Below are 72,089 nucleotides of genomic sequence, written 5' to 3'. Positions count from 1 at the left end.
CACCGAAGAAGCTCTGCTTCAGAGCCCCACCAGTGCTGGAGCGAAACGCCAAGCCAAGTCACCTGTGGAAAATGATAGTGACAAGAAGCAACGGACAATTGACTCCAACGAAATGAAGTTAATTGTCAAGTGTGTGGATGCTGAAACTGATCAAGGTTTCTTTGATGGAGTTGAGCACCAACTCGTGAACGCTATTCAGAGGATCCCAACTGATGATTTCCAGCCCCAATTTATGGGGTCAGGATATCTGTCGGGTGTATGATGGTTTCACTCGGCAAACCCGGCAAGCCTGGCATGGCTTAAGGCAGCGTTAGCTGAAATAAACACGAACCGTACAAGACGAAACTTCGTTGTTCTCCCGTTTACTCCTGTTCCGCCTCTGCGTCGAGCGGTTATCAGTGTTCCTGCGTGGCCATCATTGGATCGAAATGGTTCCAAGATTTTCCTTAAAACCATCGGTAAACAAAATCCTAGTTTAACCGTTCGTGATTGGAAGATTATAAAAATCAGCCCTAAAATGAATGGCAAATACCAAGTCATTTTTGCACTGGACGAAAAATCAGCGGATACGCTGTTAAAAGCAAACATGAAAGTCTTTTACTCGTTATCACGTGCCCATGTATCTCTGAAACAATAAAATTGGGAAAAAGTTGCTATTTAGATTGAAAATTTAATACAATATTAATAATAAAAAGAATCATTATTTCAAATGCATTTTCAGTAACCTTGTTAATACAAAGAATCTCAAAACTCTGATAAATTTTTATTAAATAATTTATTTATTTATTTATTTTTATTCTCTATTGTAGTTCTGATCTTTTGATCCATTTCAATGCAGGTAAATGATGATTTACTATAAAAAAGGGTTAGACACAATTTTCCCAGCAGTTTGGATAACGTGTCGTTAGAAGCCCACAAAACTTTCTGATACCTGAAATGCTATGCGGTGACCGGCCGAACAAAAAAGGTTCTAATCGCTCCGTCTTAGCTACCTGCATAGCCCTCGACCAGCAATCATCCGCCGGGAGAGAGAGGTAGCCGCAAAGGAGCGACTGAATGCGACGAGACTAACATAAAGTCCCGCCAACAGCTAGCAGTTCGAGTGAGTACTCATAGTAAACCCATCCATATTCTCTAGCGATTGTTATACCTAATATGTTTTCGCAGCTTTTGCCGTCTCTTTTAAGCCGGATAAACAAAGTGTTTTTCACACTTTCTGGCGGAAAAATCGCGTTTTTCGGACTGGCGAGCCGACGAAAGTAGCCTTTTCATCACCATCGCGGTGGAAAAACAGAAAAATTAAATGAAAATCGAATGATTTTCCCAAGCAAAATCGCTAAGTAATGTAGCGAAAAACCAAGCGTCTCCACCAACATGCACTGCTAGGTAGAATTAGAAAGAGGGAAACAAATCGTGTAGGCCTAAACAGTATCATGTAAACACAACACGACACACATGAAAATACAATAAAACGAACTTATTATTGTAAGCGAAATGCGAATGTTTTAACTATGATAGTCTGATTGGGATAACTGGAAAGGGAGTCACACGCTGTTCGTTATTCGGGATTTATTTTTGTTGCTTTGTTGTGGAGATTGGCCGCGAATCCAATCGATTCTTTTCTTTTCTGATCCAGATATGGGGTTTGGTCTCGTCCGATGATTAGCGCCCCTAGCTTGCTTTCGTAACGAACAGCTAACTCCCATTTCCACGGATTTCTCCCGGGTTTTGTCTCGACTTCGGGGCGGCCCTTAAGGGTCGAAGTACGGATCCCTTTTTAGAGTCCCTTCTGCTTCTTTCCCAAAAGCGGGAATCAAAAGGAACTCGCGACCGAGTCTCATCAGCTGGGCAAGATAGGAAAAGGTAGGTGGTCTTCCAAACGGAAATGGCGCTTAAGCCACCTACTTAAAACGGGAAGCATGCCGGGCCTCTCGTTATAATATGCAGAGAAAACTCGATGACCCCACCGACAGCTCCAAGGCAGCAGGTTTCAAAGTCAATGTCGGAAAGTCGTTGGAGATCATCACAGGAAATCCCTCTAGTTTTATGGTAGCTGGGCAACAAGTTGAGAAAATGGAGTGCTTTCAGTATCTTGGTAGCCAGATAACGCCTGATGGTGGAACTAGGAATGACAGGGAAACCCGGATCAGAAAGGGCCGATTTGCATTTGCGAGTCTCCGGAACATCTGGCGGTCACACCAGATCTCTCTACGAACTAAGATCCGAAACTTCAACTCAAACGTCAAATCCGTATTGTTGAACGGGTGTGAAACTATGTGCACATATGCGTGACGACGCAAAAACTGCCAGTTTTTGTGAATCGCTGCCTGCGGAACGTAATCCGCGCTTGGTGGCCTGGCAATTGGATCTCAAACTTGGAACCTTCATCGCCGGTGTCATCAAAAGGCGGTGGAGATCGAGTTTCGGGAACGTAAGTGGAAATGGATTGGGCACACGCTGCGAAAAGATGAAAACGTGATTTGCAGAGAGGCGCTTGACTGGAATTTAGATGGGCATCGAAGAAGAGGCAGGCCCAGAAGCTCGTGGCGGCGTAGTCTAGACGCTGAAATCCACACAGTTGACGAGAACCTTGGCTGGCAGCAGGTGAAGACGCTAGCTCCGGATCTCCAGCAGTGGAGATCTTTTATCTAAGTCTTATGCGTCGGTCAATCGCATCGGACCCTTAGGTAGGTAGGTATCGTGGTCGGGTTCAAAAATCGCGATATCGTTAAAAATGGTCAAATCGACCGTGTGCAGCGCTCTCAAACGTTTCCGTGAGAAGCATACTATCGATCGGCAAGTTCATACCAAGCTCATAGTGGAACTAAGAATCGGAAACTGCATTTGAAGGTGTTGAGGTGTCAGAAGGATTCATCTGCGCGAAGGAATACGATCTTATCGGGCCAATAAGCAACCATACCGAACATTGAACCAAAATGCATTAGCCAAAGGACTTGCCCGAAATTATACAACAAGTTTTTAACGAAGTACGATGGATGCATCCTCATGGATGACGAAACGTACGTGAAGATGGGCAACTGCCTGGCCAAACATTTAATAAAGCCACTGGTCGAAGTGATGTCAAATTCGTGTTTGCCGATAAGTTTGCAAGAAAATGTTTGATCTGGCAAGGTATTTGGAGCTGCGGACGAAAAACCTCCGGTTTTTGTGACAAACAAGACCATGGACTCCGAGATGTAGAAGGAGGAGTGCCTGAGAAACATTTTTTTTCCGTACATTAGATCTCACAAAGGACCAGTAAAGTTTTGGCCAGATTTGGCAAGCTACCACTACAGCAAAGAGTTACTACAGTGGTATCGGGACAACGGGTTGGATTTTCTCAAAAAATACATCAACCCACCCACTGCCCTCAATTCCACCCTATCGAAAAACATTAGGCAACTGTCAAGCAAAAGACGAAGAAGAATGACAGGACGACTCGGGATGCAACAGAGAAGCAGAGATAGAGGAACAAAATGGCCGCTGAGGCCAGCGAACAGGGTGTCCAAACTTTCATAAGTGGTATTCGACGAAAAGTTCAAAATTTCATCAAAACCACCTCATAATATTTTTTTTATTATTTTTCCTTTAAAGTGCAATAAAAAACCTACATTTATAGTACAAAACATTTTTACTTCTTTGGTTTAATCCAACCAAACTTCAAATTTCGTAATGAAAATAGAAAACTTCATAACAATCAATTAATTAAGTTTGGAATCTCACGCGAACCCGAGCAAGGCCGGTTAAATTCAGCTACCTAGTATTAGATAATTGAGATGCATAAAACGATGCTAAACAGATAAAGGCTGAAGAAATTGTTCGTCAAAAGCTACATTTGCATGCAACTTAATTCAAGAATAATATTCCTTGGTTTTGATTAAATTTTTTAAATTCATTTAAAATCATCGTAGTTTTTAATTTGTAATGAAATATTTTTAATATTCAATGAGTTCTGAAAATCCTATATAATTTCAAAATTGGCTAGGATATAACAAGCTTTCTCAAAACAGCAAGCAGAGTCAATAAAACCAAACCAACCATTTTCTAGCAAACAAAATGCCAGGAAGGACCAACAATATTTATCCGCAATAGAAGTTTAGTTTTGTTTTCTGATTTGTTTTAGCTTATCTCGATAAATTGATCTAACCGTGTGCCCAGGCCGAAGGGGGTTCATGCGCCGTTTCCATTTTCTTAATGGTAAACAGCTATACCTCCTCTCACTTATCGTTTCTTGGCATTCGTTTCGATTTAGTTTGAACCTCGATCGCAGGACCAGTAAAAATGATGGGACACGAGTTTTTAAAGCATAGACTTTCATATGGCAATTTTCGACCTACGTAAAGCTTTCATCGAGCGACTGGAGAATTGTTTTAATTGGCCATCCAGATTCTTATCGCACTCAACGAGTTTAGCGTTCGGAAGCGCGTTGTGTGTCTTGAATTGAAATGCAATTGCCTTATTTATCAGTTATGCCTTCAAATTCGCTTACCTTATCATTGGTTTATCGTTGGCTTTGTTGAGATACTCTTTCCATCAGTATCCTCAGGATTTGATAGTTATATTGATTCCAGTATGAAGATTTTTTAATTTTCAGAAGAAAAAAACAGCTTATATTTTTAAAAACATATTCACTTATACGTTTTTTAAGTGTCCTAGAAATTCCATATCTCTGGTCGAAATGATTTTTATTCGTTCAACCCTTCACCATCTATTGATGCTTACCCCAACATTAGAAAACATGTGCCATCCACAAACTGGATGATTTCTTAAGGTTTCGCATGCTACACCCCTACTTTTTAATCTTTTTTTCCAGTCAACAACATGTCGACTCAGCATGTTCCCAGCTACTAGTTTTGAATTTGAGATTCGTTTAAGTCAGAGGAGAAAAAACAAGACCGGCAGGCAGAAAATATTGATGATATTCATAACGAAACAATAAATCGACCGAGCCCGAAAGTGAAGACAGATTCAAGACGCGGCGGCGCGCTGCAATAATATCGTGCAATTGTCGGAGTTGGGTTTTCAATTGATTTTATGGTTTGTCTCAAGCTTGTTGAGTTTTGTCCCCCCTTGTCCTACCAGCAATAACATGAGGCGGGTATTAACATGCTACTTACCATAACGGGGCAACATTTATGTCCTCCTTTCAGTTGTGTCATTCTTGTAATGTATCCCGATTCAGCGTTTTGATTGTGTGTTTTTACTCAATGGAAAAGAGCAACGGTTGTATAGATAGAGCAATTGTTGTTTTGGCTAATGATGTTCAATCTTTCTGGGGGTGGTTATCGATTAGCTATTTAGGCATGCCATATCGGCATGAGGCAGTGCCACAAATAATTTTGAGACACTTATGAATTCGACTTATACTCAAGCATTCATATAGCATCTCTACAATCAAATAAACGCTGACCACATTACGTTATATTTTAACTAATAATTCCTCAACATTTAAGGGACACCTCTTACCATAACATGTAGGGTGACAGACTTATTTTGGACCGGGTACATATTTTGGACCATCTTGCAACTATTTTTCAATATTTTCCATGTCAATAAGTCACTCCAGCGTAGCTAATTTGCAAATCATAGCTTGTGGAGTATCTTAGGCCATATATATTTTTGTGATCTTATTCACATTCATAGTTTAAAACAGATTTTTCTATCTTTTAAGTCTTCTTAAGCCAAAAAAAGAGTTATGAGTTTATTAAATACGATAAAGAAAAACGTAAAAGGGTGTCCACGATGAAATAGTGATGAATTTGCCACAAACAAAATTGATTCGCAAAATTCGATTTTTCATCCGATTGCCATTAAATTTTCAGGGATTGAAAACTAACTATTAAACATCATTTTACCATTTTACTCGTATTTTATTTACAGTCCATACTTAAATGCCCGCACTTTGGCCTTAACCTCGGCCATAAGATGCTGCACAACCTGTGAATCAACAGTTTTTTGCATGTAAACCCATACTTTCTTCAGTTCCTCGACTGTCTTCACTACCTTAGTTCATTTAAGAAGGTGCTGCTTCATAATCGCCCAGTACTTCTCGATGGGGTGGAGCTCCGGAGTGTTGGGAAGATTGAACATTTTCGGCACGAAATTGACCTTATTGTCCACATACCACTTCAGCACGTCCTTGGAGTAGTAGCATGAGGCCAAATCCATCCAGAAGATTGTTGAGACATTGTGGGCCTTCAGGGGAGGAAGTAGTCGCCGGTCCCTTTATCGTGTCCTGGGTCACGAAAGGTACACTCCGCTTCCCGCACATGCATCTGGCTTGCCAAACCAGGAAATTATTCGCAAATTTGGATATCTTCTGAGTGCGGACATGCTCCGAAACCCTGAACTTATCCTTGGCCGTGGAAACAGGTTGCCGAGGATCTGTTTGAAGTCGGCCTTCACATATGTTTCGTCGTCCATGATGAAGCATTCAACTTTCGTCAGCATGTTGAGGTTCAACTTCCTGGTACGGGTTTTGGCGGACTTGTTCTGCTTCTCGTCGCGATTATGGACCTTTTGTACCTTGAAAATTCGAAGCCCAGTCTTAGTTTTGGCTTTCTGGACAAAACTTCGGCTTAGGTGCAACTTCTTAGCCACATCCCGAACGGGGCTTGAACTACGCGGTTGTGATTTTTGGCGTTGTACGGAATACTTTTTCTTCCACTTCTGGGCTTCCGATCGGTAGTCAATCGTCCCTCGAACCGCCTAATCATTTGCGACACCATTCGCGATTCCCTACGATTTAGCGATGAAACGATGCGAGGGATCCATGGTCTCGTGACGAATGCGCAAGATTTTATCAAGCACGAGCTATTCTTTCGACTCCATTTCCGCGAATTTGATCACAGCACTTCAAAACTTGCAGGATGTAAACAATGCACTATGAACTAAATCCACCCAAATTATCATTAACTTCTACCCCAACAGTTAAAAAGTTAGAGCGATTTCATAGTGTGGCAATTTCATCGTGGACTCCCTTTATCCTATAAAACGGAATTTTGCCAAAAGGTTCGCGAGCCAGGTTTTTTAAAATATTCAATCATATGCAACTACCTTTTTTATTTATTCACCTGAAATTGCTTAAAAAAAAACTTAATACATTATGAAATAACTCATTTGGGTCAACTCATAAACTTTGCATGTCATTGGGTCATTTTGGATTTGGTTGTCCACAATTCCATATCATTTTTCAATAGAAAAAAGACTTTCTCAAAACTTTATTTAAATAAATTATAAAGCAAACAAAAAAAGTGGCTCATGGTATTGCGGTTAGTGGGATAATTTCTAGCCGCGCGACGGTAGCCTTCCGTGCGGTTGGTTAGCCGGAGCAGTGAACACAGTTAAAAATCTCACAATGTGCGATCTGTCAAATCAGTATAAAATCTGTAGGATTCCTACACGCTAACCGCTTTTCAGTTAAACTTTATACGGATAATTGCGACTGCAAAACATTGCACGAAATCCATCTTTCAATGAAAGGGACAATATTCTTGAATACTGATTTTTTCGACTCGTGCTCAGCAGACACTTTAATTTGTAATTGATGTGGTGAATGAGAAAGGAACATAAAAAAAATTCTACCATTTATTGCATTAGATCGCAATCGTGTCGCCAAACTCTAAACTTATTTAAACAACTTCTGGTTTTCATTCTTTTCGTGATTTTGTACACTGATTGACTAATCCCATCGCAAACAATTTTTTTTATAAACAATAGATGGCCGGGATTCGACCAGACCGAACTGAGCGCCATGAGGTAATTTAAAAACAACAGAAATTAGATTTCATGTGTATAAATAACATAAAGATTCATAAAGCGAATATGGTTGACTGGAATGAATTCCTTGGATTATAAACTATCGTTTTTGGTTTAAAACATAAAGGATTTCACCTCTCGATGAAAATATTTGCACATAAACCTCAAGAGTTTAGAAAATATACAGATGGCGTTCAGTTCGGTCTGGTCGAATCCCGACCAGATAATTGGATAATATTATGTAGTGTATATGTTTGTTTTGACAACTTTTTACTATTCATTTTTTTCGTGATTGACCAATCTCAACACGAAGAAAAAAGTATAGTATTTCCAACAATAATCCACTTATATTCAATCATATTTCTTATTGCTTCTCGGCTTACTATAAATATTAAACTTTCAACTATATTTTTTGATTGATTCAGCAATACATATGATAGACTGTAACTATGACTGTATGATTGATTTTTCGCATTCAACTATATATATGATAGAATCAATTGTAATTGTATGATTGATTCTACGCATTTAACAATAAGTATAGTAGATTCAACTATACTTATATAATTGATTGAATTATTGATATTGTAGAGCTAACTATATTTTTATAATTGTTTTTTTTTTTTGCATTCAACTATACTTTTTTAAAAAGATATTGCGTCTTAAAATGAATTTTCAGAATAATTTTATTGATCTCTTTTCGGGTGGTAACTTCACGCTGAACGCTTCGCATGCGCCCGTTGCCAACTTGTAGGCGCTTTGTGACTCGTGGAGTGCCGGTTAAAAGTTTTTGGGCAAGAAAAGTAACGTGTGCCGAAAATAAGCACACGGACATCGCAAATTGTGTCCCGAAGCCGATTTACTTGACCAGGTAACCAGAACGGTCAGCTCCGCGGCACGTGGTGCAGCACATGCTCGACTCAGTCGCCAATCTGACCGGGCAAGTCAGAACCATTCCGAGTGTCGATCAGAGATCCCCGAGAAGTTCAATCGTGCCAAATCGCCCCGAAAGAACCCAACAAGCCGGCCTAGCTCAACGTATGGTAATTTCCCGCCAAGTAACGCCCATTACGTTGGTCAGCATCATTGGTCAGCTTCACTCAAGCCACAACCAGCCCCAGACGACCTCCAGCCATCCCCCAAGCCATCTCCGAGAATTCGCCAGTCCATCACCAGCCCCACCGCCAAGAGAACGTTCTGACGCCGCAGGCCTGCACAAAACGGTGATCGTATCGCCACACACAAAATAAACACACATACACATCTCACACATCACACAGAATTATAACATGAAATAAACCACGCACTTAAATTTATCAAATTGTCCTTTTTCGATCACAATCACATCCGAGTCTTGGGAGTCCAAAGTAGGCACAAAGCCGACCTTGAGGTCCTTCGCGAGATCAAGATCGAGCTAGCCAACAAAAGAAGGTCATGTGTACCCACCCTCACTGATCCCCAGAGAAACGACCAGGGATCCGAGGGCTTAGACTCCGTCCCCTCTGGACGTGTGGTAACATCCCAAATAAGTCCTTAAGGAATTAAGTAGGACCTATTTACGATATGGGTCCAATTGCTATTAAATCAGGTTATTTTTGTTCTTCGAACTTGCAAACCAGTTTTTAAGTGTTTTATCATAGCTGTAAAAAGGTTTGTAGTTGTTAAATTCATCACAGCTATGCAGAAAACCTCTTGAAAGTTGACTCAAGCAATTGCACGTCATCCTAAAATGGCCTTGGTTCGGTCCAACTGTGAAAAATCTAAACTTTATTTTCAATTTTCTCTCCCTTATCAGCTCATTCATATGAAAAATTAGATATGATTAGAATCATATGAAGTAGCTTTAACTATAGGGGAGATGGGGGCATAATGGCCACCTTAAGCAAAACGCTTATTTAACCATAGAGAACAGCTGTAATATGTGAATTACATCATTGTTTCGTGTTAGTCTATTGCCTAATTGGATGAAACTTGAAAAAGTAGATAAAAACGTTTAAAAATGCATTTTAAAAAATTTTGCCGAAAGCTGAAAACCAGTCACTGTAGAGGCATAATGTAAGCGTCAATAACACTTCCATCGAGGTTGTAGTGGTTGGTCGCGAGTAAATTTAGTTTTCAAATATCGCAGTGAGGGAAAATGATGGGTGATGGTTTTCCCCAAATAATGTAGCCTTCAAAGCCGACGACAGCGCCACAAGCCACCAGTATTCAGCCAGGAACTTCAACACGTCACAACCAGAGGGCCATCCATGATAACCCGCGCTGCTTGGTAACCACCCGATCGGTAGCGACGCCCGACGAATTGTACGAAGGTGGAACGATCGTGTCCGCCCTAATGGGAGAGCGACGACCTGTACTCGCGGTTCAAGGCCGGTCAAAGGCGGCTTCCTGGTGCTGGCTCACTTCCATTAGTACTACGAAACTGTGAAGTACAAAGTGCGAATACAAACACAGCACACTATTAAGCTAAATTGTGTAAAGCCAGACACCAGGTAAGCCAGGAGACGCCGAACCGCCATTTTGTTCTCGCAGAAATACGGAACACTAATGCCTGATTCCTCAACAGGACCCCTAAGTTTTGGTCAAAAGGACCCATTTGGCGGGACAGAAGCAAACCTTTGTCCCTGAGCTCTGGTCCCTGAATCAGCCTGGATTGGACCCCGATCGCTCCGGATAGTCGTTACCATCCGGGTGATCATTGGTTGAAGGTTGTGGTCGATTCCGAACAACAACACTCGGATCGACCAACCAGTTCCCGAGATTCCTGGAAGGAAGGTCCCGGTTTCCGGCCGGATTCGTACCGATAGAGGAGTGGGTCAGCCATCGTCGCAGCTCCGCCATCTTCAGTAGCGACCACCAGGGCGTGGCCCTAAAAGGTACCGTAACCATTTGGTCATTCTAGTTTGCACGTATAAGGTAGAATTGTTGTGGCAATTGTTAATAAAAGTTCAAGAAGTGCATTTTTGGGGTTTTCCTGAGGTCAAAGTTCGAACTCCCTGCGATTTCCTTTGGTAAGCGAGCCGCCCTGAGGCCTAATAAAGGCAGTCCCTGTAACGCCGGTGGGGTGGTAGGTTTTAAACTTACAATAATGAGAAACCCCCCGAGGCAGTATGAGCACCATTAATGAAGGCATAATGAGCGTTTTCTGCCGGGGATTTTAGCAGCAAGTTCGACTCGATGAAGTCTACTTAGTAATAGAGCTACAGCTTGACTTGTATCGTCTGACGATTTGGCCTATTGGTAAGATGTCGGAGAGGTAATCAGTAGGCTCGAGTTCGATTCCTGGTCGAGGTGATTTTTTTTTCATTTATCATTCATGATCGTGATTGCACTAAACGGTGAGGCGTAGATTCATCAAACAAAGCAATAACAAAATAATCTGGGTCTGTTTGAAGAATTCAAAGAATTAACACATACTCATACATTAGGGGAGAGTGGGGATACTTGATCCCCTTTTCTTATTTTCATCATATCTTTTTGGAAAAATTTAGCAACTCGCCGTCTTTGACATTTTCTGACAGCTTTTAACTTCAAGTTTCTATGCTCCAAAAATTAGAACGATACTTGAACCCGTTGATGAACTAGAAGCATTTTCGTGGGAGTAAAAAAATTGCGATTTTTCTGAAGTTAGGGGAGACTTGATCCCCTATTGAAGGAGACTTGATCTTTTATTCAGGAAGCCCTAATCCTTGTATAAAAATCAACCAAAACCCCAAGATGGAATGTTAATTGACTATTTTGGTCATGTTTGTTCTCATTTCACAATTTATAGCAGACATAAGAAGAAAATTCTATAACTTTGTCTCAACGCTAATATTATTGCATACTTAAAGGCGCTATTTTTTATAATCAAGAGAAAATTAATTATTTTTGCTCTTTTCTTCAGACAATTGTTTGATAAATATTAGTTTTTGGATAAATATTAGTAATTTCGTAATCAGCAATCATAACGATCAATTCAGAAGAAGAATATGCCGTTTGGAAGGGGGATCAATTGTACCCAACTCTAGGGGATCAATTGTACCCACAATCAACATTTTAGAAAACTTTTTCTGAAAAAAGTTGAGAATTTTCCATTGCTTTGAAAATATGCCATTATGAAGTTCATTTTATGCTCGAACGATTGATGCATTGGAGCAAATTTTTTTTTCATAATTTTCCCATGTTAGGAACATTTTAAAGTGATGAAAAAAGATCTTCAAGTTACATTTTGTGAAATTTTTCAAAAAAAAGTTCAATTACTCAAACAAATATTTTGTTAAAGTTTCTTAAACTACAAGCATTGTTATTTTGCTCTTTTTGGCACATTTTTCTAGAACATTTGATCTTTGTAAGACATTCCCGTTTCGAGATATAGCTAAGGAATCAAGTATCCCCAGGGATCAAGTATCCTCATTCTCCCCTATATTTCTGGTGTTTTGTTTGACGGATGATGATTTGATGCTATTAGCCGTATAATGTAACAATAAAAAAAATCAATCATGAATGGTATGTGCTAAAAAAATCCCCTCGAACAGGAATCGAACTCGAGTCTACTGATTACCTCTCCGACACCTTACCAATAGGCCAAATTCATTGATAGTGCTCTGTTCGCCTCTAGTGAACAAATTAAAGTAAAAAAGCGTTTTAAAATTGATTAAAGTGAAAAATCAAAAATTTTATGATGTTGAAAATTGAGAAACAATGTGTAGATCATGTTGCAGTGCGTACATTTCAGATCAAGATGATTTAAAGGTCATAAAAGCTTATTTGGTGGTGCTCAAAAATTATAATATTTTCGTCACTTGAGAACCTAGCTGGTTATTATTTAATATTTCTGTAAAGATGAAAAGGATATTTCTTTTTTGGTGAAAAATTAAAACTATGGGTAGTACGTAACAAGTCCTTATGAAAATTTGTTTTAAAAAATACGTTCTTATGAAGAAAAAAGGAGTGCTCATTATGCCCTGGGTGCTCGTTATGCCCTCATCTCCTATACTTGTTCAAAACTTTCATGTTTAACACGATTTATGAGAGGAATATAGGAAAAAAGCGGCAAGGTGGTACAAAATATGTGCCCGGTTCAAAATAAGTCCGTTACCCTATTGGGTCAATTTGGATTTGATGGCCCATGATTCCTCATCATTTTTCAAAATCCAAAAAAAAATACTTTTTTTAACAATCAGAACTTATAGAAATATTCGACTAAAAAATTGCCTAATGATACGTTAGAAACGAAGAAAAACATACCATTTATCTTTTTATTTTTTTCTTTTATAATATAGAACTTTGGAGCAAGGAAAAAAAATTGACCCACGAAACCCTCCTCTTCCCTACATCTATTGCAAGATTTTTTTTTTATTTTCTATCAGAAAAATTTAGAAAAATATCTCACAGTGTGAGAAACTATGTCTTCATTTTGTTATTATTAAATGATATCTTTATTACATTATAAAAAAATTTAAATTGAATAAGTTTTGTGATCTTCAAATATTGCATCTAACCCAGCTGTTGCATGATGCCCCGTTTGGCGGTACTATAGATTTAGCAATCAAATTCAACGGTCATTTTCGGTTCATGTAAGTAGTCGCGTGGTATGTATACGCGTTCCTGAACTTCAAAGAACACCGGTCCAATTTTCCACCCTGCCTCAGTCGACAACCGGGAGATAACAAAAATATGTACATTTAGCGGCAATAACCGGTAGCTTCAGAATATCGAGCTGTTCTTCACTTTCACGCTAAGAATTGGTGGACTGGACAAGCTGCTGCATCAAGCAAATTGGGTGCTCTGAACGTTCAGAATTGGGTCACATATGTACCTTCCTACAAGCTGGTTTTCGGCGAAAAAAAGTGAAACCGAAAACGGGCCATCCGGGGTGTTCAGCTGACGACGCGAGATGACGATGTTGATGCGTTTCTGATGTCGAATGGACGGACGGCTGCAACCGTAAATTGGCTGCAAATCGATCGAACCGGTGACCAATCCAAGATCCTTACTGATTCTAGTAATTAGGGAATCCCTACCTGGTGGAAGTTCGGGAGCTCAGAAAATAGGTCAGTGAGCATGTGCGACAATCGGCTGTCGAGAACAATTGGCAATTTTCCAGAATGGCAGCAGCAGCAGCGGGAGGGCAAAAGACAATGTTGCGAGTGAATGAAACAAGGCTTCTACAGTCAGTCGAAGATGGTGGTCGGGAGGAAGGTAATAATAGTTTAGTTTCGTCATCCCTCCGCTTCCGATAAAATGGCACGCGTCTGATAAGAGAAATTGGTGGATGCCCGAAGACCTGAACTAGACCATCTTCTGTATGTAGATAGGTAGTTGCGCAAGGACTTTATCCGCACCGCAGAGGCGCGTTACGCATTCGCCACTTCAAAAGGTGCTATTTTTCCGTTGAGGCGTAAGCTGGAAGAATCCGCTGTGCTATCAGCTGTGCCTTCGTCATCTGGGTGAAGATTCGAAACTGGGAAGGGATCGCGGGAATAAACGAAAAAGACGGAAAGCCAGATAGGCTGCGCCGCGTCGTAATGGTAATTGATAGGTCTTTACGTAAGTAAGCGAGCTAGGCAGTTGCAGCCGCAGGAAGGCGCATTTGTAGGCCGATCGATGTAGTTCCAGGTTGAGCGGAAATGTGACAAGTGACGACCAGCTGTGGCCTTGGATTCGCGAAATTACTTGATAAACTGTTTATCTTACATGTACGCACGAGTGAGCATAATTTGCGCAAACGAAAGAAGAAGAAAAAAGCAAGAAACAAAACACGCTTTGACTGTTTCGTTCGGAATAAAATGAGCGCCTGATAGGGACATGTTTCGGAATCGAGCTACAAATGGAACATGTGCAATGGCTTTTGCATATAGTATACGTAGTTCACATCCAGCCTCATCAATTATAATATTTCAATTATACTACCGCAGATGTTGGGGAAACATTTTGATGAAACCCATAAACCTACAACAGAAGTGGGATTTCAAAAGGAAGCTGACAAGGTGATAGAATTTCTGTCGCAAGCCAAATTTAATGAGCCTTTCGTGGAAAACGTGGTCAATTAGCAATAAAAGGATTAAACAAGATACTTTTACAAAACTTATTTTTCTTGTTTCTGTTTGTGGTTTTCAAGCAAACATGGATTGAGTATGTTTTTTTCAGTTTTCAGAAACTGTCAATTTTTGAAGTTGTTAAATTACGACCATTAGATTAAGGGGCGTGTAAATAAAATTCATCAAAGTTTCAATACATACAAAGATAGCGTAAAATTGAAAGGATGAGCTTAGATGCTTCGAAATCTCAAACATGTTTTTTGCTCAATTTGAGCCAACTGCTGGTTTCGCTCATATGAAATGTTACGCGAGTCGTTTGCTATGACAAGAGGTTTGACAACTATACACGCTGGTGGTGACATCTCTTTGTGAAAGAGCTTCATTCATCGATCCATTGAAGTATTGGCGATTTGCAGCTAAAAACGACACTCAGAGGGCACTGCGATCAAAATGATGATGTTAGAAGCTCTAATGTCAGAACACATATTATTTTTTTAAAACAAAGTTCAAATTTCCAAAATTTCAGTCTCAAATATATTTAATATTGGATTTGACAACACAATAAGGTTAGAAAAAGTGAATTACGTTGATCTGTTAAAAATTAAACCTTAATTAATTAAATTAATTAATTAATTAAAGAGACCAACTTTTTGAAGAAACTACTCAAACAAAATGTTCTCGTTCGAAGCATTTCAGAGGCGCTGATTTTATCACTGGTATTCTTGAACAATGATAAAATTCTTAAAAACTTTTTTGTTATTTCTGGAACGTTCATTTGTAGAATTTACACCGAATTTACAAGAAGACATTTATTTGGACGAAAAAAAGCAACCAAAAGCATTCGGATTGCAAGAAATTGCGTGTGTGAACGAACAACTTATTTTGCTTTCTCAAACTCTAACGGCAACTGGCTATATGAAAAGTAATCAAAATGTGAAAAAAAGAATTGGATAGTAACTACCTTATGATTAATTACAATCATTATTATGCGCGTAATTCCAACAAAGGTAGGTATACTGATTTCTTTAATTATATGCAGTTGAATTAACACGCAATTTCTATCCGTAGCGTCGACTTCTTCGAACCACTTCGTCAAAACGCTCATTAAACTTCGAAGAAAATAATATTATAGCGAAGGTGGAATATGAAACCCAAAAATTCAAACAAGGAGATAAAAATTGTTAATTTATTCAAACCATTCAATTTTATGTTGAACATTTTATAGCAAATGAGATATTCTAAGGAAGTTAGTTAAATTTTGAAACCAAATTTAAGAAATAAACTAAGAATCCAAAGGGGCCATGCGTATTTGAAATTAGTTATGCAAGTAAAAAAAAAATTCCAAATAAGGTGACAAGTTCAAACATATAAAATATGAATAAAAAATACCCAAAATATGACAATTTCAATCCAGTTTTTGGAGGAAGTGCGATCAGAATTCTTTTTTTTTAAATTTTGGATCATTATTCGAATGATATTTTTGGATCTTGAACCTTAAAAATCTCTGAATGAAACAATGATCCGTTCAATCGTCATGTCATTAAGTCTCTTTTGACGATTTTAATGGCCAATTTTTAGTCTATTCTTCTTAATGGAGATTCTTCTGCGTTTTATGATGTCCTTTCTAGTGCTGAATATAACGTTCTTTTAAACGTTGTCCGATATAAAATCTCGTTGGTTTTTGATAAAAAGGGACCAAATTGTCAAAAAAAAATCAATTTCTTCTGAAAGAGATTCTTCTTGATTCGAATTCAAAATCTCGATGGATTATTATAAGAGAAATCGCGAAAACCCCTATTTACAAATGTAAAAACCATTGAAACTACTAAATTGAAGATTTTATAAAAAGATTCAGTCATTTTCAATCTCTGAAATTTAGTAGTTTTTCCAGAAATCTCAATTTTAAAAGCCATTTGTATTCACAGTCGTGTTAAAAAACAGCTATCGTCACCCTTTTGTTAGTTCTATATGTGAAATCCAGTTGGCGTTGCGAGTCAAACAGCTTTGCTGCAAATCGCCAATAATATTTTCTTAACTTTCACTGTATAACAAGAACTTCTTCAAAAGTTTCTTGTGCATTTCCATCTCGTAACTTTCACATAAACGGTTTCTCCGAATAACTTCTAATACTTCGATTAGATTCGGTTGGTAGAAAATTTATTAATATCCCTGAAATTAGTATAAAATTTGCGAAGCCGAAGAAAATGACAGTTTTTCATACATCTACTTCCCTTGAATTAATTATCATGAAAGGTTTCTAGAAAGTCAAAAAAAATTTTCCGTTTCAAACACGTCTTGATTCTCAAGGTGTTAAATACTGAAAACTGGGAATGTGGTACTCTAAGTAGTTTTAAATATACACAGTGTAGTTTTAATCCAGCAAACTAAAAATTATCCGAGAAAGAAAAAAATACTGATTTGATATACTTTTAACAAAAACGTAATTAATTTTTTTTTACATCATTTACTAATCCTATCTTAACAAATATCTCTTTCAATAAAAGAATTTTAAAAATTTCTTTTGAGATTTGAAAGAATGATAAGTGGTGTGACTTTTGAATCCATAACATCATCATTTCAATCACAGCGCCTTCTAAGAGTCGTTTCGAGCCAATGTACAGCGGTGCAGAACATCAATCCAGCTTTACGAAATTAATAGAGTTCAGGGATGAAGAGATAGACATTTGATTTGATGATGACAAAAGTGACGTCAGTACTGACAATTTTCGCGACGTATTTAGCCTAGAATAAATGAAGCTCCCTGACAATGACGCGTCGCGTCGCAGGCTTTTATTATGTTTATTTTTTGTTACCTCTTCGACGTGCAATAATGCGCGTTCTTTTGCGCAACGTTAAGTTAAAGTGTACCTCATTGGTTTTTAGCTGAGAATCCTCAAAAAATTATACTATGTATTAAACCGCAGTCGAATAAGACATTTTCGTAGATTAACACTTTATGATCCATGACGTTGCGTCCTTCAATCTATGTAGGTATCGTTGAGCCACATCACTAGATTTGTAACAGAGTTAACTCCTAATCCCAAGTAACACAGATTATGCCAACTAGCATTAGGAAGTTTTATTATGGTTTAATTATGGCATTTTTTTGTGCAGGTCGTTTTATAGCGGTTTTATTATAGTCATGCAGAATGCTTATAATTTTTTTTCGACCATATGTTTCATTTCATTTCAAGATGGCGTCTGATAGCGAAATTCAACTTCTACTCGTTTAGCCCTTTCACCCAATACTCATTTTGTTGGGGTTTCATGCGATTTCAAGTCATTTACAACATTTTAAAAATCAGCGGAAGCCGCCATCTTGGATTTCAAGATGGCGTCAGACAACGAAATTTGACCTCAACTAATGATTAACAACTCAGAAATGAGGAACTCAACCTTAGCGTGTAATTGTTTGGCTCGCGAGAGAAACGTCAAATCGTAGCTTTTTTTGGAGTCATCATTAAACCATAATAAAACTATGAATTAACTCACGCCATGTTGGTTGCAAAATCGAAGGGCACAAAATGACGCCATGTTGATGGATTCACAATGCAAGCAATGGAAAATATTTGTTCAGGCCTTTTTCCATCAACTCCATCATAAATGATCATCAGATTTGACGAGGCGCATTTATTTTAAGATACTATTTCATATACATTTTACCTAAAATCTTGACTGGCAGTAGAAAAGACGCTCAATATATGGTTAAAACATTGGTTTTTTTAGCTATTAATTTTACCAGATCATATCTCAATAATGCAATTATCATTCATCAACCATTATGGTTGCTGGAAAAAATAAAAAAAAAAACTCCGAGAACTGACAGAACCGAAAAAAAAAATTTCAAACATGTTTAATAATAGCTTTTTAAAAGCTTTGGTGACCAACATTGATGACCAACAATTATATGTCTTGATGACGTTTCTAGGGTAGGGCCAAATAGCCTGATTTTGGCTTTATTAGAGTCCAGGTGATGTTATAGAATGCGCTTTAGCTTTTTATGAAGATTAATGCGATAGTCCAAACGATATTTTGCTGACCATAATAAAGCTAAAATTGTTACTTAGGATGTGACGTAACGAAAAAAGCACACAATATTTTTTATTTTTATTTCTCGGCAGGAACTATTGATTTTGTTTTATACGAATGAAATAAACAAAAAACATTATATTCTTAAAATTAATATCAAAACAACTTGGAAATTTGAATCAAAGTTTTGGAGATTTTAAATCCAAGAACAATTTTGAATTAAAAGGAAAACATTTCTTCGATGAAAAGAATAATATATTCTTTTTTTCTCGAGGGAATAATGTATTCGAATCCTAGTAAATCTATGAAAAAATCTTTGATTTCGCTGCATTTTTCTTTGAAACTAATTTTTTTTAGGAGAACTAGGCGATGATGCGTTGAAACCGCGCACATTTCTTTGCCCTGCCCGCTAAAATTTCTATTATAATTTTAAAGTGGTAAATAAATTTTGTTTGAATTAATAATTGAACTAGAAAATGGATAGGCATCGGTAACCTTCAAAAATTAGCTCGATGTGTCATAAGTGGATGGCCGGAAGTGTTTTTGTAGTGATAAAGCAACGGATAACCGCCAGAAAAGAAGAAATTGTTAGGTGATGGTGGAGGCAGACGTTACCTGATGAGTATAACACATAAATTTACATTGTTTGAGGTGTAATGAATTTAAAAGATAATTTTGACTAATTTGGGTGCCCTGAATTTAAATGTGTAATATTTCTAACAGCTTTTCTTATTGAAATAACTTTTGAAAGTAGGTAAAAAATATTTAAGAGATTTACGCAATTTTTGATGTTTAAAGTTAAAACATAAAAATTAAAAATAGAAATTTAATATTAATTATAAACTTTCCGCAAGATTTCAAAAAGTTTTGAGTTCTGCATAATAAATTATAGAATTATATCAAATAGAAAATGATTACTTTTCCTCATTTAACGAAGTTTTAAAGTTTTAAACCAAATTGAATTAATTTTTTTAAGTATAAATTCTAACGTTTTTCAGGTTTCAACAAATTTGATAAATGAAATCAAGTTATTTTTAAATTTCTGCAGTACTTTATGTTAGAATCAGAATGGGGGTAGGCTTAATAGCGGCACGTTACCCAAACATACGGGAAAATTGTGCCAAAAAACTGTTGAATTTTACTTCTTACGATCTTCCATCATCATCATCATTGAATTATTCCTTATTTGAATGAAGTATTACAAACAGAATCTGTATCAGATTTGTTGAAAAACGCAGGTTTCAGTGGTGGAATAGAGTTCCCGCATAAATCAGTATTATACAATGACTATTCCCATTATCTTCTTCCCGAGACACACAAAAGATTACTTCTATAGTTTTGGATTATTAATGTAAGATAAGGCTTATCATTTTTTCCTGAAATGGAATCGTTTGGACGCACTTTACGATACAGAGTACGGGTCGTTAAGTAGAGTAACCATTCAATTTTTTTGCTTTTTTCTTCTCACTGCAAGCGAGTTGGATGTTATCTTTATCTAATGATCCAATCATCCAAAAAAGACGATACAGCTTATCTTCAACTAACAATAGAAATATTCAAACCCGTACTGGGGTTTTGATTGTTTTATATTATTCAAATTCAATTCCCGGAAACTAAAAACCAAAGTTTTGTTTTTCAAATTCGTTTTATTCGAAACTTTTTACAGTAAATACATACATACAATTTCATTCGTATTTCGGACCTTATAGGAATGTTCCGCAAAACATCTTCCGGGCGTTCCGAAAAACACTTCTATCGTTTCCGTTTTTTTTCACGAATGCAGATTTTGTATTTTTTACCTTTTTTCACTCGGTTTTTTGGCTGACTCGCAGCTTCCTGAGTTCGTCCGGATGAGCGACATATGTACTTTGTCTTCGATCTGGATGCACCAATTGGACCATCCGGATGTTGCATGAAGCACATTCCGGTTGTTCTTGTTGAAGCCTTTCTGCACTTTCTGGTTGTTGTTTCCTGCTGTGCTTGTCCTGGTTCTTGACTTTGCAGCTTTCCACTCCGAGTCGCATTCTTTCTTCGAAGCTATTGTGCCCTAGAATGACATTAATAATTTAACAGTCCCTCTATACAATGAGGTTTTCACTTACCTTCATCAAATGCGTTGTCCTCATTCCTCAAAGCTTCCGCGTAGTTTTGGGGAAATTGTTATTTATCTTTCTCTCGATTCTGGATCCAAAAATATATTTTACTTAAAAAATGAAATTTTTGTAAAAATAACGTGTGTTGACATGACAGCAGAAAATAAGAGGCGTGTTACAAAAATGCTCAATCTGTTTCCGAGATGATTAGTCTGATCTTTCAGATATAATTTTGTATCATTAAATTGCGTTGCAAAAAAAAATCAGTTTGTTTTAAAATGATGTTTCAAAAATGATATTTTATCCGTTTTAGCAAAAGCACATTGAGCCAAGACGCAAGGTTAAACGGTAAGATAAGTATAATCAGAAAGGAATAATACTGAAGATTCGGCCTATCATATTTTACTATGCGGATTATCTTTATTCATGTTTCGTCAGTCTAGGCATAACATATCTACACAATTCATTAGTAATTGCTATTGTCGCACTCTCCACTTATCATATTCCCTAACTGGGAATGTACTCATTTCTCAATGAGTACTTTGATACTCTTACCCAGAGTATCTGGCAACACTGTTGTGTTACCACAAACCCAATTTGAGTATTCTAGCCTAACCGTGTGATGATGTAAACATTTGTACTGCGTTTATCATCATCACCTGTCATTAGCAATCATTGATCTATTTTTCTCGATTGCGAATTGGGATTGGGCCTACTAAAAAGAATAAAGCTTGCTCTTTACTCTTACACTGATTTCCATAAGAATGACAGCTAATCGGAGTGAAATTGGAGTGAAGGCTATTGCTTTCTCTGTTTTACACACGAGAAATCGTATACCGGGCCGAACCAAAACAAACAATGTTTTGGTTCTGCTCGTGGCAGCAGAAGTCTACTGCTGTTGAAGGATGCCTGAGGTTACTTACGGTTTGTAAGTTTCAACAATATTTAATGAGAAAAACATAGTTTCCACCTTCTGTCCATTCCACCCAATATTCCAATTGAAAACGACAAAATCTTCAGAGCTTGTAATTTTGAATTTTAAAACCTGCGATTGAAATGTATAAAATTTTCATTTGTTTATATTACATAAAATCATGTTTATTGAATAGATCATGAACTTTGAATTAATCTTTAAAAATTTCGAAAAGTAATTCAAAGTAGTAACTTTGTAACTAAATTTTAAAGCGTAAATTTAATTTGCTGTGTGCTTTTAATACTTACAACAAAACATGGAATTCTTTTTTTAATTTTTTTTATCAGTTTCTTGTAGAAATCATTCTTTTTCCACCATTTCCTTTTCAGTATAATTGAAGTTGAAGTTATTATTTTGAACTTAAAAAATGAACTTAATTAGACTATCAACTGTTGAAAAGTTCATTTTCCCATAATCAAACATTTATATTCCAGACCGTGATTAAATTTTTGTTAAAATTCTTAATAGGGTAAGTGAGCCCTATTTTGGCATGGTCCTTTTCTTGGCATGCCAACATGTCTTTTCATGTATTTCATATCCAAATTGAGATAAAAAAATTTGAATCATCTCTCAAAACTCTCGTGTACCAATTTTCGTCTGAATCCGATGTATATAACGACAATATCGCATAAACAGTGAATAGTTAATATGGACGACCCCTTTGGCCGACCCCTGATTTTAGTTTGGATAAGTGAAATCAGTTGTTTGTCCCAAATAACTCCTATGTGCAAATTTTCATCCCAATCTGATCTGTAGAAACGTCAATATCACTAAGATACTGAAAATTTAATATGGACGACCCATTTTGCCGGCCCCTTATACTAAATTTGATACCTCAAATCGATTGCACGTCACTCAAAACTATCATGTACCAATTTTCGTATGAATACGATGTATAATAACGCCAATATAGCAAAAACAGCGAACAGTTAATATGGACGACCCCTTTGGCTGACCCCTTACACAAAATTTGACACCTGAAATCGATTGCTCGTCTTTCAAAACACTCATGTGCAAATTTTCAAAACGATCCGACAAAAAGTAACGTCAATATCGCGAAAACAATATTTGTCTTCTATGGACGACCCCCTTCAGAAGGGGTCATCCTAAAATCTAAAAACATTTTTCATCATTCCTGGTCCTAATGAGCATCCATGCCAAATTTCAGCTCTCTAGCTCTTAAGACGGCTGAGTCTATAGAGGACAAACAAACAAACAAACAAACAAACAAACATACAGAAATTGCTTTTTATATATATAGATTAATTTTCTTAGATCTGCATCCGAGGCAATTATGTTGGAAATCACCGTATGATAGTCATATGAACTCACCTTTCTAGTGCAACTGTTAAATTCACATGCGATTTCAAACGCGGTCATTCATTTGAAAAATTTGCAATAAATACTCATGCGTACAGTTAAACTCGGCAAAAAATCAAAAAATATTAGAAAGACAAAAGAATGAATATTTATTTAGGTTTTGAATAAAAATTTAAAACTAATTTTGTTCCTTTTCTTGGCATGCAACTTCAATCGAAATACTCCACCAGTGTTGGAAGCTGGAAAAAATACATGTTCATCAAAGAGGTATTTTTGGGCTGATGTTTTCCCAAAAAATTCATTTAAAACTCGCACAAATGTTTTCATACAAATTGGGTTGTATGATAAGACCGTTTCTATCAACTTAAGCTTCGAAATAAGTTGGAGAACATAAGTGATTCGACTAACTAAAAGTCATATCCAAGCATTGAAAATGCAAAAATTGCTATTTGGGAACCATGAAACGAAGGTACATTGGTATGCGTGAGAACAGCATTTGCATTGCAGTCTGCCGAGCACCTGGTCTCCTACAGAACACAGTGGCTCAAAATAAAAAAAAAAAATTAGTGAAATTAAGCAACTCACTAGACTTATGATGTTTTTCTTATCTAAAAACTGTTAGATCGATGGAAATTTATGACTTTAGTATATAACATAACATAATTAATTGAGTTTTGGAATCGTTTTCTATTGCTTGGGAACCATATACTCAGTTCTGATTTTTTTGGATTTTTGTTCTAATTTTTTTCTTGGAAACAGAAGTTGGAAGTTCAGGAAAATGTCGTTTTCTTTCCAATTATTCCTTAAAATATTAGATATGAGTCGAATTTAAAAAAAATTGTTACGTTTGAATTTATCTTACGGTATAGAGCGAATACGCAAACTTTTATTTTTAAACCCATTCCCTCTAAACAGGCACAGAGCGTGCATTCATTGAAACCACCCCTGAATGACATCAAACACTGAACCTCAAAAATACCCAAGCTTGAGAACTTTCCCCGCCAACCCGAATGAAACTCCCTCCCTACAGGTTTGGCTATTGGTGGCATAACCCAAAGTTAAGCTTTCAAAGGAGAACTCATCCCCCAAAATCTGATACCGCAATAAAATGGAAATCAAAATAAAAAAATTACTGCAGGTACGGGAATCACACCCATACCTGCAATGGCTCTGCGATAACCATCTCAGGATGCTAACCGCTCGACCACCGAAGAGTTGTTGAGAGAGGCAGCTACATCATCGTATATGCGAAACTTTCTGCGAATGAAGAGGGAATAAAAGTTATCCCCCAAAAAAAAAACAGTTCTTCGCTTTGAACTTATCCCCCAAACCTTAATCTGCCACGATGGAGGTAACAGAATAAGACGCGCTTACAACAAAACCCCCCCAAAAAAACAGTTCTCCGCTTGAAGGACAAGTTTGGCGTATTGGCAAGCTGTGATTTTTTCACAAACTTAAGTTGTCAATCTTGAACTTAGGTTTGGCGGGTGGCAGTTCTCAAGTTTGGGTATTTTTGATTTTCAGTGAAAAAAATCAACACATGGGACGGCGACGGCGACGTCGACGGCAAAATACGAGAGAAAAAGTACATGAGTCAGCAAAAATTGTGGGGGAGACGCGTGTGAGATCTGCTGCTGTTCGGTCGTACGTGGCGACGTGATAACAAAATTGCCAAAATTCGGTCGCAAAGATAGTTTTTTTCACGGTCTAAGTGCATCGCTCCCGTCGAAGAAAGTTTTCGATTTCCTCTGGAACGTGTTTTTATCCCGGAACAAGGCCGATTGATCCTGGAAATTATTACAGTATAATATTGTTTGTGAACGTAAATTGTTAAAATATATGCTGTCAGTTTGAGGTGATAAAAAAGAACAGTAAACCAGAGTTCTCACTGTACATCACAAACAAGATGCCCCCGCAACAAACAACCCATCTGTCATGTAACCACTTAATCCACTGATCAAAAATAAGGAAATTTGACACCGCTTGACTTCCGCTTTAAAACTGGTGCTTATTCTTCTAAGAGGCTTGTAAGGAGCGTGAACAAAGTTACCAACAGTGTGCTAAAAGTGGAATAAGTGACAAGCTAGCCCTGTAAAGCCTATAGAAGCCCGAGAAGAAAGCCACAAAACAACCGGGTCGCGCATGCCAAGCCAACAAGCCTAAAGACATCTATCAAAGACGGGTGATAATAATCGTGCAAAGAGCAGCGAACAGCAGTGAGATCATTCCTGAAACATCCGGCTTATTTGCTCATTGACAACACGGAATCAAACAGGCAGTTTCTGACTATTCCAACGGCCTAGTTTCTGATCAGAAATAATCCCGAAGACGTTAACCGAATATCGACCGTGAACTTCGATCCACCAGTGAACGCACATCCAGGCAAAGAGGGCTCTCATCGAGAGCCCTTTAAATGCTGCTTCAAGTCCTGGTGCATCGAACACCTCGCAACTACGGTGGAAATCACACATCGATGGCCAATCGTGACCAGGTACATAAACAAGCCAGTCGTCCCTGTGGTAGTGGAAAGCCGAGCCAGTTGAGTGCCGATCGAAAGCTCCAGTCGCTTCACTGAGTATTGGTGACAAATTTCTCACATCAGCCAGTACAAGCGCTTTCCTTACTGTGTGCGGTGACTCGGATCTGCGTCGTCAAAGGAAAGCGAATCAAACGCGTCGGTTGTGCTTAGCTGGCACCGGTACGCTTGTGAAAGTCACGGGAACGAAGTTCGGTTGGTGCCAGGTGAATCTGAGCCGGAGTGCTGCCGTGGCAATAGTCGATTGTGAATCGTTTGCTGAAAGGGCTACGGCCATATTGATGTCAGCATAGTGTGGGGAATTAAGGGATGGCCTGCGGGCAATAGTGTGCGTAGAAGCCTGGGTCATACGCTAGTGGCGACGCCGCTGAGCAGCATGCAAAAGTGTTGGTGAAACAAGCATAGTGAGACGTGAGCAAAATCCAATTGGGGATTCCCCGATGCACTTGATGCATCGGTTTGTTTACACCAAATAGGAAGAAGTCTCATTGAGAATAGGGTGGCAAGTGTAATCGAATATAAAAGTACCAAAGGAGAAAATACCAGTTGCATGCATGGGAATGCGCTGCAGGTGCATGGAAGCAGAGGAACTACCCGGGGCCCCGTGATCACCGCTTAGGAGGACACTTCGGAGAATTAGCAAGTAAGATTAACCTTGTGTAATTTATGTATGTAGAATATAAGCACAATGTCATGTCATCCGTAAAATATGTTGAATAGTCTCGGATAAAGCATTAATACGAGTCACATTACATAATCCAGACCTCGCGATTCTCGTACCTTGGTACCAAAAGCAATCGTGTACATCAATAAATCTTACGCAATATATGAGCTTGTAATAAAATCGACCCACAAAAGTCGCCCATGTGGGGTGAAATCTGATCGAGAAAGTGCAGAAAAAGAAAATCCCATCGCCGCTTTGAGGTTAGGTGGTTGATTCTCTGCTGCTGCTTCAAGTGCAGAAAGCAGAAGTACAGTGTGTGGACATTCTTGTTCGCGGAAACATCGTCATCGAGAGAATTGGTGTTCCCCATGTCGGATCCTTCTAAAGCGTCTTCCGGACAAACACGGCGGATAAAGACGGCGAAAGGTGTCTACGAGAGACCGGCGGTAAAGGTTGCAGTGATAGACGTAAGAGCTAAGAAGGAGTTTGCTGACTCAGAGGCGGAGTCAGCAAACTAGGGGGGAGTGTCACTGAACTGACTTTCGATACCGAAAGTGCCATTGAACGCACTCGCGCAATGACAGCAGGAGAATTCGAAGATGCGTTCGAATGTGTAGGTGAGAAGTGAGTTCAGGAGTATAGGCGGGAAAAAAAATAAATCGAGATAGATTGTAAACAAAACAAAGATTGTGGAATTTCAATGCAAGTAGTATCGTTTGGTGATCAGAAGAAAATTAAAGCTAAGTTCGCAGTGGTTATTGTTGAGTTTGAATACTTACCCTAAATTTACGTGCTAAGGTAGGCCTAAACACCAAATTGAATTGCGTAACGCAAATAATAATTGAAAATTATCCCAATCTAGGCATTTGCAACTTTAGTACGAAGGCGCGAAGTGAAACTGCGCAGGGAAGTTGAGCACAGGTATGCCTATGAAAAGTGATTAAAAGTGATAGTTCTAATGCATTGTTAATTAATCTAGGCTACAATACCACGCAACGAAGCGTTTTCAATTAGGAATCGCCAGATTGAACCGAAATCGAATTGAGGTGAGAAATTGATTGAGAAAAGTGGAAATTGAATCTCTAACCTGTCGGATTTTTCTAAGGCATCTTCCGGACAATCACTTAGAAAATGTCCGTTACTGCCAAAATTCGTTACTCAACTGATCTCTTCACGAATATTTGCATTTCCTCATCTCTTTCTCTATTCTAACTGTTTCTAAAAACACTTGGAAAACGTCCGTTACTGCCAAAATTCGTTAATGAACTGATGCTTCACGAACATTTTTATTTCCTCCTTTCTTTCTATATTCTAACCGATTCTAAAAAGGCCTTTTACACACTAAACTAGAACTATTCATTTCCATGTTTATATCGATCAAAATGTTTAATCATTATTTCATACTTTTCATTTTTGCTATTGTTCATCTGTATCCTACAATCTCCTTCGCCCCTACTCTTTAAAAGTTTACGCTTTGATGATACTAAGACTGCTTCTAAAAGTCCAGAGAAACATGCTATTTCTTTCGATGGTAACCCATTTTTATACTTATGTTGCACACGAATTTCTGCTAACCTTTCTTTTTTTATGAAGTTCTTTATTGAAAATTGTGTTTATCTAGAATCTTTTTCAAAATCTCAATTGAAATCAAAAGTTGAGAATAATTATTTAAATCTCAAATCAGAATTATAATTTGAGCAAGGCTCAACATGAAACGGTAATTTTTATTTTTTAAATGAATTTTGGGTTCTATCAACTTCAAAACTATCTATCTTGTGTTTGTAGTGTGAATTTTTGTTCCATCCCAAATCCCAATAAGAACTATGGAACAGAAAATTTGATTCTATCAATTCTTAACCGATGATTTGAATTCAATTCAATTATGCCTAACTATGTGGCTCTATTTTCATTATATATTGTGGCTATTCACAATATATTGTGGCTCATTCTTAATTTTATATTTTAATTCATGAATTGAAATTCTTTTATTTTAATTCCAAACAATGTTTTTTATCTTTGGCATCGAATATTTGGGACTGTTTTTTTTCTCATCATACAATTTCACTATTTCGGTTTGTTTTTCTTATTATCATTTAGAAGAGTTCACATTTTTATTAATATTTTCTGTCTTTTTAATTCCGTATTTTCTACTTTACCATCTTGAACAATTTGCATTTATATGAATTTTTATTGCATTTTTCCAGATTTGGATTACTTATTATCGCTTTTTTTGTTTTATTATAGATTCAACAATTTTTTTTTGTTATCAAATGTTTAGCAGTTTTTAACTTTTTTTGTTTCTCCTCATAAACTTTTTTTTTAACCATACGATCTTGAACAATTTAAAATTTATTTAAAAGTTTTCTCTGTTTTTTTTTTGTTTCTCATCACTTAATTTTACGATTCCGTTTTTTTCTATTTTATCATCTTTAACAAATTTTAATTTATTTTGAATTTATCCTCACCGATTCTGTCTCATAATATTTTTCATCGCTGTTTTTTTTCTGGCATTTTGGATTAATTTTGTTTTGAGTAAAGTTTCAATTTCAACCATTCTTTTTCCTTTGTCATCAAATATTTCGACTGTTTCTTATTATCATACAAATTCACAATTTCAGTTATGTGTTTCTATCTTACCGTTTTGAAGAAATCATAACTAATTTTAAATTTCTCCTTTGATGTTTTGTTCTATTGGTAATTTCACAATCTCGTTTTACTCTATTTACCGTCTTGAACAATTTTTAATAATTCTTTCTCATCATGTTTTTTTTATGATTATTTGATTCTGAAGCATAATATTTTTTTCTGTTTTTCATCTTTTTTTTTGCATTGCACCGCTTATTTAAATTTCTATCTTTTTTTTTTTTTTTTTTTGATTATTAATTTTCAATTATTTTGCAGTGACGTTTCAATTCAAACAATTTTTGATGCTTTGTAATCCAATATTTGGAACATTTTTTTTTCTTACCGTACCATTCCACAGTTTTTTCTTGCTACTGCCTTGATCAATGCTTGATTTATATTATCTTTTTTGACAATTTTCTATTTAACTGTCCTTGATCATTTTATAATTTTGAAAATTTATTTCTCAAATTTTGGTATGTTTTGTTGTATCTTGTCGCTGATTTTTTTTTCCATATTAATTCTTACTATTCATTTTCATTAAAGTTTATTTTTAACTGATTTTTTTTTTGGTTACGTTTATATAATTTGAAGTTTTCTCATCACATAATATCAAGATTTGATTTTTTTTCTTTTTTTTTTTTTAATTGTCTTAAAGAATTTCTAATTTAATATCTCTCACTATGTGAACTTATTGATTTCGTTTTCATGTTTTCTTTTATCTCCACTTTTTGGATTTTTTTTTTGTTCAATTGTTCCAAGTTTTAAATTTATAATTTCATTGTCATTTGTTTTTTTTTCAATAACTTAAAGATATATTGAATCAAAGTTTGTAATTTTTTTTTCTCCACTATAAATCAATTTTATGGCACATCCTTTTTTTAAATGTTTTTTATCTCAAACTTTTTATTCCTATCTAAATCCTTGAATTTGAAAACTCTTGAAAGAAATCTTCGAAGCCTTCCGTTTTATTTTCTTTTTTTATTCAATTATCTTATTTTTGTAATTTAGAATTCCGCCTTCCCATCGAAATTCCACAGCTAATCAATAATTCAACTTCCTCTTTTCATCGTTTTTTTTTTCTATCTAAATCCTCGAAGTTTTAATTTAAAACTCTTGAAAGAAATCTTAGAAGCCTTCCGTTTTATTTTGTTTTTTTTTCAATACTCATATTTTTGTAATTTAGAATTCCGCCTTCTCATCGAAATTCCACAGCTAATCAATAATTCAACTTCGCCTTCTCATCGAAGTCAAATATTGTATTCAAAGAACTTCGCCTTCCCATCGAAGTCCATTAGGTGTTATTCAATCTTTGTTTTCAATTTTAATTTTCATTTTGATTTTTTTTTTAGAAGCTTCGCCTTCCCATCGAAGTTCCTTTACATATGAAATATCTTTTTATTTTTTTCCTTATCATCATTTACTAGGATCTCCGCCTTCTCATCGAAGTCCTATTTTCAAAATTACCATCTTGGATCTAGTTTTTTTTTTTTCAAATAATTTGGCTTGCTATTTTTTTAATCGGAAATAAGCTTCTAAGGTTTCATTCAAATTAAATTTGATTCACCTCTTCTCACTTCACTTTTCATTGACACATCGCACTTTTTACGCGGAAGATACTCACTTAATCCGGGGAGCCATGACTGTGCCATTGTCGGATCCTTCTAAAGCGTCTTCCGGACAAACACTTGGAAAACGTCCGTTACTGCCAAAATTCGTTAATGAACTGATGCTTCACGAACATTTTTATTTCCTCCTTTCTTTCTATATTCTAACCGATTCTAAAAAGGCCTTTTACACACTAAACTAGAACTATTCATTTCCATGTTTATATCGATCAAAATGTTTAATCATTATTTCATACTTTTCATTTTTGCTATTGTTCATCTGTATCCTACACCCCAGATTTTGGTTCCCGGAAGGATCCGTGAGTAAAGCGAAATGGCTTCGCCGACGGATCAGGTGGAGATTTTGCGTGGTCGCGTTTGGGTCCACCTTTTCAACTCAGGGAGGAGCCTTTGCCAAGAAGCATGTGGTGCAGCATGCGCACCCCAAAAGGCACGATTGTCCGTCAGCCGTCAGGAGCCTGGAAGCATTCGGAGACAAATACGCGCAAAGGAATCCAGACAGAAACCTGTCTACCCTCGGGACTCTGTACAGGGGCTACGCGGGAACCAGCATCCCGCATAAGTCAGTATTATACAGTGACTATTCCCATTATCTTCTTCCCAAGACACCCAAAAGATTACTTCTATAGTTTTGGATTATTAATGTAGGATAAGGCTTATCATTTTTCCATGAAATGGAATCGTCTGGACGCACTTTACGATACAGTGAACGGGTCGTTAAGTAGAGTAACCATTCAATTTTTTTGCTTTTTTCTACTAGCTCTGAGCGAGTTGTATCATACGTGGAATCTTTTCTCAATGGTTTTCGTATAAAAAAATAACGATACAATATATGGTGTAGTTTTGATAAAATTATTGCAATTTAAATAATTGAAATAAAAATATGTTTCCGATTCGTGTTATATTTTTTTTATTAAAAGTTTTTATTCACTCTTACAATTTTTACAATATCTTTCCAACCGTTCGAAAGCGAGCTTTTTGCATTTCTTCTTTTAATTTCCATTATCCTTGAATTTAGATTATTCTTACATACAAAGTTCTTATTGGTTTTGTGTAAATTTGTAAAAGTGCCTAAGAATTAAGAAATAAAACGCGCCTCAAAATTGAAGGAGTGCTCGATTAAACAATTTAAATTTAAGCAATTTTTAAATCAGTCCAAAAAGTATTAAAAAGGAATTTTTACTACATTTTCAAGAAATGGAGAATCTTTTAAATATGCTTATCTAGCTTAATTCTTGAAACTGGCACTTGCATCTCTTCATATCCTTATTTGGGGCTTATTCTCTCCAGTCACTTTTATCCTTAATTTATTGCTGGATGTATTTTTTGGTCAATTGCTCTGGAAGGTATGAAAACAGCATCAATTTTCGGAATCCGTGCGTTCGTTATCTGGAAGAAAGAAAAGCATGAATAAAATACTTATTATTGGTATTGCCAATCGAATTTCAACTAAAATATCTATCATTGTTACATAACCCTTGTGTCACTATGAGCATCCTGTGTTTAAAAACAGATGTTAAACATAGTCGATAAAAACTATTAGTTAAAATAAACATATTGCCATGGTATTTTGTATCAATTAGATTCGTCCTCATTACTACCACAGAGAACAGACGTACAAGCTAGCACACAAAACTTGTGTAAAAATCCCAACACCCCTTTTGAACCATTTTTTGTTTTTTGGCTGAGCCACCAGATGTCTCCAAACACACCAAATTTAACTGTCAAAAAAAGCTGACTAAGTTTCAGTCAGTTTTCTATAGGTCGTATGAGCTCTTAGCATGCTTCAAGAAAATCGCTGTTGAAGTTTCGTAATACGTTCATCATGTTGCATGAAAAAGATAAACAACAAAGTTATTATCTGTTTCCTTCAAATTTGTTAGAATTTTTCATTTTTTTTTTCATTTACATAGTATTCCGTCTTACGACATAACTTGACGAACATAATTCCTAAAATTCACTCGGTCCATGGCAACCGTTCTCCAATTTCTCGGGCACCCCACGTTCGCCAGATCACGCTCCACTTGGTCTAACCACCTCGCTCGTTGCGCCCCCGCTCGTCTTGTTCCTACCAGATTCGTAGCGAACACCTGTTTTGCAGGACAGTCGTCCGGCATTCTCGCAACATGTCCCGCCCAGCGTATCCGGCCAGCCTTAACCACCTTCTGGATACTGGGTTCGCCGTAGAGTCGCGCGAGCTCGTGGTTCATCCTTCGCCTCCACACTCCTACGCCGCCAAAGATGGTTCTTAACACTCGTCGCTCAAATACTCCGAGTGTACGCAGGTCCTCCTCGAGCAATATCCATGTCTCGTGCCCGTAGAGAACAACCTGTCTAATGAGCGTCATATACAGGCTACACTTCGTGCGAGGGCTAAGTTTTCTCGACCGCAGTTGCTTGTGGAGTGCATAGTAGGCACGACTTCCGCTGATAATTTGCCTCCGGATCTCACGGCTGGTGTCATTGTCTGCGGTCACCAGTGAGCCGAGATAGACAAAGTCTTTGACTATCTCCAGCTCGTCGCCGTCGATCGTGACCTTGTTATTACTGGACAAGCGGGTTCGGTCGGTCTCGGATCCGCAGGCCAGCATGTACTTTGTCTTGGACGTATTAATCATCAACCCAATCCTTCCTGCTTCGCGTTTCAGTTTGCGGTAGATCTCCTCCACCGCCGCAGATGATCTGCCGACTATATCAATGTCATCGGCAAAGCAGATAAGTTGACTGGATCTGTTGAAAATCGTCGAAACCGCTCGTCGAATAACACCTTCTAGCGCCACGTTGAACATCATGCAGGATAGACCATCACCTTGTCGAAGCCCCCTGCGCGATTCGAATGAACTCGACAATTCACCCGAAATCCGCACACAGCACTGCGTTCCATCCATCGTCGCCTTGATCAGTCTGATCAGCTTCCCGGAAAAGCCGTTCTCGTCCATGATTTTCCATAGCTCGTTACGGTCGATCGTGTCGTATGCGGCTTTGAAGTCGATGAATAGATGGTGCGTAGGGACTTGGTGTTCACGGCATTTTTGGAGGATTTGCCGTAATGTGAATATCTGGTCCGTCGTAGACCGTCCCTCCATAAAGCCGGCCTGATGACTTCCCACGAATCTGTTTGCTTGTGGCGTTAGGCGGCGGAGTAGGATTCGGGACAACACTTTGTAGGCGGCATTGAGGACAGTGATCGCTCGGTAGTTCTCACAGTCCAATTTGTCGCCCTTCTTGTAGATGGGGCATATTACCCCCTCCTTCCACTCCTCCGGTAGCTGTTCTATGTCCCAGATCCGGATTATCAACCGGTGTAGGCAATCGGCCAACCTGTCCGGGCCCATTTTGATGAGTTCAGCTGCGATGCCATCCTTCCCAGCCGACTTGTTTCTATTCAGCTGGCGAATGGCTTCCTTAACTTCACTCATCGTTGGGAGTGGCTCGTCTTCGTCGTTGGCTACGCCGGCGATGTACCTTCCCCCACCGTCTTGATCTCCTGCATGTGCGCCGTTCAGGTGTTCATCGAAGTGCTGCTTCCACCTTTTCATCACCTCACGATTGTCCGTCAGGATACCCCCGTCCTTATCCCGGCACATTTCGGCTTGCGGCACGAAGCCTTTGCGGGATGCGTTGAGTTTCTGATAGAACTTTCGTGTTTCTTGGGAACGATGCAGCTGCTCCAGCTCCTCGAGCTCCTCCTCCTCCAGGCGGCGCTTTTTCTCCTGGAAAAGTCGGACTCGCTGCCTCTACCGCTGTCGGTGATTTTCCACATTTCGACGGGTGCCTCTCTGCACTACTGCCGCCCGCGCGGCATTCTCTTCGTCCATCACCCTCCTACACTCCTCGTCGAACCAGTCGTTCCGTCGAGATCGCTCCACATAACTGATGACGTTCTCCGCAGCACTGTTGATGGCTGTTTTGATGGTATCCCAACAGTCCTCGAGAGGGGCTTCGTCAAGCTCGCCCTCTGCCGGCAGCGCTGCTTCGACCCATTGCGCGTAATCTGCCGCGACCTCAGGTTGCTTCAGTCGCGCGATATTTAACCGAGGCGGGCGTCGGTTTCGCGTGTTGTTCACTACGGAGAGTTTTGGGCGCATCTTCACCATCACCAGATAATGGTCCGACTCAATGTTGGCGCCCCGACAGGATCTGACGTCGATGATGTCCGAGAAGTGCCGGCTGTCAATCAAAACGTGGTCGATCTGTGATTGAGTTTGGTACGGTGATCTCCAGGTGTACTTGTGTGGGAGGCGGTGCTGGAAAAAGGTACTACGTACGGCCATTCGTTTGGAGGCGGCGAAATCAATAAGTCTGAGGCCGTTTTCGTTGGTCAGCTGGTGTGCACTGAACCTTCCAATTGTCGGTTTGAATTCCTCCTCCTGGCCGACCTGAGCATTGAAATCCCCGATGACGATCTTGATATCATGTTTTGGGCAACGGTCGTATTCACGCTCCAGCTGCGCGTAGAATTAGTCTTTGTCGTCACCGGTACTTCCGAGGTGAGGGCTGTGCACGTTGATGATGCTGATGTTGAAGAACCGGCCCTTGATTCTCAACCGGCACATTCGTGAGTTGATCGGCCACCACCCGATCACGCGCTTTTGCATCTTTCCCATCACTATAAAAGCTGTTCCAAGCTCGTGTGTGTTGCCGCAGCTCTGGTAGATGGCACGACCATCTGGGTACGTTCGTACCGTGGAGCCCTTCCAGCATACCTCCTGCAGCGCTACGATGTCGAATTTGCGGCTCTTCAATTCGTTGGAGAGCACGTGGGTACTGCCCACAAAATTTAGAGATCGGCAGTTCCATGTTCCAAGTTTCCAATCGCTAGTCCCTTTTCGTCGCGTGGGTCTTTGCCGATTTCCATCCGAAATTTGTTGTTCGTTGTTCGTTGCTTATGTTTTTTGTAGTCACAGGCTCGCAAGGCCCGCAACTAACCCCACTATCTCGCAGGAGGACCGTCGTGATGTTGCTGTTTTGGGTCCCGAACACCACCAGGACGCTGTTGCACTCCGCACGCCGCCCCTGACCTGGAGAACAGACGCGTACGAAGCCCCCTGACTCAGTCTGCATGCGACCAAAGCATCCACCGGGGTTGGGTACCCGATCTCCGCTAAGGTTGCTCGCACCCCAGCTAGCACCACGGGGAGGTAGAGAATCGGAGTTGCAGACAAGAGGTGATATGACCACTACCCGAAGGTTGGGTGTATGGGGTCTCGAGTTGCACATTGTCTACTTCACTAGCCAATTTGTTAGAAATACAAAGTTAAAAACATCTGGATTCTAAAGTGATATGTGAAAGTAACCCGTTTTGAGATGTCTAGAATTAGTACTGCTGGGTGAGACTGATCGTCAAGAAGGTTCTTGTATTTGACTAGTAGTGACACAATAGTAGGCCTAGTATTGTGTGGTGGTTGCTACAATTCTATCTGTATCAACCACTGCAAGGTAGTAGGCCCGTGAGGAACAAATCGATGAAATGTGATGAAAAGTTTTCAAATTAAAATTACCCTTCCGCTCATTTTCAACATCTTTCATCTTATTCTAATCTTCTATCCGTCTATAATCTTTCAATTCTCAAATATTCTTTCTCGAAGAATATAAATTTCACCGAAAATAAAGAATGTGAAATTTCGCCAAGTTAAAAGTAACTCTGATTTAATTTATTTAGCAATAAATTAAAGCCGTCCATTTTACTAAGACATTAGATTGATTTTTTGTGAGCTGATATACGATTACGCCTTTTCGAAAACTGGGCACTTCTAAGTTGATTTTTAACTTTTGAACGGCGCAATAGATGGCACTGTTTGTAGTCAATTTCTAACGTATTTTTTTGGTGATAGCATTTAAAATTTTACACACTTTTTCGACGATTTTTTGTTCGAGCTTGTACGTCTGTTCTCTGTGTTACTACTAATGAGCCTTATGAGTTATTTTGGTTAAATAAAATTCACATAATTGTTTTTGTTCAAATCAAATCTAATTTAAACTATTCTACGGCTTTTAATGATGATTCCATCATTTGTGTAATTCAAAGACTATTTCCATCAGTCAGTTCAGGAAGAATTGAATTAAACAGAAATACATTAAAAATTAATAAGATTAATTACTTCGATGAACCTTACATATGGGCTTTTAGAGATTAAAAAAGATCGCTTACCTCGCTCACGATGAACATTATGCTAGTGGCTGGTCCTAGTTTCCTTCCTTCGAAGTTAGAGGCTTCAAAAGTTTGCAATCACAGTGTAGCACACAATCTAAAAAATTATCGACAAAGATTAACGAAAAACTCTAGATTCCGGTATTGAAGTGATTTTACATTTTTTTTTCAATTTCAGTCTGCGATTCAATTGAATTTAAATGATTCATAATCGATTCTCCGATTTCAGAATAAAACTTCCTATTTCATTTTAAAAATTTGATTTGATATTCTCGTTAAAAATTGAAAATTTCATTTCGAATTTGATTAGAATTCCGATTCACAATTTCATATAAAAGAATAAAAATAATGTTTACCTTTTTTGGGTGTTCGCGTACCGATTTTTTTTTTGGTGTTTACAACATCCCCTAAGGGTGAAACCAGGAGACAGCATGCAGCACCAGGTTCCTTGTAAGATGAACTGCTCCTGCAACGTCGTATCTGGTAAGAACGGTACATGTTGTAATTAGGGAAGTGCTCGCTGGAAGGTTTGGAATTTCAGCTCGATGTGGGGACGATTGTTCCACGTTACTTCTACAGTGCTGTTACTCTCCAAGGTTTTCAATCGGCCTAAGCGTATTTCAGCTTTCATTATTCCAACTGATGAGGGATATGCGATGTTCTCCTTCTTCTGAAAAGGAGGCTGAAGATCCGGGTGAATTTTTACTGTCGCCTTTTCGCTGTTTGTGCTCCTACCTGAACCGCCTTTCGCCACTGCCTGAGAAATAGAATTAGTTTTGATTGAGCTCAATTTACCATAAAATGCAATAAATAATGAAACACTCACCACCAGAATCAGCTTCATCGTTTCCCGTTAAGAAAATTCTGCACTTTGTGATCTAATTATTGGCTTTATTGGCTATTTTCCAGCCAGAAAACTATCGCGATCGCAATTTTCACCGATGTGGAGTCAGCCATTTTTTACTTTTGTTTTCGAATAATGCGAATGATGCAATCCCAGTAAAGACACAAACTGATTCCGCACGAATTCGTTTCAGATCACAAACTGTATCGTCCAGCAAAAGTTATATTATCATTTCTAGCGGTGACGCACCAAGAATCGAAATTTTGTGAAATAATAGATTATTTAAGGACGATAAAACGGATAGTCACTATTATGGTAATCAGTACTGAATGGTATTGACGATTCGATATATGGTATTTGATTATGCGGGATGTGCATGTGATAGACGTCGAGGGGTGCATGACAGTGGCGGAAAAGAGCCCGGAGAGGCCGTCAAATGACCGGAACAAATCGCATGTAAGTCTCTGATTGTTTTACTGTTATAGGGGGACATTTTAAAATGGGTCTTTGAATTTCCGCAACACTTAGTTGCCACCTCAGTTTTGCGTACTTTGTTTAAGGGCGAGAAAGCCATAATTTATTTTGTTATGAAATGTTTACGCGAGGTTTACATTCTAACATCTACTTGGCGTGTCAAACCACTGCGCAACGTCCCGGGCATTCGAGTTGGCTCTTGCTAGAAAGTCATAATCTCAGCTGACAAATTCAAAAGGGCAAAATTTGAAAATACCATTTAAGGAATTTTTCAATTTCTTACTTTATGAAGCCAAACTCCACAATATGAAGATAGTCGTTTGGTAGTGAAAATAACCCTATGTGTCGCAATCGCAAGTCTCCTAGAGTATTTTACTATCAACTTATGGTCTATAAAAACTCAAAAGGAATAATTTAAACAATTATTTTTTAAATGACAACACATCATGATGCACAGAACCATAGAAATGTCGTAAATGAATCTGTCGTTAGGCTTAGCATTCCTGAATTTGTCCAGTTAGCATTCAAGTCAGGAAATTCTTCGAAAAAATGATGAACTGGTGGGCAGATACGGATATTTTACCTCAATATTCTGGCAGCTGGATCACACCAACTTTTTTTAAACTCTACATTGTAAACGTGGGCTAGTCTAGATAAGCCCATGCCATCTGAAATACTTTTCCTAGATTGATTGGCTTTATTCATATTTTATCAGTCATAAGTAACATACTGTATACGTATTGAAGAAATTTTTTGAAGTGTTCAGTTTAAAAAGTTTGCTTACAAAATATGTTAGTTTAGATTTCATCAAAGGGATTTAATGTTCATAAAAAAGAGAAAGTTCAAACCACTCGCGGACTTAATTCGTTTCTGAACCAGTCCCCCTGATGAAGGTTTGGTTCTCAATAATAAATCAATGATTCTTGTTCATAAACAAATATTCTGAAACAACCTAAGGTGTTTATAATCATCACTTTGTTTAAATGAGTAAAAAGTTTAAAGTTTTAAAAATTAAAAAAAAAAAGCGGAAATTGTGGACTTCCGACTTTTTGAAATGAAAGCTTATTTTGTGCTTCCCTTCCAACCAAATTTCATCAATGTTTTCAAAAGCCTTTTTGTTGTATGAGTGGCGCCCGGTGTTCCATCTTCGCATAGAACTTTACGCTCAGCTGACGTCATTCTGTCAGTGGCCTTATATTCAGAATAGCCAACGATTCTGTTAACTGTCAATTGAGCATTGTTGGTAAAGATCTATTGCACATTGCTAGTGGCCAAGAATCGGATCATCGAAACGGCAAACAATTGGTACGGCGGCCAAGTAATTGGAGCAACGCAGTGAATACTTTGCATACATTTTGCTCACATTAATGAAAGTTCCATAGAGAAAACATATTTTTGTTGAATTTTAAGCAAGTTAGCAAGTAAATTCTTCAAAGGATGTTTTATGGTGCACTCAATAGGAAGGTTTGGAATGTTTAAAAAAAGGGTAAACCATGCCTTAGGTGCCAAGGTCGGGTACATTTACCCTACTATATACAGCGGGATTTTTCAATAAACTCTTCAATTGAAAATGATGAAAAAAAACTGTAAATAAAGATAATGAATCAATCACAAATATTATTACTTTAGTTACAATTAATTATGGTTTATTTTGAACTGATCGGATGGTTATTTAAGAATTCAGATTTTTTAAATCTGAATTTAAGAAATATTTATTTTAAATTTGAAAACTGGACTGCTTAGAAATTCTTTTGTAGCAAATTTCTAATTCCAAAGAAGAAACATGATTTGGAAAAATTTACAAATGACTTACTGAAAATAGAATTGAAACTGTCATTGGAAATTGTTTTGATTTTTTCAGTTAAATGTTTTGAGTTTGTCTCGTAATAATGAGTAAATTAGAAAATGGTGTTAAAAATCCATTTCCTTACTTATTGTGAATTTTTGGTATTGTTAGTATTTTCAGGTAAATTTGAATTTTGAGACCCCTCCCCCCGCCACACAATGGGCGATTAGATTTAGATTCATGACTAAATATCGTTTATTTCTGTGCATAAAAATCGTTGCCATCGTTCGTTAGCTTGAACATTGTCCATTAAGACATGGCCAATTCTTTTTAAATTGTGACGATAAGTGAAATATCAGGCACAAAATTAAGAAGTTTGACATCCTTTTTATGGGTTTACTGCTTCTATGATGACTACATATTCAAAGTTCTAGTAATTCATACGTGCTGATCTGGATCACTTCACACCAATTAATGAAAAACAAAAACCTCTAAACTTGGTTGGTCAGAGTCCAACAAGAAAAAAGCTTGCCTTCTGAACCGATTATCAAAAGATCCAGGCCAAAAGTAAACCGTTTAAACAGTTGTACTGAATAAAAATTTTTCTAATACCAAGTCCACCAACTGAATTGTAAACATAAATTAACAAATGACTTAGAATAAGGTTGCAGGATATTTTTAAGCAAGTATGCGGGCCGGAAAAATCCAGGCTATTTTATCTAAACCCTGGCAAAATTTGGGCAGCTCATTTCAAAATTTTCGACCAAAACTGCGGGCAAAATCCGGGAGAATTTGGTCACTAGGCCAGGAATAACCTAAAAAAATCAAGAATATAAAATTGAAATTTTTTTTATCAATCCTTATCAGCAGGTTTTAATCGTATTTCAGTCTTCCATTTAACCTTACATGATTATTTTCCAGATAATTTACTAAAAAAAATCGTTTGAACGCATAAATAAAATGAAATTCCGACACAATTTGTTATTTTTGATAATTTTGGTAAATAAGGTGAAAAAAACCGGGCAAAATGCGGGATAAAATTCAGCCAACCGGGGCGGAACAGACTTTTCCCAAATTTTGTATGAAATTTCCGGACAAACCCGGATAAAATCGGGCGATCTGGCAAGCTTAACATAAAAGCATAAAACCCCTGCTAGAATAAACTGAGACTAAGAATGAATTCCAGCTTTATCATAGTTTAACTTAAACCTGTTTAAGTTTAGCGAATCAATTTAACTAAACAATTAGAAAATCGAGTCTTCCAAATGATAAACGCAATCTTCAAATGCTACCATATGCGTGTTGATAACCAGTTTCAATGCCCAATCAATTAAATTCACCAGAAACATACGGCAACGCAGCTGATATCAATGCCTCCTTTTTCCCTTTTCATCAGACGGCAAATACAAAATTCCTTTCCTGCCAGGATAGCACAGCAAAAAATAAACTCAAATTCTCTCCACAATCATCCGGATCCAGCACAGAACGAGGTCAAAAGGCCAAATCACCAGATTTTCATCGGATCCTTAATCTAACGATCGCACTCCATTATCGCGGATCCTGCCTTATCCGTTTTGCGTCCGCTTGGCTCCTCGTAGCAGTAACTGACCGAAGCTGATAAGTTCTGCCGTCTTGCCCAAGGCTCTCAATTAAAATTGTATGCTTTTCCGTTGTTTTTTCCCCCAATTCCCGGATCAACAGGATCTTTGTCGGATCCAGCTAAATTGATCATTTCCTTCCGACTATTTTTTTTAATTCTTTACCTCTCGCGGTGGGCTTTCTTCGGGGCAAGAAATCCAGAACACAGTTGGTCCTCGCGGATCGATTGACTTGAAAAAAAAACGAGGGAAAAGAAATCGCGTAACCAAAATTAGGAATCGAACGAATCGCGTCATGTGATTGGGGTGAGTCCTGGATGAGCGAAGTGAAAAAAAAAAAACGAAAATCGAAATGGAAAACCTTCGATCAAATGCGCAAAGAAGGGTCCGGCCGGCTTGAGGTGAACGATCCTTGCCCGGTCAGGATGCGTCTGGTTTGTTGAACTTTCGAGGCAGGATTTCGACGGTCCAACTGGTCGATTTCCATTTCTTCCGAAATGAGAAAGAACTTTCAAAGCTTGGATGGAATCAGCTGTGAGGGATTTTGGACAAATAAAATCAATACCCTTTTCGTAAAAGTTTTTCTTAAAATTTTCTTTAATATGTAAATTGTATTGTGAAATTTCTTTCAGTTTTATGACGGTAAATTCTCTGGACTTCCAATAAAAATCATGGAATATTCTTCCAGTTAGTGAAGTAAAATACGGAAGGAAAACTTCGAAATGGAACATTGTTTCAAGTATTCCCTCGTCATCACATTTCTTTCAATTTTGACGAAATTTTGTGAGAAATAACATTTTTTGTAGATTTGTTTTCCAATTTCAACCTCCGTAAATATTTTTCATGAAAACAAATTAAGAGAGCAGATTGTCGAAACAAAAATCAAATAAAATGAATTATGCCGGCACGCGCCTTTTCTTGCAGGTTTACTTTTCACACTTGCTGCCTGTGTTTTTTCTTCTTTCTTTAATTGCCTTTCTTGCGACTGTTGTTGGTTTTTTGGGCTCATCCAACCAGGATACGACATATGTAAACCGAAGCTGCATTTTTTTTTGTCATGCTTTGGCACTGGTTAACTGTTTTCGTGCTTTTTTTTTAATCCTGCAGCAAACCAGGGGTTTGTTTCACATTCGTTCGTTGAAGTCACTTGTTTCAAAACAGAAGTGTCAGGCCTTGGGATACCACACACTTGTTGTGAAGTTGCGCCTTCAATTAGGAGGGTGATGCTTCAATTGAATTTTTAATTTTTTCAGTCCTCTATGTGGTTGAAATTTTGCTTCTACATTTTAACAAAATATAAGCTTATTAAGGATGCTGCATTCCAGTTAATTTCCTTAAAATCAGAAGAAGCAATGAAACTTTTGTTAAATTCTCGCAAGAGGATTTGTAGTCTAAACTGGCAAAGTATCATTTTTTGGAAATCAATATAAAAATTTAAAATTTATGCTTTTAAAGTTGAATCTTTTTTGAATTTTTAAAACTGAAAAATGGGTTCGACCAAAAAACGCTCAATATAGATCCAATTACACGGTATCGTAAAACTTCAAAATCCCTTTATTCTGCTGCACAAAAAATTGATGAATGAAAGAAAGTAGCTTGGGCAAGTTTTATGAATCGGAGCAAAACACAACCTGGCCTGTCATCGTACAGAAACGTCTCCCTTAATTGATGTTGCCATAATCGAATGCTAAATATCGTGACCTGTCAAAACTGTAGCGCCACATTTTGGCTGACGGGTTTTTGATTTTTGTTGTTTCTCTTTTCCCATACTTGACGAAAATTCGAGCTAATTTTTGAATCGACAGGGCTGAAGTGAAGCAATTCATTCGCAGAAGCCTCATTTTCCGGAATAGTAATTTATCAATTAAGAAAACTTTGCTTTAATTGAGGCTGTCCGATGATTGGGTGCGAAATGAGACATGAACTTGTAATATTTTTGAGTTCTTGGCTTCCCTACAAGCTATTGAAAAATTTTTGAAATCGATTGCAGCAAGCAATAAACAACTCAATCCGGTGACGAACAACAGCAAAAACACACCGAAGCTAAATAAATCATCACATGCTTGACGTGTTTTTTTCCCAATCGGTGCGAAATATGATTGAATCGTTCTTTCAACAACCCGTGTCCCAAAAAGGGAATCAATTTCCAATGATTGAGTGGATTGTTTAATTGGGACACATTAAGGAACTCTAAAAACGCAAAAATTTATTAAGTTTTTTGAAAAGAAATGAAAAAACCGGGTAAATCGAAAGCTGATCGAGGTATTCTGAAAAAAATATGATGATTTAGAAATAAATTGTAATAGAATTTTAATAATCTAACACGAAATAAAAAAAAACCCAAAATAACCAAACGAACGCATGGCTGAAAATCGAGAAAACAGAAACCATATACAGAAGACAGAAGACAGAAGACAGAAGACAGAAGACAGAAGACAGAAGACAGAAGACAGAAGAAAGAAGACAGAAGACAGAAGACAGAAGACAGAAGACAGAAGACAGAAGACAGAAGACAGAAGACAGAAGACAGAAGACAGAAGACAGAAGACAGAAGACAGAAGACAGAAGACAGAAGACAGAAGACAGAAGACTGAAGACAGAAGACAGAAGACAGAAGACAGAAGACAGAAAAGACAAAAAAGACAAAAAAGACAAAAAAGATAAAAAAGACAAAAAAGACAAAAAAGACAAAAAAGACAAAAAAGACAAAAAAGACAAAAAAGACAAAAAAGACAAAAAAGACAAAAAAGACAAAAAAGACAAAAAAGACAAAAAAGACAAAAAAGACAAAAAAGACAAAAAAGACAAAAAAGACAAAAAAGACAAAAAAGACAAAAAAGACAAAAAAGACAAAAAAGACAAAAAAGACAAAAAAGACAAAAAAGACAAAAAAGACAAAAAAGACAAAAAAGACAAAAAAGACAAAAAAGACAAAAAAGACAAAAAAGACAAAAAAGACAAAAAAGACAAAAAAGACAAAAAAGACAAAAAAGACAAAAAAGACAAAAAAGACAAAAAAGACAAAAAAGACAAAAAAGACAAAAAAGACAAAAAAGACAAAAAAGACAAAAAAGACAAAAAAGACAAAAAAGACAAAAAAGACAAAAAAGACAAAAAAGACAAAAAAGACAAAAAAGACAAAAAAGACAAAAAAGACAAAAAAGACAAAAAAGACAAAAAAGACAAAAAAGACAAAAAAGACAAAAAAGACAAAAAAGACAAAAAAGACAAAAAAGACAAAAAAGACAAAAAAGACAAAAAAGACAAAAAAGACAAAAAAGACAAAAAAGACAAAAAAGACAAAAAAGACAAAAAAGACAAAAAAGACAAAAAAGACAAAAAAGACAAAAAAGACAAAAAAGACAAAAAAGACAAAAAAGACAAAAAAGACAAAAAAGACAAAAAAGACAAAAAAGACAAAAAAGACAAAAAAGACAAAAAAGACAAAAAAGACAAAAAAGACAAAAAAGACAAAAAAGACAAAAAAGACAAAAAAGACAAAAAAGACAAAAAAGACAAAAAAGACAAAAAAGACAAAAAAGACAAAAAAGACAAAAAAGACAAAAAAGACAAAAAAGACAAAAAAGACAAAAAAGACAAAAAAGACAAAAAAGACAAAAAAGACAAAAAAGACAAAAAAGACAAAAAAGACAAAAAAGACAAAAAAGACAAAAAAGACAAAAAAGACAAAAAAGACAAAAAAGACAAAAAAGACAAAAAAGACAAAAAAGACAAAAAAGACAAAAAAGACAAAAAAGACAAAAAAGACAAAAAAGACAAAAAAGACAAAAAAGACAAAAAAGACAAAAAAGACAAAAAAGACAAAAAAGACAAAAAAGACAAAAAAGACAAAAAAGACAAAAAAGACAAAAAAGACAAAAAAGACAAAAAAGACAAAAAAGACAAAAAAGACAAAAAAGACAAAAAAGACAAAAAAGACAAAAAAGACAAAAAAGACAAAAAAGACAAAAAAGACAAAAAAGACAAAAAAGACAAAAAAGACAAAAAAGACAAAAAAGACAAAAAAGACAAAAAAGACAAAAAAGACAAAAAAGACAAAAAAGACAAAAAAGACAAAAAAGACAAAAAAGACAAAAAAGACAAAAAAGACAAAAAAGACAAAAAAGACAAAAAAGACAAAAAAGACAAAAAAGACAAAAAAGACAAAAAAGACAAAAAAGACAAAAAAGACAAAAAAGACAAAAAAGACAAAAAAGACAAAAAAGACAAAAAAGACAAAAAAGACAAAAAAGACAAAAAAGACAAAAAAGACAAAAAAGACAAAAAAGACAAAAAAGACAAAAAAGACAAAAAAGACAAAAAAGACAAAAAAGACAAAAAAGACAAAAAAGACAAAAAAGACAAAAAAGACAAAAAAGACAAAAAAGACAAAAAAGACAAAAAAGACAAAAAAGACAAAAAAGACAAAAAAGACAAAAAAGACAAAAAAGACAAAAAAGACAAAAAAGACAAAAAAGACAAAAAAGACAAAAAAGACAAAAAAGACAAAAAAGACAAAAAAGACAAAAAAGACAAAAAAGACAAAAAAGACAAAAAAGACAAAAAAGACAAAAAAGACAAAAAAGACAAAAAAGACAAAAAAGACAAAAAAGACAAAAAAGACAAAAAAGACAAAAAAGACAAAAAAGACAAAAAAGACAAAAAAGACAAAAAAGACAAAAAAGACAAAAAAGACAAAAAAGACAAAAAAGACAAAAAAGACAAAAAAGACAAAAAAGACAAAAAAGACAAAAAAGACAAAAAAGACAAAAAAGACAAAAAAGACAAAAAAGACAAAAAAGACAAAAAAGACAAAAAAGACAAAAAAGACAAAAAAGACAAAAAAGACAAAAAAGACAAAAAAGACAAAAAAGACAAAAAAGACAAAAAAGACAAAAAAGACAAAAAAGACAAAAAAGACAAAAAAGACAAAAAAGACAAAAAAGACAAAAAAGACAAAAAAGACAAAAAAGACAAAAAAGACAAAAAAGACAAAAAAGACAAAAAAGACAAAAAAGACAAAAAAGACAAAAAAGACAAAAAAGACAAAAAAGACAAAAAAGACAAAAAAGACAAAAAAGACAAAAAAGACAAAAAAGACAAAAAAGACAAAAAAGACAAAAAAGACAAAAAAGACAAAAAAGACAAAAAAGACAAAAAAGACAAAAAAGACAAAAAAGACAAAAAAGACAAAAAAGACAAAAAAGACAAAAAAGACAAAAAAGACAAAAAAGACAAAAAAGACAAAAAAGACAAAAAAGACAAAAAAGACAAAAAAGACAAAAAAGACAAAAAAGACAAAAAAGACAAAAAAGACAAAAAAGACAAAAAAGACAAAAAAGACAAAAAAGACAAAAAAGACAAAAAAGACAAAAAAGACAAAAAAGACAAAAAAGACAAAAAAGACAAAAAAGACAAAAAAGACAAAAAAGACAAAAAAGACAAAAAAGACAAAAAAGACAAAAAAGACAAAAAAGACAAAAAAGACAAAAAAGACAAAAAAGACAAAAAAGACAAAAAAGACAAAAAAGACAAAAAAGACAAAAAAGACAAAAAAGACAAAAAAGACAAAAAAGACAAAAAAGACAAAAAAGACAAAAAAGACAAAAAAGACAAAAAAGACAAAAAAGACAAAAAAGACAAAAAAGACAAAAAAGACAAAAAAGACAAAAAAGACAAAAAAGACAAAAAAGACAAAAAAGACAAAAAAGACAAAAAAGACAAAAAAGACAAAAAAGACAAAAAAGACAAAAAAGACAAAAAAGACAAAAAAGACAAAAAAGACAAAAAAGACAAAAAAGACAAAAAAGACAAAAAAGACAAAAAAGACAAAAAAGACAAAAAAGACAAAAAAGACAAAAAAGACAAAAAAGACAAAAAAGACAAAAAAGACAAAAAAGACAAAAAAGACAAAAAAGACAAAAAAGACAAAAAAGACAAAAAAGACAAAAAAGACAAAAAAGACAAAAAAGACAAAAAAGACAAAAAAGACAAAAAAGACAAAAAAGACAAAAAAGACAAAAAAGACAAAAAAGACAAAAAAGACAAAAAAGACAAAAAAGACAAAAAAGACAAAAAAGACAAAAAAGACAAAAAAGACAAAAAAGACAAAAAAGACAAAAAAGACAAAAAAGACAAAAAAGACAAAAAAGACAAAAAAGACAAAAAAGACAAAAAAGACAAAAAAGACAAAAAAGACAAAAAAGACAAAAAAGACAAAAAAGACAAAAAAGACAAAAAAGACAAAAAAGACAAAAAAGACAAAAAAGACAAAAAAGACAAAAAAGACAAAAAAGACAAAAAAGACAAAAAAGACAAAAAAGACAAAAAAGACAAAAAAGACAAAAAAGACAAAAAAGACAAAAAAGACAAAAAAGACAAAAAAGACAAAAAAGACAAAAAAGACAAAAAAGACAAAAAAGACAAAAAAGACAAAAAAGACAAAAAAGACAAAAAAGACAAAAAAGACAAAAAAGACAAAAAAGACAAAAAAGACAAAAAAGACAAAAAAGACAAAAAAGACAAAAAAGACAAAAAAGACAAAAAAGACAAAAAAGACAAAAAAGACAAAAAAGACAAAAAAGACAAAAAAGACAAAAAAGACAAAAAAGACAAAAAAGACAAAAAAGACAAAAAAGACAAAAAAGACAAAAAAGACAAAAAAGACAAAAAAGACAAAAAAGACAAAAAAGACAAAAAAGACAAAAAAGACAAAAAAGACAGTAAAGACAGAAAAAAACTTATTACATTCAGAACTTTTGAAAAATTTTGAACGACTCATAAATCTTAAATTTAAATTAAATTTTTTTCTCTTAAAGTATAGAAACCAATTTGATAAAAATCCCTCACTCCAAGATAATTTCTCACATTAAATTACTTTTTGTCGTTGCTCGTGTCAAAAAATCACCTGCTTCAGAAGGAGAAATGATTGTTACATATTCAGCAGGTTGATTTTTTTTTTCGGCTTCTGCTGCTGCTGCTGTTGCATTTCATGCCATTAACAACAGCCAGAAGAAATATTAAAAAAAAAAGGCCGATTCGATTTGGGTTTACAACAACTGAAAGTGTCCCTTCGAGGCTTACAAAGTGGTTCTTTCTCTACCTTTCGACTGCCGCGGCATCAGCTGGAACGTTGAATCTCGTCGTCGCGCGTTTCTTTGTCACTTTTCTTTCAGCAGCATTCATCTCCTTGGTGCTGGTGACGATTCGTTTTTACCATAACAATGATCCTAAGCCGCTTCGGAAAAGGGATGATAACTGAGGGTTAAATCTGATTAATGATATTGGAGTCAGGTGGATGATTCAATTTATTTAGGAGAATCATAAATATGGTGTGTCTTTGTGGGGATTTTTTCTATTATCTCGCAAGCTTGCGCCGAGGGTTATCAAATTTTCGCCAAAATGTAAAGTTTGAATTATTTCTTGCATAAAACACATAATTTTATGCAGACTTAAAAAAACCGAAAAATTTGAACTCAGTTTTTTTTCGGAAAATCTAAAAAAAAAATCATACGATTTTATTCGTAAAAATAAAAAAAAATTAATTTTGGGATAAATCTGTAGAACACCGGCGCTAATTGCCGGATAGTAACAATTCCACTTAGATCAAATAAGTGAATCGCCATTCAAATTAAACAAATTTCTTCGCGTATCGTAGTCATGGCAATCAAATTCATTTACGCGCCAAAAATTGAATAAATCCGGCGGTTTCTTTTCCTTTCAAGCAGGGCAACATGTTGCTGATTGACGCACCCTACAAGTCAGCATGTACAATTCGAGGGAAACGAAATCGATGCAATTAAAGTCCAATTGTATCAACGGGGTTTGAAACTAACTGATGCCGGTAGACTTTGTTTTTGCAAAAAATACTTCAAATGGGGTAGAAATAATTTGTAAAAACTTCCAAAAAGGAAAGGAAAGGAAGCATTGGGACGTTTGTATAACACCTTGATGTCAAAACTGTTCTACAATACGTAATCGATTAGACCATATGATCCGGTACAGAGCATTTGATCAGTTATCGTGTTTCGGTTTGCACAAAATAAAAGAATTTGTGAATTCAAGTTGATTGTATTCTAAGATATTCCATCTGATGGGTTTGGTTCATCCTATAACAAAATACCTCAAAGTTGCTAATGACAATGAATTTTCTTATCAGTTCCTGCGGAATTATTTTCTTCAACGGTAAAGTCGATTTGGATATCACTTTCTTCATATATACTTTATCACAAAAGGTGCCCGTTTATACCAAATCTGCCCTAAAAACCGGGTTTAAATAAATATGTCTCATTAAATAATGGCAACGCTTTGTGCCTTCCCGCGAATGGTGCGTGTAGCTTTTGATTATTTTGACGACGGACGCGACATTCTCGTTACCGGGCTGCGTCGTCGTTGCAACATTGTAAAACATTGGCGAACGCGAAAGGCCGAAGTCGCCAAATTCTCAGGTCCACCAGGTGCCCCGGGAAAAATAGGCAATTTCATTAACCAAATGGAGAACCGATGTAGCATTAAGAGGAATGATGGCAAAAACAAAAACAAAAACAAAAAAATTGCTCCCGAAATACCGGTTGGTGGTGGCCTCGGCAATGCGTTGATCAATGAATATTTATCGCTTATTCCGGGTGATTGGATCGGGACCGTTCCTGGTGGTGGCGCAAAATACAGTTATTCCTGGCTTGGTGAGGAAAGATTCGGGAATTGGGGGAAAATTTCCACCTAGAGATGGTCATGTGCCTTTAATCAGGCGTCATAAAATTAACTAAACATGGGTTTTAAAGATGATTTTGCACTCAAAATGGAACCAGCAGTTTAAGTTGAAGGCTTTTCTGCTTGTAATTATACTTATACTTATACTTATACTTATACTTATACTTATACTTATACTTATACTTATACTTATACTTATACTTATACTTATACTTATACTTATACTTATACTTATACTTATACTTATACTTATACTTATACTTATACTTATACTTATACTTATACTTATACTTATACTTATACTTATACTTATACTTATACTTATACTTATACTTATACTTATACTTATACTTATACTTATACTTATACTTATACTTATACTTATACTTATACTTATACTTATACTTATACTTATACTTATACTTATACTTATACTTATACTTATACTTATACTTATACTTATACTTATACTTTTACAGACCCCGTTCGATTTTGACCAAATTCGATTTTTTGAAGGTTATATTGCCTGATATTTTCCGCTTTTACCGGACTTTTATATATAATTTCGAAAAACATCATTACTTCATAACTTTTTTTTATGTTCTTATTTATTTGTTGTTAAAACGTCTCTAATAAAATAAAAAAAAATATTTATTTGATATTTTTTGTTCACAAAAAAACCTTCGCTGACTGAATGTTTGAGTCAAAACCCACAGAGTAAACTTGTGAAAAAAGGTCCAATGAGTTTGAAATTCCATGTGCCTGGACAAAATGCTATTCATTCCATGGAACTTCTTCATCAAGTTCATCCAATGCTCAAAAAAGCTGTAAAATACTGGTTTGGTTTCTGCTTTTACTTTTTGGAAACTTAACTTTAAAGTTGGTATGAACAAAAACAATTTACTTGTACGTACTTCTAATGTTTTCAACATCAAGTAGCTTTAAAGAGTTTCAAGGCTTTTTAACAGCTTAGTAGTTCGTACAAGTCTCTTTCCGGAAGAGCTTTCCGGAGAAGCTTAATTCAAAATCATGGCAGATTCGGCAGCAGTTAATCGCTTACAAGTTTCCTCTGGATGTATCCCAGTCCCATTTGGCGCAGTAATGGTCGTTTTATGGTGAGATCTGTCCCTTTAATTTAGTTTTATTTCGAAAAAGTGTTGAATATTTTTGTAAGTTTAAACTACATCACTTTTCTTTATTTAGCAATCCTATCTGCCAAGTAGGATTTTCCAACAAAACGAATAACCTTTCCCTTTCCTGTCTGAAACAGCATCTTTATATGTAGGGTCGTATGAGCTCTCTGCACCTGAAAAGTTCATTTAGCTGTTCAGACTATTCCTATATGATTACATTGACTTGCCACGGTGTGCATTGTGGTACCACACTGATTCTCAATAACAACACTTGAAGTGAGTATTGAATCCAGGTACTCATTTTGGCATCTAGTGTTGGGCTTGATTGTTAGTTGTACCTCGTGTATCAACCAATGCTAGATGTGTGTAGTCACCCTATGCTATGCTATGCTATGCTATGTTTTAACGATATTTTTTTAATCTCATGTTCAATGACTCATGTGTGTGACCGGTTTTTTCTTGTGCATAAACAAAACGCAATTCATTCCTGCGAAATCGGTCGATAGATAATTTTCAAAACGTCTGAAATAGTAAATTTTTTTTTTACGTTAAAGATGCATCATTATGTGTTCTATGTTTGTCAATGTTTAGATTTGTGTGGCCTGCTGATCGCGTTGTTTAATCCCAGTTGTAAACTTAGTGCTTTCATCGTGTTTTCTATATGAAGTTGACTGCAGTTAGTGCACAACTGAATTGCCACCAGAATGGATAAAAATATGCTAATAAATCCCCGGAGATTTCAGTTTCTGCTATTAATCGCTTGGTGTTTATTGATTTACCTCCAGCATTTTTTTAGACTTTTTTCTAAAACAATAAATTAGTATCATTCACGGCAGCTACTGGAAGCATTGAAGTTTACAGTAGGTTAAAAGTTTGTGTAAAGTTAAAAAAAAATTGATATTAGCCAACTAATCAGGTTCATCAGTTATGCCAGTTATGAGTGAATAGTAGGGTGATTCAAAATTGCATAGTGTCTGGGAATCTTAGGGCTCAACCTCCAAATGAGAGATTTGGGTGTGGCGAACAAATATTTGTTTGAAGCCAACTAAAAAAAATCATATTTAGAAAATCCGCAATCGCCATTCTTGAAAAATGTCAACAACTCAATGAATCGATTATGTTTGAATTAATCTTCGCATCTTTTGATGGTATCGGCTTCAAAAAAAAATACTTTGGGTATACATTTTGGTAAGTTGAATGAAAAATTGTAACTTTCTAATTTAAAACTTGGTTTATTTTAAAATGTCCAAAGCCATTCGGAATGCATGTAAAATAAAAGATTAAATAATTTCAAAGCAAATGAAAAACTAAGAAAAAGTCGACACAAATTTCCCTCCGTGCACCAAAGTAGCTGAAATTGACTTAAACGACTAAAACTGAACCCCTTGTTGTTGCTCAAAAAATCAAGAAAGTCGCGCAAGGAAAAGAAGCTTCAAGCAAAACCAAGCTGTCAACAGCCAAAGCATTTACGCTGATGGGCGTTTTTCTTTTGTTGTGCTGACCTGTGCTGACGTGTCGTCCGGAGCTCTGGCAAACGTTCGATGAGTGAACCAACATTTCACCACGTGATTGGACAAAAGTGTCATTTTCGACTCCCACACCCAGTGGCTGCACCAAAAGCTGGTGAATAAAAAGTCGGCCCAAGAGCAGGTGAATAATAAGCTACGCCAAAGGTGAAGCGAGTGAAGCGGGATTATCTTGTTGGGAAGCGGCAAAAAGCGGTCCGCAATCAGTGTGTCGGTGAGTGAAACAAATTTTCCACATAAAGCACGACAAAAAGCTAAATCTTCAATCCCAAACCCAGTAGCTGACGCCGCAGAAATTCTGCCCAAACAACTGGTGGCAAAAAACGGCACGCCAAAGGAAGCTTCGGGACGAAATACACAAAATTCGAATCTGCAAGTTACCAGTGAGTAAACGGACTGTCTTGTTGAATTTATGGCAAGAAAACTAAAGCAGAACCTTTACGGAGATCGAAGTAGTCAGCGACAGGGAAATGACGTGTTTATCCAGTTCCTAATTTTCTTCAGAATATTTGAAAATGGTGAAAATTTGTAGAAATAAAGTGTTATTTAATGTGCGTGGATTGCCCTTAGTTTTCGAAAGGTGGTCAGTTGGTTCCACATCTCAGAAAGGCCCCCATGAACTCAGCTGGGTACATCACAAAATTGGTGAGCTCGTTCCATTGTTTTTGTATTTATTTGTAAATCATAACATTATTTTTCATCAATCCTATTTGCCAAGTAGGATTTCCCGTAATCATAAAAATCCCCTCCCCTCTCCTGTCTGAAAACAGCATCCACTGTATGTAGGGTCGTATGAGTTCTCTGCACCTGAAAAGTTTATTTAGCTGTTTCAGACCATCCCTTCTATGATTACATTGACTTGCCACGGTGTGCATTGTGGTACCACACTAATACTCGATATCAGCACTTGAAACGAGTATTGAATCCAGATACTTGTTTTGGCATCTCGTGTCGGGATTGATCATTAGTTGTACCTCTTGTATCAGCCAATGCAAGATATGTGTAGTCACCCTATGCTATGCTATGCTATGCTAGAAAACTAAAGCAGAACCTTTACTTCAACCCAACAGTAACGACGGAAACTCGGGGGAAACCCACCATCAAGAAAGAAAAAGGACCCAAAAAGAAGAAGACTCAGGAAAGCCCCTAGACAAAGGTTGAGATAGAAAAACTCACGAAAATTCAGCTCCGGAACTAATGCCAACATGCCATAGGGCTTTTTCTTTTCTTTCTGTCTTTTTCCCTTCTTTAGCCCTTGCTGGTGTTTTCTTCAGCCACACCAGATTTTTCTTAGGATACTTCGGCACGCAACACAGGGTGGGCAACGGAAGGTGCGGCAAACAAGCCGGGGCGAGTACCGAGGAGCTCGAACTCAAAACAGTCGGAACTGCCAAGGTCGTGGGCACGAATCTGCTGAGGGATCGGGACAAAGGAGCCCGGTGGCGCTGGGATCGTAATAACGTGGCGATCGAACGATCGGTGCTCAAACCGATGAATGCTGTTTGGAGGAGAACTGGCAGTTTTGAACATCGCAGGAAAATCGAAGCAGCCGGAAAGAACCAGGACCGAAAGCCGAGACGATCCGGATCTGCGAGCGCTGCGCATGTCGCAGCGTGCATTCGCAGCGTGCATTCAGTTTCTGGGAGCCGACTTCCCCTTATCATCCAGCAATCGAAGCGTGGGAGTCAGCCGGTTCTGCTCAGGGCCACCCACGCGCGTGTGCTATTGTGTGGTCCATTGATGACCGCTTGTGACCAGGAGGATGTGCGTTTTCGCAGCAGGTTCGATGCCATTCCGGAGAGGCCTAGAGGTCACAAAAATCGACAGAGCATGCACAAATTTGAGAGTTGAGTCACCGAACTTAGAATAAAACGGTTGATTTCGGCGACAATCCAAGAACGCAAATATTCTCATTAGGTTTGTCCTACCGAGATACCTAGAGGCAACGAATACGAATGCGTACATGTGAAATCAGTTTAAATCGTACACTCGTACGGTGTGCTCGCATTTTATCCTCGTGTTTTTTATATGCGTGCTTTCAATCGTAGCAGTCGAATTCTCAGGCAGTCTCGAAGGAAACATACAAACACGATTCGGATTCTTTTCGTGTGTTTCTCTGGAGGGCGTGTCATAGATTATTTCGTGTCACTCACCCAAGGCACGCGTATGGTGTGTTCCTCTCTGCCGATTAGATGATGCAAAATCGCAAGAGAGATCGATACGATCCCTCTGTCGATTTGAGTTACCTCTCTGCCGATTCATGTTTACTGGGATGGAGCATAAAATTTTTTTAGAAAAAAGCTTGCTGATTTTAATGGAAACGCATAAGACGAATCCGAGAATGCCATCAGGTTCTTAGCAATAGATGTTTTTTCGGAACTGGTATCATTCTAGAAGTTAACCAATTGACTTGAAAAGGAAAAAAATAGTAGCAAACGGTCTCAAATTGAATTTTCTTTAAGATGAATATAATTTGGTCATTAAAAAATTGAACTCGTATATGTTGTGATCGATTACTTTTGTGACGTGAATTCCCGCTAGAATTGATGATTTTTGACTTCAGTGCGTACCACTTCGATTTCCTGTTTTCTCTGTGGAAATAGGATATTGTTGTTTTCAAATAAGATGTAGAAAAAATAATTACACACAATATGATGTTCATAGCTTTTCAATTTAACAACAATGGACAAAGTTATACCTCTTCAAAGTAGTGACGTGAATTCACTTAGTTTAAACCAAACAGGGTAGTTCACTGAATTAACGTCACGAAATTTCAAATTCTTCTGAACAACTCTTTAGAGCCTTCAAATATAATGAACTTGTACAATCATAAATTTTTAGTACCTTTTCTAAACATTTTCCTTATTTTGACCGCCACTTGAATTGCAACATATTGAGGAATCATGCGTTAAAATTACTACAGTTTCTCACAGTCTTTATTTGAAGATTCACCAAAAAAAATTATTTTTTTTCAATATTTTTTTTATTTGAAAATAACGAACAAATACAAAAATCAACTAAATTATGTTCAATATAAATATAAAAATCCGACCATCTGGAGGGTCAAAACAGCTTTCAGACCATTTTTCCTATATACAATTTTACAAAAAAATAAATTTTGTTACGTGAATTCATTCATTCGCACTCAGCTGGGTTCCAACCGATTTCTATGAAATTTTATGTTTCAGAATCGTTTCATCATTTTCAAAGAAGATCTTCTGTTTTATTATTATTCAATGTTAAATTATTTCCCGTAAAATTAAAAAAAAAACTCCTTCTTTCGTGATGTGAATTCATTCATTTGTGACTGTTTTTGTTCGCTTTTTAGAACAACCCCATTGGATATAAAAAAAATCTTTTTTCCGCACAATGAAGCAGTATTTGTTTGCATTAAAACGTATTAAAAAAATCCAAAAACAGTCAATCAATCTATATATATAATAATGATTTCGTTAAAGTTGTCAACATTTACATTTTTCTCAACAAAACAATTTGATTTTAAAAACTGTATTAATCATGCAAAAGAATTTTTTTTTCTCTTTTTTCGTTGGTTTTGTGTGATTTGAATTATCAAAATTATTGACAAGTTGAAGATTTTTTCATACACCCACGGATAAAAACCACTTGTGAGCGGTACAAGCGCGTGGAATGTGTCTGTTGGCTTCAGTCTGAATAGTTGCCGATTAGATACCGCGTATGAAATAGGAATCATTGCTTTGAAATAAATCAATGGTGAGAATATTCTTTTTTTTTATTTCATTCTAATTTTTTGGTTTCAGTTGTTGAAATTGTCGAAATAGATCGAGTCGATGTGGGGTCGGAGAGGTAGTTCAGAGGACTCGCGTTCGATTCCAGTTCGAGAAGAATTTGCATAAAAGAAATGCATAAAAATGTCCTTCAGTAATGTAAGAAATTTTATATTATTCTTATATATTTTCTGATAAATAAATTTTAAAATACTTCTTTTATTAGACATCCCTCTGTAAAGGTGAAAAAGAGCAATAAAAAATCATCGAAACAATCAATCGCACCAACGTGATTTTGATGACTGGATGACCACTGGAGATAAATTGTCACCGATAACGTCCAATCAGCTCCACTCTTTCTGCCGTATATTTTACCGGTTCCAGTTCCCTGATGCAAGTGAACAGAAAATCGATCCCAGAAGGGTTTCCCAAATTTTCTCCACCCGGAATGGTCCCGGCGCATTTTCGGTAAGCGCAGTTGCGAAAAGTAAATTAATTACTTTCACGAAACTCGGGGCGGCATTCGAACGATTTGATGATGTCGTTCCCTCGTCGTGGTGATTTCCTGTCATCCCTCCCGGTTGCTCAGGTTTTTGATCCGTGTTGTCCGTTTTCCTGTTACGAATAGCACGTGCAACACTGCTCGCTCAAATATGACAGGTTACATTGAAGAGCAAGTCGTTTCTGTTCGATTCAAATGTTTGTTTTTTTTGGTTTGTGTAATAAATGCACATTTACTGATTTAATGAATAATTTACCAGGATTTTAACAGGTTTTTGTGCTTTCTTTCGAGAATAATGAACGGTGAAATTTCGAGTTGTTTCTTAGTTCTGAATAATTTTAAAGAGCAGATCATTTAAATAGTACTCACGTCAAGAAGATCTGAATCAATTATAAATAAAAGTCCAATTATAAACTTAAGATAAACTTTCCAAAACTATGTCAATGTTTTCGGAAATCATCAAACGGTATAAATCGAACCGAAAATGAACATAAATTCCTGCGATTTTTCACCAATTTTGCTAACCAGCTGAACAATTCGAATCGAATCCAATCCGGAAATTCCTGTTTACATCAACTGATTTTTGACATGTGCCATCATCATACATGACCAGCGATCTGATGCGATCCAACAGTTGATTGTTTATCGACGAGCGATCATAAATTTCGCGGAATCCTACGCTCAGCATAGCTGCTGAATAATTCAGCAGCCGAAAATCAGGAACTCGTTCTACTGTGTGGCTCGGTTCAAAGCGCCAAATAACCCTGCCTCGGAGGTTGACGATAAGTCCTAGGAGCATGCGTGTTTCATACTTCTGGCGATCCGCAACAACAGGTTGCAATAAAGTCATTAATATTGATTGCCCGAAGACCATTGATTGGGTGCACCGGAAATTGGGGTCAACGGGCAATGTTGCCTGCTTCTCGGTGGAACCCCAGGGAGCCCTCCGTTAATAGCCGAATAAACTGCATTGGTTTTTACCTTTAGTGGCTGATGCTGTAGGGACATCACCAAGATGACACGGTTTTACAGCATTTTTTCCTCTGTAGTTCATGTAACAAAGGTGTTGAAAATGTCAATGTTTAACAACATGTATCTTCATGTTTTGTGTTTTGCTACCAATTTTAACCTTCTAAGACCTGTAATTTTCTGTGGACTTGAAGCTTCTAACAAGATGAACTTGACAGAAGAAAACGATGGCTAGCGTGAGCAATAATTGACAGCAATTAATACAATTTACAATTATCGTTGAGTAAAAAACAACAGTAATAACTTTTTTTTTCTCCTCGCATTGACAGCTGACAAAGTCTGATTAGATGGTTATGGACAAATTACCGGAACCCAACCAAAAATTGAGTCATTCAAGTTTTCTTCGAATAATAAATACGACAGCTGAAATTCAAAGATGCGACCAAAACTCAACTTCATTTCATCTCAGTGGCACGTGCTGTCAATTTCAAAGTAGATGCTGTCCAGCAAAAAAAATCCAAATTACTGAATAGCTGATTATTTGAGGAGGCAAGATAGATTCATTGAATTGGTGTCGACTTTACATTGGTAGTTATTTCAGTGCAATCCACTTGAATAGTTTGTAAAGATTTTGTAACGCCACTAACTTTTATGATAGTCACACCTACCATAAACCCTGGAAAAGAAGAGTTCGATCCTGATCCTGTGCCTGAATTCAAACGCTGGTTCCTGATTCTGGATCCTGGATTTAAGTCACGGGATCAAATAATTAATCCTCTAAATTAACTCAAATCCTGATCTTATTTCGGAACCTTATTCTGATCTTGTATCATAACTTCTGATCCCAATTTTAATCCTGGGATATAAAACCCGGATCCTCAATCACGATTCCGGGTCCTCATCTTAATCTTGATCTGATTGCGAATCTTGATCCTGAACTCTTGATCCTTATTGGAAATCCCGAATCCTGGTCCTGAAATCGATTTTGATCCTGAATTCTGGATTCAGATTCTAATCTCATTTTATCTCTGATTCTAACCATGATATTTTCACTACGGAATGTTACCATCGTTCTGATTCTTATTTTCGATCCTGATGTTGATTCCGGACCATAGATGATGATCTTTATCCGCGATCGTGATTCTGGATCATGATCTCCAAATCTGATATCCTGATCTTAATGCTTATCCAATATCTCGTATCCTGATCTTGGATGATGAGACCCTGATGTGATCCTTGTCTTAAATCATGATCCTGGGCCATGATATTTGATTCTGATAACTATTCCAGAACCTGATCCCGGATTTTGACACTGATCCAGAATCCCTTACCTAGACTCTGATTTCAATTTCTGTTGCTTATCTTGGATCAGAATTCCGGATTCTTCTCCAATTCACTGATCCTGACCCTGAATTCTAATGCGCATTCTGCTCCTAATCCCCAATTCGGGATTCCTTATTCTGATCCTCTAGAACTGAACCTTATGCTGATCCTGAGTATTGATTCCTGATCCTGAGACTTAAGCCGTGCTGCCATATTCTGCTCTTGGCACATGATCTCTGATTTTGAATCCTAATTTCCTGATTCTGGATTCTGGATCTTGATATCCGATTCTGATCCCACCCCTGGACTCTGATATTGATACTTACCTAACTTGATCCCTGATACTTTTATGTTGTGATTAGTTCCAGCCGGGAAATTTCGGAAATTAAAAAAGAACTGGCGAAATCCGGGCAATCTATTAAATTTTTACATTTAAAAAATCAGGCAATATCCGGGCAAATCTGACCAAACTTTTTTTTAAATTGTCATTGAAAAACCGGGCTAGCCCGGTTAAATTCGAGTAATTTGAAAAGGAACTGTACTAACAGTATGCCATTAGGCAAAAAATACTCATACCCACTTCAGTCTTGTCGCATGACTTCATCTTATGGTCTGACCTGGACCACAAAATTAGCTTGACTTCTTGTGGCAGGCCTCAGGGTTAGCGCAGCACCGCTAGTCTGATTTTCCATATCGAATAATTTTTGTTTTCGATTTCATGCCCAATAGGATGGTTAAAAAATAGAATGAAGATTCGGAATCAATACTTCGGAGGTATCGCTCCAATCACAGTCAAATTTCACCTTAATAGATTAGCTCTAAGGATCGCTCAACGAACGTTAAGTTTGTATGGATTTTGTACATAATTTTTTATAGATAAACTGCAAAATCCACATTTTTGACTCAGACTTTCATGCACATGCATTGGACATGCATGACATCTCTTCTACTCTTTATAACTTTTCTGTTGCAAATCGTATCAACTTACAGTTTTCGCATGAAATGTGTAAAATTACGTCCAGATTAAAAAATCAAAATTTTTAGAGCAATCACAGCTTTAAAAAGTTATTTCCAATGAAACGGCAAAGTGAGTTTTTGGCTACATTCCATGTTAAATCCAAGAGACACCAAAATTTGCACAGTTGTTATTAGGCTAAAAATAAACCAAAAACCGTTTGATACATTTTTGGTCAAATTATAATCAGTCTAATGTATGTATATTAGGGTGGCGTCTAAATGGGTTATATCATGTTGAATTTCGAAAACCAACCATAACTATTTTGTAGATTGGCCCAAAAAACTGACCCATGTAAAATTTTAGCTCAATCGGATTTGAGCGCCTCAAAGCACTCGAAATTAAAAATTTTCTACCCTTAAAAACACCTGAGGGAGGACAAAGTAAATCGGAAAAATCTAATCTATATGTTGAAGCATGAAGATAGCAAGTGCGATGTGTAGCATGCCATGATTTTAGGATAATGTAAAATTAGTTTGAAATATATAGTCAGTTATTGTTAGACCACCAACCAAGAAAGTTCACTTTCTTTCCACTCCTACCCCCAAGAGGTTATGGGCCCAGGAGCTTACGTTGCCTAGTAACCAGTCAACAACGGAAGAAAAAAATTTCTTCAAGCAGTTGAAATGGAGAAAATTCAAGTTCCGAAGCTGAATAAATCGAATTACAGCAGCTGGAAGTTCAGCACCGAGCTGCTGCTAATCCGGGAGGACCTCTGGAAGTATGTCACCGGGACGATACCAGAAGCACGGGCTGCGACGGAACGTGCCCCGGGAAACGAAGCCGAAATCGAAGCCTGGAAGTACGGGGACCAACGAGCACGAGCGACGATCGGTCTGATGATGGAGAGCAACCAGCATGGCCTCATCAAGCAGACGACCACGGCTCGTGAAGCATGGGACAAGCTGAAGGACCACTTCGAGAAGCCGACGTTGACATCCAAGGTCTCGTATTTGCGGAATTTGATCTCCAAGCGATTCTGTGAAGGCGACGACATTGAGAAGCACGTGAACGAGATGGAAGAAGTTTTCGACCGCCTATCCGTGGCCGGGTTGAAGCTCGACGAGAAACTGCAGATTGCGCTGGTGCTGAGTAGCCTCCCGAAATCGTTCAACGCTCTGACGACCGCGTTGGAGAGCCGGGCTGACGACGAACTTACGTTAGAGCTCGTGAAAACCAAGCTAATCGACGAGGTGACGAAGCAGGGAAGCTACGATCCGGAATCCGTTCTGAAGGCTGGATCTGGTAAGAAGGTCTGCCAGTATTGTAAGAAGCCGGGCCATAAGCAGAGGGATTGCCGGAAGCAAGCAAGCGACCAGGAAAAGAACACCAGAAGCGACCAGAAAAATCGGAAAAATCCACCCAGAGCGAAGGCCGTGCGTGAAGCGACGAATGGAAATTGTGCTTTCACGACAAAGCGGACTGGACACACCGGAAGCTGGGTCGTCGACTCAGGGGCGACATCCCACATGTGCGCCGAACGAGATTTCTTTCTGGACCTGGATGAAACCATCAATGAAAACGTCACGCTGGCCGACGGGACGATGACAGCTGCGAAGGGCAAAGGGACGTGCAAAGTGGGTTGCTGCGATCTGGAAGGCAAAAATCGCACAATCACGCTTTCGGATACTTTGTTCGTACCGAATCTGGAGACCAACCTGATCTCGGTGCGCAAGCTGGTTGCTAAGGGTGGTGAGGTGATTTTCGACACCAAGAACTGCAGGATCATGAAAGAGACGCAAGTTGCAGCTGTGGCGGTTGTGGCCGGTGGGTTGTATTGCATCAAGAACGCCCACAACGCCATGAAGGTAGAAGAGAAAAAGCATACGCAGGATTGCCAGCACGCGTGGCACAGAAAAATGGGCCATCGAGACAACGACGCCGTCCAGGAGCTGTTCAAGAAGAAGCTAGCGACCGGCATCAAGATCACCGATTGTGGCATACGGTCCGTGTGCGAGTGCTGCCAAGAGGGTAAACTTGCACGACTTCCGTTCCCGAAGAAAACGAAGAAGCGATCGAAAATGCCGCTGGACCTGATCCACGTGGACCTATGTGGACCCATGAAAAATGTTACGCCAGGAGGATGTCGGTACTATCTGACAGTCACCGACGACTTTTCCCGATACACAACCGTGTATTTTTTGCGGGAAAAATCTGATGCTGAGGAGAAGCTGAGGGATTTCGTTTTGGAGGCAAAGACGACATTTGGCAGGCCGCCGAAAGTCATGCGCTCCGACAACGGTGGCGAGTTCAAGAACAGGTCGTTGGAAAGGTTCTTCAAGCAAGAAGGAATCAGACAGCAGTTCTCAACGCCACACACCCCACAGCAGAACGGAACAGCAGAACGCAAAAATCGTTCCCTAAACGAAATGGCGCGGTGCATGCTGCTGGACGCAGGGCTACCGACGAAGTACTGGGCGGAGGCTGTGAACACGGCCAACTACCTACAGAATCGACTACCGACTAGGTCGATGGATGTCACTCCCTATGAAGCGTGGTGGGGAGAAAAGCCAGACCTGAGCCACTTACAGGTTTTTGGTGCGGATGCGTACGTATGGATACCGAAGCAGAACCGAACGAAGTTTGATGCAGCAGCGCAGAAGATGACTTTCGTTGGTTACTCGATCCAACAGAAAGCGTACAGATTCTTGGACAGGAGCTCCGGGCACGTCATCAACAGCAGAGATGCTCGTTTCATACCGACTAGCAGTATCCAAGAAGAAGAAGAAGAGAGCAATGGAAGTATCGTTGAATATCGCTTCTCTTCGGCCGACAATTTTCAAACTAATCCTTTTCCTATCGTTGCAGGGGACGTTCTCGGTGTGCCAGCAGACGACGAGGAAGGATTCGAGTCGGATTCCGAAGACAGCAAAGATCAAGATACGTTCACCGAATCGGACGACGACACCACACTCACCGAATATCACGATGCCGATGAACGTCCCCTCAACGCACCGAGTGGATCGCCATCAACGAGCACGCCGATACGTGTGTCAAGCCGATCGAACAAAGGGGTACCGCCACCTCGATTTCCCGAAGCCAGCAGCCTGGTAAGCCAGCAAACGTTCGAACCGAGGACTCTTGCAGAAGCGCTAGCGAGTCCCGAACGGGATCACTGGAAAAATGCTATGGATGAAGAGTATGCTGCCCTCCAAGAAAACTCCACCTGGGACATCGTTAGCCTTCCTCAAACCGGAAGCCGGTCGGCTGCCGGTGGATTTTCAAGAAGAAGCTGGACGAACGCGGGAATGTTGCACGATACAAGGCCCGGCTAGTTGCCCAGGGATGCAGCCAGAAATTCGGTACTGACTACGACGAGGTTTACGCCCCGGTTGCGAAACACACCACGTTTCGAGCACTCCTGTCGGTAGCAGCACGTCGAAAGATGCAAGTGAAGCACGTCGATATCAAGACGGCATATTTGTACGGAGAGATCTCGGAGACCATCTACATGCGTCAACCACCTGGGTACGAATCCGGGAATCCCACGGAAGTGTGCCATTTGAGGAGGAGTTTATATGGCTTGAAGCAAGCAGGAAGGGTCTGGAACCAGACCATCACCGACGTTCTGAAGCAGCTGGGATATGAAGCTACGGAAGCGGACAGCTGCCTTTTCGTGAAGAAAGACGATAGGTTATCATTCATTCTACTCTATGTAGATGACATGCTGATCGTCACCAACGGCAGCCAGGAGTATGAGCGAGTACGGAAGCGCTTGGAGAAGAAATTCAAGATTTCGTGTCTGGGCGATGTCAGCAATTATCTTGGCATCCGTGTTGAGCGACAGGAAGACGGAAGTTTCCTGTTGAGCCAAGAAAGTTACATCGAGAGGATATTAACGAAGTTCGGGATGGAGCAAGCCAAACCATCGCCATTTCCGATGGACCCTGGCTACGTCACGGCAGAGCAAAAGAAGGAGAAAGTAATGGCCACCATCGAGAAATACCAGAGTCTCGTGGGAAGTTTACTCTACGTCGCCGTATGCACACGGCCCGATCTGGCAATCACGGCGTCCATCCTCGGGCGTAAGGTCAGCAAACCAACGGAACGTGACTGGACAGAAGCCAAACGAGCCTTGCGGTATTTGAAGGGTACTGCTGGACTGAAGCTGCGACAGGGAGGAAAAGGTCATCTCGAAGGTTACGCTGACGCTGACTGGGCGGGCGATCGTTCGGACAGGAAGTCGAATTCCGGATTCCTGTTCAAGCTTGGCGGTGGAACGATCAGTTGGACAGCACGAAAGCAGGAGTGTGTGACATTATCTTCCACCGAAGCGGAATATGTTGCACTCGCTGAAGCTAACAAGGAGCTACTCTGGCTCATGAAGCTGATGCAAGGACTTGGCGAGGACATCAAGCAGCCGGTGATCATCCACGAGGACAACCAGAGCTGCATCAGTTTGCTGAAGGCCGAAGGTGAAACCAGACGGACGAAGCACATCGATACCCGATACAATTTCGTTCAGGATCTGACCAGGACTGGAATCGTCAACGTCAAGTATTGTCCGACGGAGAATATGTTGGCAGACATGCTGACAAAACCCCTGAACCGGATCAAGTTGCAGAAGATGAGGGAGAAGATAGGCCTGCAAAACATCGTCCTTGAGGAGGAGTGTTGAAGCATGAAGATAGCAAGTGCGATGTGTAGCATGCCATGATTTTAGGATAATGTAAAATTAGTTTGAAATATATAGTCAGTTATTGTTAGACCACCAACCAAGAAAGTTCACTTTCTTTCCACTCCTACCCCCAAGACTATATACCTATATAAAAAGCAATTTCTGTGGGTTTGTTTGTTTGTTTGTTTGTCCACTATAGGCTCAGCCATCTCAAGAGCTAGAGAGCTGAAATTTGGCATGGATACTCATTAGTACCAGGAATGATGAAAAATGTTTTCAGATTTTTATTGTTTTCGCGATATTGACGTTATTTATCGTCGGATTGTGACAAAAATTTGCTCATAGGGGTTTTGAGAGATGAGAAATTGATTCCAGGTATTGAACTTTGTGTCAGGGGTCGGCAAAAGGGGTCGTCCATATGAACTGTTCAGTGTTTTTACTATATTGACGTTATTATGCATTGGATTGATATGAAAATTTGCACATGAGTGTTTTGAGGGGCGAGCAATCGATTACAGGTATTAAATTCAGAATCAGGGGTCGGAGAAAGGGGTTATCCATATCAACTTTTTTATGTTTTTACGATATAGGCGTTATTATGCATTGTATTGAGATGAAAATTTGCAGACGGGGATTTTAAGGAACGGACAATCGATACCAGTTATCAAATTTAGTAGAAGGGTTCGACAAAAGGGGTCGTCCATATCAACTTTTCAATATTTTCGTGATATTGGCGTAATTATAGATTTGTTTTTGATGAAAATTTGCATAAGAGTATTTTGAGGAACGATCAATCGATTCCAATTTTCAAACTCAGGGTCAAAGATCGGCCAAAGGGGTCGTCCATATTAACACTGTTTTTGCGATATTAATGCTAAAATACATTGGATTAAGATGGAAACATGGTACGTGGGAGTTTCAAGGAACGAGTAATTGATTTCAGGAGTCGAATTTTTATTCAGAGGTCTGCGTAAGGGATCTTCCATATAAACTGTTCAATATTTTTGCGGTATTGACGTTATTATGCATTGGATTGAGATGAAAATTTCCCCATTGAAGTTTTGAGGCACGCTCAATTGTTTCAGATTTCAAATTCCAAGTCAGGGGTCGGCAAAAATGGTCGTCCATTTTATCTGTTCACTGTTTTTGATATATTGGGCGTTATTCTGCGAGTCGAGTAACGTGACTCTTAAAATTTCACTTCTTAATCCTGACTCCAGGAAAAGGTTCAGAGAAGAAACGTTAGTATGAATGAGCTCCAAAAATCGAAAGTTTGGCAGGACGCGGAATCGATTCCTGATAACAAACTTTCTATTAGACGACAGAAAAGGGGATCGTCCACATTTACTGTTTAATGTTTTTGCAATAATTATTTTATTATGCATGAGATCCAGACAAATATTCATTCACGGGTGTTTTACTAAACGGACGATTCATTTATGAATTAAAATTTTTAATAAGGCGACAGAAAAGGGTCGTTAATATTGCCTTTTAAATATTTTAGACACAATTTCGTTGTTCTGCATCCGAAAAAGATAAAAAATCGTACACGGGTGTTCTCTTCAACAGTCAATCACTTTCTTATTTTAAATTTCCATTTGGCAGACAAGCAAACAGGTTGCTTGCAAATTCTGTTTAGTATTTTGAGCAATTTTTTGGTGAAAATACGTTTAAAATACCCACCAAATACAAAATCATCAGCATTAAAGTTAAAAACGAAACGAAGTTCGTATGGGATCAGTTAGTATTTAATATAGATGTCAAATGACTTAAAAGAGAACTGGCACCCCTGGCTCAAGCTGAAAGTGTGTTTTTAGTATCAGTTTTTATTAAGCCGATTTTCAGGTGTTAAATATGTGCTTTTGAATAATAATTTTATTTGGAGCGTGGCTGAAGTGTTTGTGCTACTGACGGTTATGGAGGTATGGGTAAAATTGTCGCAGATAACAGGTAATTTAAGAATTCTTATTTTTCGATTTTGCAATGGTTGTGTGATGACGCGTCAGTGCATGGTGGTTCTAAAAAAATCCGCTAGTGACATACAGATGTCACTAGTAGAGTTTAAAAAGGTTCGCGTACCTTGTGCTACCGACATCTGGTGAGTAATTTTGTTTTTGTGCTAGCGCTATCTAGGGAATGATTTTTTTTTTAAATGTCTGTAGATATGTGATAAAAATGATAAAACTATTTGTTTTTCAAGATAAAGAGATTGAAAGACGTGATTAGGTTCGTTCAGTCGTCGGTGTTAATAAATAAAGTGTAATAATGCTGCTGGAGCAAGAGAGCAGCAATGGTGATTTCCTCCTCCGTTCAGTTGCCTGGGAAAAGTGTACATCAGGCAAGCGCGCTCGGATGCGTTTTTTCTTTCCTTTCTTTTCCTCTTTCTCACCCTGTTTGCATAATGCGTTAGAACGTTTTTGCCCGTTAGGTCGTTCTTGCTCTTCTCGTTTTCAACGCGTGATAAACTTCGGTGAGTTGCACCGGCACCAAGTGCGTTATACGTGTATGACAATGCCACGTTAGGACGTTTTTGCTCTTCTAGTTTTAAGCGCGCGATAATCTTCGGTGAGTTGCTCCGGTGCCATACGTGTATGACAATGCCACGTTAGGACGTTTTGCTCTTCTCATTTTAAGCGCGCGATAAAATTGTGCATTGTACGTGTATGACAATGCCACGTTAGGACGTTTTCTCTCCTCGTCATTAACGCGCGGTAAAACTCGGTGAGTTGCACCGGTGCTAAGTACATTGTATGTGTATGACAATGCCACGTTAGGACGTATTTGCTCTAAATAAAAACGCGATGAACTCGATAGTGTGCGACGCGACGAACATTAAATACTTAACTTTGCTTTGATCACATCCCTTCCCAAAGGGAATCCAGATCTAATTTACCTTCCCCACTAACAAACCACCCTTCCTGTGACGACCGTGGAGATTTAGAGGTGTATTCGGTCTCTAGTAGCAACGGAAGTCGAACTAACAATCCTTCCCTTTCCCCGATGAACCGTAAGGACGTGGCCGGCGCCGTTATTGACCATATAAGATAAGGAACCTTCGAAACGTGTACACAGAAAATGGTAAGCTAATCCCAAGCCCCATTTATTTGGATCTGTGTACAATTTTGATGGTTCTTGTCAATCACGGAGAAGCAACTACTGAAATGTACGGTTTATCTAAGCTCAAGCTCAAGCTCAATATAGATGTCAAATGACTTAAAAATACATAAAACGTTAAGATTTGCCGTTATAGCGATCAAAGAATTTGTCCAAAAATCGACTTTCCGGTACTTTCGGACGGTTTTACGAAAAAAAGTCACAAAAAGTCGCAAAAGCATTTTTGGATCATTTGACACCAAAATCAAAATTTCGATTTTTCCGATTTTCTTATTTAGTCCCTCCTAAGTGAATTTTGAGGGTCAAAACATTTTAACTTTGGGCGCTTTGAAACTCGTCTAAATCAAGATCGATTGGGCGAAAATTTTTCACAGGGCAGATTGCCCGGTTCTATCTGGACTTGCCCGGATAATTGACACAAAATTAAGGAAATGTTCAGTCGGGCCTGGTTGCCGGATTTCTTTGAAAATAGCCCGCATTTCTCCCGAATTTATTCGCTTTATATGTAAAATCTAACAAAAAGTCACACTTGATCATACACATTTTTGGGTTTGGCGTCATAAAACGGTTTTTTTTGAGCAAGTTTCATCTAAAAAAATAATCATAAACGATTTTTTAGAAGCCTAAAATACGATTTAAAAACTGATGATGTTTTTTGATGAGAAAAAATGTGTTTTTTTTTGTATTTGTATTCTATCGGACAATTTTGTCTACATGAATTTTAAAACTACCTTTCAATTGTTCACTATACTAACAAAACTTACATTAATCAAATAATTATTAGGCTAGTTAACTGACCGCTTTTCCGAATTTTTGTCTTAAGCACATTAGTTGACATACGAAATTCAAATTGATCATAAAAATTGTTGAAGGCTTTGAACATGGCACGGAGTGAATCTTGTTGACCAGAATTTTTCCGTTGGAATCAGATTCGTAGAAAATCCCATCCTCCGAAGAGCCGGGGCCTGATGTTCAAGTAAATTTGCTGCAACAACGCTGGACAATCAATTTCGCCGTCGATGAGTTTCTTCACGAAGACAGCTCGTGCTCGTGCAATTATGCACCTTTCAGCTAGCGTTTCCATTCCAATCAGCAAGCATCGATGTTTGTAGTCCGGAAGTGCCTCAGGATTGTTCCAAGGTAAATGTCGCAGGGAAAATTTGACGAATCTCGATTCAACTGTTTCGGTACGTTTCGTCCAATATGTTGTATAAATAAGGGCTCCAGATGACAGAAGCTGCTTCGAGGCCGGATCGCACTAAGGAATAAAGCATGGATCACTACAAATCTGAACGCATTAAAGCGGGTCTGTCTCGGAGCTATTTAAAGAAATCAAAATGTTTTGTACTTAAAATGTAGGGTTTTTATTGCACTTTAAAGACAAAATAATAAAAAAAATATTCCGATGTTGTTTTGATAAATTTTCGAACTTTCCGTCGAGTACCACTGATTATAATTTGGACACCCTATTCGCTGACCTCAGCGGCCATTTTGTTCCACAATCTCTTCATCTCTGTTGCTTCCCGAGTCGTCCTACCATTCTTCTTCATCTTCTGCTTGACAATTACCCAAAAAATTTTCGATAGAGGGAATTGAGGGCAGTGGGGTGGGTTGATGTTCATTTCGAAAAATCCACCCGTTGGCCCGATACCACTGTAGTACCTCTTTGCTGTAGTGACTGCTTGCCAAATCTGGCGAAAACTTTACTGGTCCTTTGTGAGATCTAATGTACGAAAAAACGTTTGTCATGCACTCCTCCTTGTACATTTCGGAGTCCATGGTCTTGTTTTTCACAAAAACCGGGGTTTTTCGTGCGCAGCTGCAAATACCTTGCCAGATCAAACACTTTCTTGCAAACTTATCGGCAAAAACGAATTCAAACTTGCCGGGGACATCACCCCGACCAGTGCAGTGCACCACTGCAGTGGCATTGTAAAAATTTTGGTCAGGAAGCTGCCCAAAATCCACCTTCACGTACGTTTCGTCATCCATGAGGATGCATCCGTCGTACTTCGTTGGAATCTTGTTGTATAACTTCCGGGCACGTCCTTTGGCTACTAAATTCTGCTTCAATGTCCGATTAGGTTGATTACTGGCCCAATAGGATCATATTCCTTTGCGCAGACGAATTCTTCTAACGGTGCACCGGTCGGCGTTGAATTTCTTGTGATGTCGTTGTCCGTCTATCCTGTGTTGTCTTGATCGTTCTCAACACCTTCAAATGCAGTTTCCGATCCTTAATTCCACTATGACGCAGGGTATGAACCTGCCGATCGATAGTATGCATCTCACGGAAACGTTTGAGAACGTTGTACACGGTTAATTTGACCATTTTTAACAATTTCGCGATTTTTGAACCCGACCACGTCGGGTTTTTGACTTGAGTGTCCAAAATTACTTTTCGTCTCGTGGCTTCCATCATGTGTAACTTTTTTGGAACAAAACGAATCGTAATGAAATTTTCAGCACTGATAGAGGAAACATTTCCGAACAAAGTACTGTCAAAAAATTCCAGATCCGACAACTAGGAGTGCTATGGTATAATAAACAGTGCATCCAGATTTGTAGTGATCCATGCTATAGTACAGAGATCTTAGACAGTATGTATTTCTAAATTGCTTTGAAATTCTGATGATGAATCCTAGATTTCTGATGAATATGGCTATGATGGTGGCATAATGATGGTGAAAAGTGATTTTTTCAATCAGAATGACTCCAAGGTCTTTGAAGGAAAACACTCTCTTCATTGGGACACTTGCTATTTGATAAGTCCACGAGATGGGACTAGGTTTTGAGTGAACGAGATAATTGCACACTTTGGAATACTGATGGATATTCAAATGGTTCAATGCACACCAGTTGGTAATCATTTCAATAGTATCAGACAATCAGCCACAGTCCGGATCTTGAGGAAGAGTTTGAAATCGTCCGCATAACCTAGTCGGCATTCATTCGATAAAATCAGCAAAGCTTTTTTTTTAAACGAACACAAACACATACAGGATCTCAATGAAACTTGATGTTTCCTCGAAGAGAGTCCTTTTCTTAACTCTAAGTGTACATCTTTCGAGGATATGATGGCTAGCATCTTACTAATGCTAAAACCACCAACCCACAGAAAGTGTACTATGTATGCCGTGACCGGGATTCGATCTCATACCCGTTGGCTTAGAAGACTTGAAGGCTATCCTCTACGCCACGGGCTGCTTCGTTGAAAAAAGCGCGTATAAGAGTGGCCCAAGGTGGCTGCCTTGTGGTACGCTCGAGCAATTACAAAATGCAGAAGATTGCACATGTGGTTCAGGGGGAGACTTCTAATTGCCATTCAATGGCAAGTATACCTGTGTTTTAAGTTTTTTTTTCAGTCACACATCTCAGCTTTCCAGCCCCACATCGTACGCATCGAAGTCCGTGTATGCTACCCGAAATGACGTTGTAGCTAACTTAATGCCACAGCCAGCTGCTGATGACGATTTTCCGGTTAACGACAACTTTCTATCGCCTTCAATTGGACATCGGGAAGCACCACAAATCATGCCAATTCGGAAGGTCTCTTTTCTGGCCACCAACGACCGACAGTTCCGACAGGGAGGCTTCCAATTGTCAAGTCACGGAAAGTACCAATTCCATTCGACCACTTCACGTTGTCATGCATCTCTGCTTCAAATCTTATTTTCTTTCTTCAAGAAAATATATTTTTCGATTCGTAGATATATCATATGTTTTCAAGGATTTTTCAAATATATGTTAATAAATGCTAACTATCATAAATCCACCGAGTTTCAACCCGCAAAAACTAACTTGCCTTCGTTAGTCCTTCCTCCACCTACAATATCTGTTGACTTATCGAAGAAAAACAACCATTTCACCAAGAACTCTCTGACCGTGTACTATCAATAAATCCAACAAAAAATCTTCCTTGCATTTTCTGCATCT

General features: G+C 37.7%; 2 long non-coding RNA genes across 2 annotated transcripts; one reads left to right on the top strand and one right to left on the bottom strand.

The window, feature by feature from the left end:
* Window positions 1-27,060: 27,060 nt before the first annotated feature.
* Window positions 27,061-27,444, top strand: LOC129750121 (uncharacterized). The gene is made up of 3 exons (XR_008738297.1): window positions 27,061-27,193; window positions 27,258-27,316; window positions 27,375-27,444. It is a non-coding gene; the product is annotated as an uncharacterized LOC129750121 (long non-coding RNA).
* Window positions 27,445-31,547: 4,103 nt separating this feature from the next.
* LOC129746482 (uncharacterized) lies at window positions 31,548-37,968 on the bottom strand. Its single transcript, XR_008737306.1, has 4 exons — window positions 37,623-37,968; window positions 37,153-37,553; window positions 36,797-36,893; window positions 31,548-32,034 (listed from the first exon to the last, which is right to left on the bottom strand). It is a non-coding gene; the product is annotated as an uncharacterized LOC129746482 (long non-coding RNA).
* Between the last annotated feature and the right edge of the window lie 34,121 nt (window positions 37,969-72,089).

The sequence above is a fragment of the Uranotaenia lowii genome, chromosome 2 (assembly GCF_029784155.1).
Source record: "Uranotaenia lowii strain MFRU-FL chromosome 2, ASM2978415v1, whole genome shotgun sequence".
Classification (NCBI taxonomy): domain Eukaryota; kingdom Metazoa; phylum Arthropoda; class Insecta; order Diptera; family Culicidae; genus Uranotaenia; species Uranotaenia lowii.
The sequence above is the reverse complement of the archived record's forward strand: the minus strand, read 5'-3'. Positions and strand labels throughout refer to the sequence as shown.